General features: G+C 43.6%; 3 protein-coding genes across 3 annotated transcripts; 2 read left to right on the forward strand and 1 right to left on the reverse strand.

The window, feature by feature from the left end:
• The first annotated feature begins 11,664 nt into the window (after positions 1-11,664).
• Positions 11,665-42,757, forward strand: LOC129829326 (piezo-type mechanosensitive ion channel component 2-like). The gene is made up of 53 exons (XM_055891000.1): positions 11,665-11,728; positions 12,709-12,804; positions 17,374-17,475; positions 17,721-17,766; positions 17,864-18,023; positions 18,314-18,530; positions 18,722-18,935; positions 19,470-19,638; positions 19,889-19,981; positions 20,087-20,140; positions 20,925-21,167; positions 21,372-21,750; positions 21,964-22,145; positions 23,620-23,768; positions 24,285-24,452; positions 24,884-24,925; positions 25,242-25,274; positions 25,412-25,536; positions 25,716-25,888; positions 26,071-26,247; positions 26,456-26,602; positions 26,870-27,070; positions 27,270-27,474; positions 31,290-31,391; positions 31,623-31,788; positions 31,972-32,215; positions 32,468-32,564; positions 32,770-32,929; positions 33,086-33,175; positions 33,282-33,364; positions 33,608-33,673; positions 33,975-34,087; positions 34,185-34,305; positions 34,400-34,465; positions 34,563-34,729; positions 34,890-35,089; positions 35,310-35,471; positions 36,999-37,301; positions 37,471-37,729; positions 37,832-38,020; positions 38,108-38,309; positions 38,465-38,597; positions 38,805-38,952; positions 39,051-39,265; positions 39,363-39,521; positions 39,643-39,790; positions 40,032-40,220; positions 40,325-40,417; positions 40,526-40,695; positions 40,946-41,062; positions 41,278-41,357; positions 41,563-41,791; positions 41,986-42,757. The coding sequence occupies exons 1-53, from the start codon at positions 11,665-11,667 to the stop codon at positions 42,236-42,238; spliced, it is 8,163 nt and encodes a 2,720-aa protein (XP_055746975.1). The 3' UTR covers positions 42,239-42,757.
• Positions 42,758-42,861: 104 nt separating this feature from the next.
• On the reverse strand, positions 42,862-44,018 carry atp5f1e (ATP synthase F1 subunit epsilon). The gene is made up of 3 exons (XM_055892849.1): positions 43,907-44,018; positions 43,447-43,571; positions 42,862-43,062 (listed from the first exon to the last, which is right to left on the reverse strand). Coding segments are annotated over exons 1-3 (159 nt in total). The 5' UTR covers positions 43,939-44,018; the 3' UTR covers positions 42,862-43,060.
• Positions 44,019-53,108: 9,090 nt separating this feature from the next.
• Positions 53,109-60,916, forward strand: LOC129830341 (PRELI domain containing protein 3B-like). Its single transcript, XM_055892851.1, has 6 exons — positions 53,109-53,364; positions 56,009-56,177; positions 56,742-56,831; positions 58,372-58,442; positions 58,564-58,666; positions 58,789-60,916. Exons 1-6 carry the CDS (start codon positions 53,333-53,335, stop codon positions 58,903-58,905), a joined length of 582 nt encoding a protein of 193 aa, XP_055748826.1. The 5' UTR covers positions 53,109-53,332; the 3' UTR covers positions 58,906-60,916.
• The last annotated feature ends 10,915 nt before the right edge of the window (positions 60,917-71,831 follow it).

The following is a 71,831-nucleotide window of genomic DNA, read 5'->3' on the forward strand; positions in this document are numbered from 1 at the left end:
ACTAATATATATAATTGAGTTAATAAAGCCGCATACATACTATTTTGTTTTCTTGAGTGAGGCAGCTCCAAAATGCAGGTGTTTCAGCCTAGCTCAGTGCTTTCTGTGCTTTCTGTGGCGGTGGGGCAAGCCAGCAGAAAATACGGAGCGTTGCGCTGTGATTGGCTCAGTGTTCTGTCACTCATGGGGACTTTATGTCACTGCCAAGTGTAAGAGGAGACCTCGAAAATTCTAGCTCTTCGGTTGTTACATTAGAAGTGCCCATGCAAGAAGGCTCAAGGTCATTGGCCACAAATAAAATTACGTCAAATCACGTTATACGTACAGTAGCTTTGATTGGACTGATCATGTCAACATCATACTTTCACAATCTTAGCTAGCACTCATCATCATGAATCAAGTTAACAATCTACTAGCAAATCCTTTTCAATCCTTGTCATATGAAGAGAAATAATGAAGAGAAATTATAGATAAAACGTATCTCATCGGCCATTGGACATATAAACATTACACAACAAGTTGGAAATCGCAAATTCAACGAGTGGTTTGGAAGGAATCAGTGACAGTGGCTGTGTGGTCCCAAATCTGAGATTTTTCCAAGTTTAAAATGATAAACATTCAACATTGTCCATGCTGTCAATGAAGCATGATTTGTGTCGCACTCAAAACAACTGTTAACTCGGAAATGTGAAATCTTGACTTCACTTCAGTGAGTTCAAGACAACTGGGAAGTCGGGAGTAAACAAGTTCCGACTGGGAAAATACGTTTTGAACGTTCATCCAACTTGGAATTGTAAATCTGCCTCCAGTTGTTTTGAAAGCACCATAAATACAGAGAATGCCAGACTTTGACAAGATTTGCCCACGAAGGACTGCCGCGCCACATTCCTGTGTAAGTGAGCACAGCACAACAAAGTGAGTCCAAAAATGTATTGTATGCTGCTGCATAAATGATGTAATATGCCAGGGAGAATTTCGCCTACTGTTCTGACTGTTCTACTGTAGCCTATAACCTGTTTTAGAGAAATGTATTCATTGAATACTGTAGGTATAATGGGGTGAGTGACTGGATGCCGGGAAGTCAGGCGCCGGAGAGCAGAGATGGGTGATAACAGGAGAACTTTAATATACACCCTGGCCCAAAGGCAAAGGCGAGGCACCACAAAGCACAACCACGGTAACATGAACCGGATTAAACAAAACAAACAAACCTAGGTTTGAAACAAACCTAGCGCAAGCCAGCCTGTAGCGTAACACCCTACAGAAAGAACAATTCCACACACAGACATGGGGGAAACAGAGGGTAATATACATTTAGTCTGATGAGGGAATGTGAACCAGGTGTGCGGGAAAACAAGACAAAACAAATGGAAAATGAAAGGTGGAGCGGCGATGGCTAGAAGACCAGCGACTCCGTCCGCCGAATGCCGCCCGAACAAGGAGAGGGACCGACTTCGGCGGAAGTCGTGACAGTAGGAGCTTTCATTGTCTGCTTATATGTCCCCTTTATTTATCCTACGGTTCTGATTTGGTGTACAGGGAGAGCACTGTAAGAACTGCCCATGTTCTGAATTCTGTCGCTGTACATTTCAAAAGTGCTAAACAGATAGTTATATTGACTAACGTTATGTCCGTCCTAGCTCGCTCATTAATGTCTTAATCGAAATTACGGATTGCCTCTTATCCGCTTGTCGTCCCCTTTTGCCATAGTTTGTACATCTCAATTGTCAATAGAAACTATATTTGTTTAAGCAAGTCAGCCATCTCAGCTATGTTTTTTTAAAAGGCAGTAAATGAGGCTGAATGAACTGTTTCCCTGCCAGACAAGGCTCTGCTGATAGCCAGGTGTAGAAGTGGTAAGATGTTGGGACCGCTGTTGGAACAGCTTTATGTAGACCCTAACAGTTTGTGGGCACCGTTTATCACCGTTTTAGTGCAATTAATGTATTGTTTAAGGTTGTGTTGTGTAGTGGCTTTGCTGGCATGCATCCCACTTATTTTAATTTTCTCCCCACCAATATTTACATGCTAAAATCGCCACTGAAGGGGAGGCAATTTTATTGTGTGCATCAGTCAGTAAAGGTAGAGGTGGGAGTATGGGATGTAGGCAGTGGTGGAAAAAGTACCCAATTGTCGTACTTGAGTAAATATAAAGATACCTTAATAGAACATTTGAAAAGTCACCCAGTAAAATCCTACTTGAGTAAAAGTCTAAAAGTATTTGGTTTTAAATATACGTAAGTATCAAAAGTGAATGTTATTGCCAAAATATACTTAAGTATCAAAAGTAAAAGTATAAATCATTTCAAATTCCTTATATTAAGCAAAACAAACGGCACCATTTTCTTGCTTTTTAAATTTACGGATAGCCAGGGGTACGCTCCAATACTCAGACATAATTTACAAACGAAGCATTGTGTTTGGTGAGTCCGCCAGACCATCAGTATGGATGACCAGGGATGTTCTCTTGATAAGTGTGTAAATTACACAATTTTCCTGTCCTGCTAAGCATTAAAAATGTAACGAGTACTTTTGGGTGTCAGTTAAAAAGTAAATACTTTTCTATAGGAATGTAGTGAAGTAATAGTTGTCAGAAATATAAATAGTATAGTAAAGTACAGATACCCCAAAAAACTACTTAAGTTGTACTTTCAAGTAATTTTACCTCAGTACTTTACACCACTGAATGTAGGAGAGATGAAGTTGTGTGGAGTACGCTACGGTTAGGGCATGCCGGTTTGAATGCCATGTTGTGGATGATAGGGAGACATGAAACAGGTCTGTGTGATGAGTGTTTAGTGGAGAAAACAATGGAGCATGTGTTGATATTTAGTCAATTCTATGATATAGATAGGGAGAGATAGGCTGGACACAGTTGGGGTTTGGGTGGTGTAGTGGCGGGAGGAAAGGGGAGGGAAGTGGTGTCTTGGGCTGTATTTCACTTTCTTAGAGCAACAGGACTAATGAAAATAATTTAATGTAGTTAGGCTGTGACTGGCCTCACACTCCAGTACAGTAGGTGGCGGTGTATGCACCATGAACATTGGATGCGATCCGCCAACCCAATCCCAAAGAAGAAGAAAACACGCATGCACAGGTGTAAGACATACTAACGAGGTGACACCATGCTTCTACATCTGCATTGCTTGCTGTTTGGGGTTTTAGGCTGGGTGTCTGCGTAGCACTTTGTGACATCTGCTGATGTAAAAAGGGCTTTATAAATACATTTCATTGATAGATTGACCAATCGATGTTCCTAACTTGCTAACGTCCTACCTCAAGATATAAATTAGAATAAACAAAGCCTGTATCACATGCAACGATTAGTAATGACCTAAATCTCACTGTGTCCTGTGAATTTATTTTCCATAGCTGCGGGAAGTAGTTTGGGGGTGGGGGTGCTGTGTTTTCTTTTTTCCTCGTTGGACAAATCTTTTTTCCCATCCTGGCTCTGTAGACGGCTATATCGGTCCACTAATACAAGAATATTAAAATATTAAAGGCCCAGTGTACCACTTTTGTAAAAATATACACTACTGGTCAAAAGTTTTAGAACACCTACTCATTCAAAAGTTTTTCTTAATTTTTACTATTTTCTACGTTGTAGAATAATAGTGAAAACATCACAACTATGAAATAACACATATGGAATCATGTAGTAACCAAACAAGTGTTAAACAAATCAAAATATATATTATATTTGAGATTCTTCAAATAGCCACCCTTTACCTTGATGACAGCTTTGCACACTCTTGGCATTCTCTCAACCAGCTTCACCTTGAATGCTTTTCCAACATCTTGAAGGAGTTCCCACATAGGCTGAGCACTTGTTGGCTGCTTTTCCTTCACTCTGTGGTCCAACTCATCCCAAACCATCTCAATTGACGCCGACAGAGATGGTCGCCTCGCTTCAGGTACTTAGGAAACTATGCAGTTATTTGTTTTTTCATGTATTATTTCTTACATTGTTAGCCCAGAAAATCTCAAGTGTTATTATATACAGCCGAGAAGAACTTTTGGATATAAAAGTGATGTCAACTTACCATCATTACGACCAGGAATAAGTCTTTCCCGAAGCGGATCCTTTGTTCGGACCTCCACCCTGGACATGGGATCTTATCCTAGATGCTGACCCAAAACAACGCGGTCGTCGCAGGAGAGGCAGACGGAGCGGCCTACTGGTAAGACTCAGAAGGCGAGCACACCATCCACCGCTTCTGAGCATATTACTCGCCAATGTCCAATCTCTAGATAACAAGGTGGACGAAATTAGGGCACGAGTTGCCTTCCAGAGAGACATCAGAGATTGTAACATTCTCTGTATCACGGAAACATGGCTCACTCTGGATATGTTGTCAGAGTCAGTACAGCCACCCGGTTTCTTCATGCATCGCGCCGACAGAAACAAACATCTCTCTAGTAAGAATAAGGGTGGGGGTGTATGCCTTATGATTAACGACTCATGGTGTAATCACAACAACATGCAGGAACTCAATCAAATGCCGACCACATTATCTTCCAAGAGAATTCTCTTCGATTATAGTCACAGCCGTGTATATCCCCCCCAAGCAGATACCTTGACGGCCCTGAAAGAACTTCACTGGACTCTTTGTAAACTGGAAACCATACATCCTGAGGCTGCATTTATTGTAGCTGGGGATTTTAACAAAGCTAACCTGAGAACAACACTTCCTAAATTCTATCAGAATATCGAATGCGCGACACAAACTGGTTGCATTCTGGATCATTGCTACTCTAACTTCCGCAATGCATACAAAGCCCTCCCCCGCCCTGCCTTCGGAAAATCTGACCATGACTCCATTTTGTTGCTCCCAGCCTATAAACAGAAACTAAAACAGGAAACGCCCGTGCTCAGGTCTTTCCAACGCTGGTCTGACCAATCGGATTCCACGCTTCAAGACTTCTTTGATCACATGGACTGGGATATGTTCCGGATAGCCTCAGACAACAACATTGATGTACAGTGGCTTACGAAAATATTCACCCCTCTTGGCATTTTTCATCTTTTATTGCCTTACAACCTGGAATTAAAATAGATTTTTGGGGGGTTTATATCATTTGATTTACACAACATGCCTACTACTTTGAAGATGCAATATATTTAAGAAATAAGACAAAAAACTGAAAACTTGAGCGTGCGTAACTATTCACACCCCCAAAGTCAATTCTTTGTAGAGTCACCTTTTTCAGCAATTACAGCTACAAGTTTCTTGGGGTATGTCTCTATAAGCTTGGCACATCTAGCCACTGGGTTTTTGAAGCCACACAGCTTCTTCAAGTTGGATGGGTTACGCTGGTGTACAGCAATCTTTAAGTCATACCACAGATTCTCAATTGAATTGAGGTCTGGGCTTTGACTAGGCCATTCCAAGACATTTAAATGTTTCCCTTTAAACCACTCGAGTGTTGCTTTAGCAGTATTCTTAGGGTCATTGTCCTGCTGGAAGGTGAACCTCCGTCCCAGTCTCAAATCTCTGGAAGACTGAAACAGGTTTCCCTCAAGAATTTCCCTGTATTTAGCGCCATCCATCATTCCTTCAATTCTGACCAGTTTCCCAGTCCCTGCCGATGAAAACATCCCCTTAGCATGATGCTGCAAACACCATGCTTCACTGTGGGGAAGCGGTTCTCGGGGGTGATGAAAGGTGTTGGGTTTGCACCAGACATAGCATTTTCCTTGATGGCCAAAAAGCTCCATTTTAGTCTCATCTGACCAGAGTACCTTCTCCCATATGATTGGGGAGTCTCCCACATGCCTTTTGGCGAACACCAAACGTGTTTTCTTTTTCTTTCTTTAAGCAGTGGCTTTTTTTCTGAACACTTTTCCGTAAAGCCCAGCTCTGTGGCGTGTACGGCTTAAAGTGGTCCTATGGACAGATACTCCAATCTCCGCTGTGGAGCTTTGCAGCTCCTTCAGGGTTATCTTTGGTCTCTTTGTTGCCTCTCTGATTAATTCCCTCCTTGCCTGGTCTGTGAGTTTTGGTGGGCGGCCCTCTCTTGGCAGGTTTGTTGTGGTGCCACATTCTTTCCGTTTTTTAATAATGGATTTAATGGTGTTCCATGGGATGTTCAAAGCTTCTGATATTTTTCTATAACCCAACCCTGATATGTACTTCTCCACAACTTTGTCCCTGACCTGTTTGGAGGTGCCCTTGCTTAGTGATGTTGTAGATTCTGGGGCCTTTCAGAACAGGTGTATATACAGTTGAAGTTGGAAGTTTACATACACCTTAGCCAAATACATTTAAACTCAGTTATTTTCACAATTCCTGATATTTAATCCTAGTAAAAATTCCCTGTCTTAGGTCGGTTAGGATCACCACTTTATTTTAAGAATGTGAAATGTCAGAATAATAGTAGGGAGAATGATTTATTTCAGCTTATATTTCTTTCATCACATTCCCAGTGGGTCAGAAGTTTACATACACTCAGTTAGTATTTGGTAGCATTGCCTTTAAATTGTTTAACTTGGGTCAAACATTTCAGGTAGCCTTCCACAAGCTTCCCACAATAAGTTGGATGAATTTTGGCCCATTCCTCCTGACAGAGCTGGTGTAACTGAGTCAGGTTTGTAGGCCTCCTTGCTCGCACATGCCTTTTCAGTTCTGCCCACAACTTTTCTATAGGATTGAGGTCAGGGCTTTGTGATGGCCTCTCCAATACCTTGACTTTGTTGTCCTTAAGCCATATTGTCACAACTTTGGAAGTATGCTTGGGGTCATTGTCCATTTGGAAGTCCCATTTGCAACCAAGCTTTAACTTCCTGACTGATGTCTTGAGATGTTGCTTCAATATATCCACATAATTCTCCTTCCTCATGATGCCATATATTTTATGAAGTGCACCAGTCCCTCCTGCAGCAAAGCACCCCCACAACATGATGCTGATGGTGTTCTTCGGCTTGCAAGCCTCCCCCTTTTTCCTCCAAACATAACAGTTCTATTTTTATTTCATCAGTCCAGAGGACATTTCTCCAAAAAGTACGATCTTTGTCCCCATGTGCAGTTGCAAACTGTAGTCTGGCTTTTTTATGGCAGTTTTGGAGCAGTGGCTTCTTCCTTGCTGAGCGGCCTTTCAGTTTATGCCGATATAGGACTCGTTTTACTGTGGATATAGATACTTTTGTACCTGTTTCCTCCAGCATCATCAGAAGGTCCTTTGCTGTTGTTCTGGGATTGATTTGCACTTTTCGCACCAACGTACGTTCATCTCTAGGAGACAGAACGCGTCTCCTTCCTGAGCGGTATTGTCACGTTCCTGACCTTGTTTTCCTTTTGTGTAGTTGTGTTTAGTGGGTCAGGATGTGAGCTGGGTGGGTGGTCTGTGTTGTTTGTTCTATGTTTCGTGTCAGTGTTAATTGACCTTGTATGGCTCTCAATCAGAGGCAGGTGGTTTACGTTTTCCTCTGATTGGTTGTTTCACATTGTTTGTTGTGGGTGGTTGTCTTCCGTGTCTGTATGTCTACCACACGGGACTGTTTCGTTTGTCGTATCGTATATGTAGTCTGTTCCTGTTCGTGCGTTCTTCGTAGTTTGTAAGTTCTCAAGTCAGGTCTGTCTACATCGTTTATTTGTTTTGTAGTCTGTTAAAGTGTTTCGTGTTTCGTCTTACTTTAATAAACTTCAGTATGTCATAAAACAATGCTGCGCTTTGGTCCAATCCCTACTCCTCCTCTTCGTCCGAAGAGGAGGAGAACAACCGTTACAGGTATGGCGGCTGTGTGGTCCCATGGTGTTTATACTTGCGTACTATTGTTTGTACAGATGAACGAGGTACCTTCAGGCGTTTGGAAATTGCTCCCAAGGATGAACCAGACTTATGGAGGTCTTGGCTGATTTCTTTTGATTTTCCCATGATGTCAAGCAAGGAGGCATTGAGTTTGAAGGTAGGCCTTGAAATACATCCACAGGTACACCTCCAATTGACTCAAATAATGTAATTTAGCCTATCAGAAGCTTCTAAAGCCATGACATCAATTTCTGTAATTTTCCAAGCTGTTTAAAGGCACAGTCAACTTAGTGTATGTACACTTCTGACCCACTGGAATTGTGATACAGTGAATTATAATTGAAATAATCTGTCTGTAAACAGTTGTTGGGAAAATTACTTGTGTCATGCACAAAGTAGATGTCCTAACCGACTTGCCAAAACTTTAGTTTGTTAACAAGAAATTTGTGGAGTGGTTGAAAAACGAGTGTGAATGACTCCAACCTAAGTGTATGTAAACTTCTGACTTCAACTGTATTTAATGCATTAGAACCTTGATGTAAGTCATGTTTAAATAATGTTTTGTTAATTTCCGTTTCCCTTAAAATAATTGTTTAATGATGCCATTATGTCTAAGAGTCAATGCTACTTACTCTTTTTTTTAAATTTTTACTTAATTTTTACTGTCTAAGAATGACTCCTGTGTCCAGGGGACAGTTCCCAGCAGTACTATAGCAACCAAGGCATCTGTATGGCCCTTTGGCCTCCTGCTTCCTTCCACATGCACTAATGTCTCTCTCAGTCTACTCACTGCACATTTAACTGCACTGTCAATGAAATATTAGCTGCGTGCTCAGCATTTATTGACATAATCAATTTAAATCTTCTTCTGAAAGTAATTTAGTGGGATTCTCCTGGGTTGAAGACTTTACCTCCGGGCGTTATTCTGATCCGGAGCGGCCACTCAAATACTGTTGATTATGTTACTCTGTAGTTTGGTTTATTACACGATTTCTGTTTCAGCAAGGTAGTTAAGTTCACGGTAAGTGAATAACTAACTCTTGATAAGGTATCACTTGATAAGGTATCTCAGTTAACGGCTCTTGATAAGCTATCTCTTGACTGAAAGATGCTACAGTTTGCTTATCCTGTAGCACAACGCAGGTGTGTGATAAATGAAAACCTTACTTTACATGGGAGATACTACGTTTAATAGTAGGATTCTATGGGAGATGAGCGCTGTCTATGTGGTATGGTAACACTGGTGCTGATACATGCAGGACATGGTGCTGCGGACATGTTAAAGGCAGACCCACTCTTGCATGCAGCTTTACAGTAAGCACTGGGTCTTGTTCCTATGCCCTGTCCCTGCAATAACTGCAATTATCGATCATTGACTAACAGTGAAATGAATCTCCTTCTGAAGGATATACAGTTCAATTAGTTTCCCCTTAGAGCTTCACAAGTGCTTACAGTATGAACACCATGATCGGTTTACTCTGAAGGGCCTCTAGACCTCCTCTATTAGAGAGTCAGGGTCAGACTTGGACCAGAAATTGGCCCTGGTGTTTCTAACTTCACCCGCCCATTTTTCTTCTAAGTTCCCCGATTATTAGCTAAATAATGATCATTTAAAACAAATAAAAAATAAGACAAGCCCACTGAGCTGAAGACGGACCAGGGTTGTTCCACCTGGAAAAACACAAGAAAGAGGTATGACTATAATTGTTTCTGTTGTTAGAAAAAGATAGGATTAACATTCCTGCAACATAATTTTGTTGAAATATAATTTAATCTCTGAGAAATTATGCAAATTGAATGCACCCACATTTTATTCATAGGATTCTTATACAGTGGCAAGAAAAAGTATGTGAACCCTTTGGAAATACCTGGATTTCTTAATAAATTGGTCATAACATTTGATCTGATCTTCATCTAAGTCACAACAATAGACAAACAGTCTGCTTAAACTAATAACACACAGACAATTATACGTTTTCATGTCTTTAATGAACTCACTCTGTAAACATTCACAGTGCAGGATGGGAAAAGTATGTGAACCCTTGGATTTAATAACTGGTTGACCCTCCTTTGACAGTAATAACCTCAACCAAACGTTTTCTGTAGTTGCAGATCAGACCTGCACAATGGTCAGGAGGTATTTCGGACCATTCCTCTTTACAAAACTGTTTCAGTTCAGCAATATTCTTGGGATGTCTGGTGTGAACCGCTCTCTTGAGGTCATGCCACAGCATCTCAATCGGGTTGAGGTCAGGACTCTGACTGGGCCACTCCAGAAGGCGTATTTTCTTTTGTTGAAGCCATTCTGTTGTTGATTTTGCTTCTGTGTTTGGGGTCGCTGTCCTGTTGCATCACCCAACTTCTGTTGAGCTTCAATTGGCGGACAGATAGCCCAACATTCTCCTGCTAAATGTCTTGATTAACTTGGGAATTACTTTTTCCGTCGATGATAGCAAAGCTGTCCGGGCCCTGAGGAAGCAAAGCAGCCCCAAACCATGATGCTCCCTCCACCATACTTTACAGTTGGGATGAGGTTTTGGTGTTGGTGTGCTGTGGCTTTTTTTATCCACACATAGTGTTGTGTGTTCCCTCCAAACAACTCAACTGTAGTTTCATCTGTCCACAGAATATTTTGCCAGTAGCGCTGTGGAACATCCGGGTGCACTTTTGCAAACTTTGGACAGCAGTGGCTTCATCCGTGGTGTTCTCCCATGAGCACCATTCTTAACCCACTGTTTCCAGTCTGTCCTTTTAAATAAGAATGTGTTCTTAACTGACTTGCCTAGTTAAGTATCATTTTTTTACGTATAAGTTCTCTATGTATGACAAGTATTACGAAGAGGCTCAGAGAATTGTTTCTTCGTCATATGTAATGTATTCTGTAAAAATGAATTTGGTGATGTTTTTTTCATCAGTTTAGAGAAATTATTCATTGAAGTTGTTAGGTTAACGTCCCATCCTCAGTCCTGATATTAACAGGTTCTGACCACTAGATGGTGCTGTTTCCTGGGGATTTTCTTTATCCCTGAACTCCAGACAATGGCACCAAATGTCTCTGATTATTTGAAGGTGCAAGTTAATTGAATTGAATGACTTGATTAAATGTCTCCCTTAAAAAAGTATGTTTTACTGGATGTGTAGCCTAGTTCCCTGTGTTCCCTCCCACTCCTGCCCGACAGACAATGTGCTGTGTTCACCATACGCTTCTGCTGCAGTCACTGGCTCTTAATGGCCTCACAGCCATGAATATTAGATAAACTTTCCCTCGCCAGCAGAAAATGATGATGAGCTGTGATAAAAAACACAGGCCGGCCAAGTGCTGAAAAAACAACCTATGAAAAACACATCAATGTCCTATATTTTGAGGGTCCATATTGTTGAGCTTGGTCTCTGTATTAGTAATTGACAATACAAACAAATGGCCACAAAGTGAAAAAACTGTCTAGCCACCTGCGTGACTAAGTGTGTTTTTGCTCTGCCTAATGACACTGCGGACTCCAGGGCTCTTGGACAACTTCATCGTAAGTCATCTATTGAGATTCCTATGGGAGCCTCCCTCCTTATCGGGGTAATAATTCTGCAGCTGGGACACAGGCCATTACTAAAGCGGGGTGGGGAGAAGGGGGGGGGGGGGGGGATAAGAGAGCGAAAGATAAATTAGATAGAGGGGGAGTCACACACGTCTGCATCCAAAACCAATGAACACCATTTGGTTTTCGCTCCTCTTGTCTTGGAACTCTTTCATTTTGACTTAACCTCTAATTCAGGAACATTCAGGATCATTCTTTTAGTTTATCACTGTGCCTGGTCTAGGGAGATAGATGTATGAGCGGATGGGAGTTACCTGCAACCACAAGCAGCCCAGAGAGTAGACTGTCTTCAGAGTGCTGGGTGTCTCTCACACGCTAAGGAGACATGGCGGGGGATATTGTGGTGGGGATCCTCTATAACTTAGTATTACCTCTTCTTCTGCTTGCAGGTAAGTTGACCTTTCTTTTACATTTTATTCTTATGGGGCTGGAAGAATGTACAGTAACAATTCAAGTGTCGGTCACCAAAGCAGAAGGACTGTGGACGTGTTAGTTCTTGAGGTCATAGTAGTGACTTTCACAGTTACATTGAGAGATTCTGCCTTTATAAAGTGATCTAATAATATTGCTACAAGCACCAATTTGGATGCTTTCTGGGAAACACAAAAAATGTACTTGAGACATGTTGTTTGGGGGAATATGCAGATTAATCAATTATGTCTTGTTTCCCCTGATGGTAATTCTTTGAATGGACACAGAAACATGGTATATTGTGATCATGCAGTAATTGAGTAACCTTTGCTGTAAAACTGTAATGGGGAATTCAATGTTTAAGTTGTTGAATAGTATGTTTATTGTATTGTAAAATGTAAGACATATTTTACAAGTTAAGGTGTCATTACATTCAGTAAGTATTCTAATTTTCTAGTTCAGAATTAAGTAAAGAAAATCACAATTTCTATAATTTCAATAAGAAAAAAAATACATTTAATCGTTAAATTATACTTTCCTTCATCTGAGTGTTTTCTATTGGTAAAAGATTAAGAAAGTTAAATCTATGACCCGTGATTTTCTTGTCAGTTTCATTGCCATTGTTGGTCCAAGAAGCCGCACTGTTTTTTTTAAGCTGCTAACTTGTTTACTGTGTGATGGAGTTTTGTTCAGTCCAACACTAATGCATTTTGAATTAGCAGGTGCAATGGATCATAGTATTTTATTACCAATGCCTTTTCTCTTTGATGGATAATACTGTATGCTATTTGTTTCTATCAGCTCTTCTTCATCTGTATTTATATAGATTTTCAGTAGGACAGACACAACGTAATGAAAAATCTCATAAAATACAGCATCAAGGACAAGAAATGAAAATCATACCTCAATATTATATTCAGATTAACATCAATGTAAAATCCTTGTTTTCTCTCCGTAGCGTCATCATTCCGGTACAATGGTCTGTCTGTGGTGTATTTCCTTTTCTTTCTCACCCTTCCCCTGCTGCCAAACCCCTCTCTCATCTCCATGCAAGGTAAGACTTCAGAGGGACACCACTGGCTTGGAAATGGCACCCCAAGTACAGTAGTAGACAATAAAGAATAGGGTGGATTTTATTCCAAGTTGCAAGGTATTTTATTCTAAGCTACAGGGCCCTCACTGTTTGAATCTTTGCTAATAAACACGGACGGCCCCTGTGAGTTGGCCCCTGTCAGTTTCGGCCCCTGTCACATTGTGTGTGGGTGTGTGTGTGTGATGCATCAACTCATTTTGATCTAAGCTACAGGGCCCTCACTGTTTGAATCTTTGCTAATAAACACGGACGGCCCCTGTGAGTTGGCCCCTGTCAGTTTCGGCCCCTGTCACATTGTGTGTGGGTGTGTGTGTGTGTGATTCATCAACTAATTTTGATCAACATACAACATGTCCATTCTATTTTAGATTGATCAATAAAGTTGCTGAATTAAAGGATTGGTCATGTACTTTGTAAAGGGATGTGGCCGGTATGGTCTTATCTATTATGTATAACCTAGTAATTATATAGTCGAATTAAAAGTTGTGGTGTCAGCTTTTGTAAAATGGTTTTCTTGCATGCTGGACTTTTCTCTTCGATTCCTCGTAGAACCTTATCCATCTCTTCGTCTCGCTAATATGATATCACCCCTGTCTTGAGTGGCCGGGAGATGGTGGAGAGATTAAACACATCATACTGAAGCAGAATTGACCGGCCTTTACTTGGGAGGGCAGAAATGAAGAAAAGCTTTTTAGTAAAAACATGGCATCAGAAACTATTCAGACCCCTTCCATTTTCCACATTTTGTTACGTTACAGCCTTATTTTAAAATGGATTAAATAAAAAAATGCCCTCATCAATCTACACACAATACCCCATAATTACGAAGCATTAACAGGGTTTAAGACATTTTTGCAAATGTATTATAAGTAAAAAAAAACAGAAATACCTTATTTACAGAAGTATTCAGACCCTTTGCTATCAGACTCGAAATTGAGCTCAGGTGCATCCTGTTTCCATTGATCATCCTTGAGATGTTTCTACAACTTGATTGGAGTCCACCTGGGGTAAATTCTATTAATTGGACATGTATTTGGAAAGGCACACACCTGCCTATATAGGGTTCCACAGTTGACAGTGCATGTCAGAGCAAAAACCAAGCCATGAGGACGAAGGAATTGTCCGTAGCGCTCCAAGACAGGATTGTGTCGAGGCACAGATCTTGGTAAGGGTACCAAAAAATGTCTGCAGCATTGAAGGTCCCCAAGAACACAGTGGCATCCATCATTCTTAAATGGAATAAGTTTGGAACCACCAAGACTCTTCCTAGAGCTGGCTGAGTCTAATCAGCAAAACTGACCAATCAGAGAAGGACTTTCGTCAGGGAGGTGACCAAGAACCCGATGCTCACTCTGACAGAGCTCCAGAGTTCCTCTGTGGAGATGGGAGAACCTTCCAGAAGGACAAACATCTCTGCAGCACTCCATCAATTAGGTCTTTATGGTAGAGTGGCCAGACGGAAGCTACTCCTCAGTAAAAGGAACATAAAGGACTGTCAGACCATAAGAAAAAGATTCTCTGGTCTGATGAAACCAAGATTGAACTCTTTGGCCTGAATGCCAAGCGTCACGTTTGGAGGAAACCTGAAACCATCCCTATGGTGAAGCATGGTGGTGGCAGCATCATGCTGTGGAGATGTTTTTCAGCGGCAGGGACTGGGAGACTAGTCAAGATCAAGGGAAAGATGAACGGAGCAAAGTACAGAGAGATCCTTGATGAAAACATGCTTCAGAGCACTCAGGACCTCAGACTCCGGCGAAGGTTCACCTTCCAACAGGACAACGACCCTAAGCACACAACCAAGAAAACGCAGGAGTGGCTTTGGAACAAGTCTCTGAATGTCCATGAGTGGCACAGCCAGAGCCCGTACTTGAACCCGATGGAACATCTCTGGATAAACCTGAAATTAACTGTGCAGCAACGCTCCCCATCCAACCTGACAGAGCTTGAGAGAATCTGCAGAGAAGACTGGGAGAAACTCCCCAAATACTGAATACTTACGTAAATGCATTTCATTTTTATTTTATTTTTAACTGCAAACATTTCTAATAACCTGTTTTTGTTTTGTCATTATGGGGTATTGTGTGTAGATTGATGAGGGAAAAACTTTTTAATACATTTTAGAATAAGGTTGTAATGTAACAAAATGTGAAAAAAGTCAAAGGGTCTGAATCCTTTCTGAATGCACTGTAGAACGTTTCAAAATACAGAAAGTGTCACATGATGTGTTTTGTATCATATGATGCAAAACGCCAGTGATGGAAATAGTACTCATTGTCATACTTGAGTGAAAGTAATAAGTTAAATGAAATCCTATATATCAAATTCCTTATATTATGCAAACTAGAGGGCATGATTTTCTTGTTTTTAAAATGTACGGACAGACAGAGGCACCCTTCAACACTCAGACATCATTTACAAACGCAGTATTTGTGTTTGGTGAGTCTGACAGATCTGAGGCAGTAGGGATGACAACAGGTTATATGAATAGGTGTGGGAATTGGGCCATATTGCTGTCCTGCCTGAGCATGCGAAACCTAACTATATTTTCTTTAGGAATGTAGTGCAGTAAAAGTAAGTTGTTACAAATATAAATAGTAAAGTAAAGTACCACAAAAAAACTATATAGTTCCTTTACATCACATCAAATGCATCATACTGTGTCACTTTCTGTTTTGTTTTTTTAAGTTCCATTGGCTATCTTGAAAACTTGATTGCTGACAGGCAAACCTTTTTTGAGATTGTATCAACAGTGAACTAATGGAATACCAAAATATAGTTTTGAGTGGGATTTTCCTCTAAATACAAGTGTTTTCTTTTTGATTGAGTTTGTTCTGCTGTTCAGGCGAATCCAGTTCCATGTTGGCTACTTTAGTAGACTCTTGATCACAGAAACTGCTTGTAAGACACAAAGAGCTCTATTTTCAGCTGGCGATAAGGAGGCGCAAGTGTCAAACGCAGGTTAGTTTGCAGTTTCGTCGTGTAAAAACTGGCGCACTAGCATTTTCCACTCCTTGTGCCAGGTTCGGCAATTTACCTGTTTTTACCGGTGTGTCCTTAAAAACAACCGAAAACGTGGCATTTTCCTGCAGCGCTAAAGGGACGTTTTAAAAACCCACCAAAGCAGGTCTTAACAGTAACGCAGTTGCTAATGGCATGGATTTTGAGAGTAGAAGCGCAGCCGTGATGCACAGTGCACTTGGAATGAGAGGTGTGCCTTCTGCATCGTGAATCTGGTATTTAGCAACATAAAAAAAACATTTGCACTCCCCCATTTAATTTAATTAGATATAAAAACTAAGTATAGCCTACCCTCCCCTTAATCAAAGCTGGTTAACAACTTGGCATAGGGGCGTCTTTTAATCCTGGCCATGCATTAGTCAAGTAGCCTATAAATAAAGGGGTTTTAAATGGTCTACTGCGGGTGCCTTGTCCTCATGCTTTTTATGCTTCACAATTCACATAACTGCATACTTAATTTCGCTGGTTCAATTAGACAATCCATCCCCATTTTCAAAAAGCACCACTCGTCCGATTATCAAAGACACGCGCCTCCAAACTACTCAGTCCTCCTATAATGCCATACTAACAGCGGATTTTCTTTTTTTTTGAATGTGCCTCGCACGTAGGCAATGAATGATACAATTGACAGGAGCCTAGTATTTTGTATAGACATGCGTGTGCACACACTGCCATGGAACAATAGATGCAATTTATGAAATCACGCTTCTGGCTGCATTCTATATATAGATATTGCTGTTGTTCTAAAAACATATTTCTTGTTTTTCGTTTCATTTGATTAAAAACCAAGCATAGCCTCTCCTCTCAATTAAGGCTATTTTCTTTTTACCTGCCCAATGCATTCGCCAAATAGCAGCCTATCAATAAATGGATTGTCTCATGAGACTGCTTTGAAATAAATATTAATCCCCAAAGCTTTATTGAAATATCAAGTTTGGGAGCATAAAAACAGTGAGTGGACTTCTCCCTTTTTAATCATTATTTTTTTGGACGTGCGTAAAACCCACTCCATTTGTCCATATGCCCATCGTGAAAAGAGGGATGAAATGATGCCGGTGACCCTCATATTTAGAAGCAAATGTAAGAAGCCTTAGCCAGAGTCATATTTAGAAACATTTATGTTCTTTTCCTGTAACATTTGCTTGTTTCCCATTTAATTTGATTAAAAACCAAACTATAATATATATTTCCAATATATATACATTGAAGCCTCACTATCTGTGAGTATAGAGACAAATGGGATCTGCATTGCCGCAATAGACTCCACCACTATCCTCAGCCATTAAGATAGTGGAAAATGGAGTAGGAAAAGGCCATAAAAAGTAACAGCCTAATTACATGTAGTGGTCCCCATATGGATTATAACAGAACGCAGACAGTCTGGTCTGAACGCCTTGTATGTGTCTTTGACGTGTTGGAAGGAAGAAATATGTTTTGTTTCTCAAATAATGGAAAATATATTATTTTCGACCTCTGTTAATCTGTGTCTCTGGTCTTGTATTTCTAAAGGAAAAACAGGGAAGTTCCTGCAGCTCATCTGTTCCACCAGCGTGACGTTTCTGGCTCTCCAGTGTTTCATGCAGATCACTTTTGCCTACGTACCTCAGAACGGTAAGATAACACCAGCCTCTATCAGCTCACTGAGCCACTAACAACAGACTACTCAGAGTTGCTGCTGAACACCAACCAAAATAGAGGCAGAAGAAGTTTGTTTAAGCATTTTAATACACGGAGAGTATGATGAACGTATTACTTACTCATTCAATAAACATTTGATGAAGGGTGGATGTTGCTTTGGCATTTTCCTGATACGACTAAACTTGATTTCTATCTGAAATATTTGTGTTGTTCAACAGAGAACGAATATTGGGAAAATGTTCTCTACCATTTGGGCATTGTACGGTAGGGCCACATCTTCTTGACTCTTTTTAAAGCAGACTTCGGTGGTGTTTCTAATGCAGATGTTGTTCATCAGATTCGTCTTGTGTTCTGTCCCCAGGTTCAGTTTGGTGGATGCAGGGAACACTTTGCGTCTCTTAGCCCCTGATCTGGGGCTCTTCCTGTCTGGGCTCATCATACTCTGCCTGGTCAGGAAGCTGCTGTGCCCCGCGCCACAACTTAATGTCCACGAGAACTGCATCAAACCCTCTGACCCTGAGGTATCCACATGGCCAATTTCATCTGCCACTTTTGTTCAATTCACAGTATAGTTTTACCATTGTTGTTTTACCTGAGAGCTTGAGAAAAGTACATCATACATGGTGATATGTTGTAAAGGATTTCAAGAATGTGAAGGTAGGGTGCCTCACCTTCTCACGCAGTATGTCAGCACCTCTACTCTAGTGGTTTGAGCATGGTCCTCCTTCAGCTTGAATCTGTTAGAAAGTAAAACAGTGTTACGAAACAACGCCAACTTCTTGTCCACCGAACTTGTGCTCTTTTGACAAAGCAGGATGTGGAGATGTCCGACTCAGAGTCTGAAGTCGAAAGTGATGTCACAGATGGCTTGTCCTGTGACAGCTCAGACGAAATCACAGCGGCGCCGGTAACCTCTCCTCAGTTTGTCCAGAAGTTCATTGCATTTGCCCTTGGACTGCGCCTCTTGCTGTCCGCCATCATGAACACAGCAGGGAAAGTAGTGGTCACCGTACTACTGGGGCTGGCAGGTACATCTCAAAAGGCTGCCACTTTGGACTCTCACGTACTTGTCTTGCACGCCAGACTTAAAGTCTTGCATTGGCTCAGCATTCTCTGCTGTCCAGCTGAGCCAAAATAAGACACATTTACTATCTGTTCCCGAACGGGACTATAATCTTCTCCTGTCTCCCCTTGACTGGTCCTCTTCCCCCTGTACCAGGCATCGCCCTACCCTCCCTGACTTCGGCAGTGTATTTCGGGACGTTCCTAGGCCTGGTGTGGTGGTGGGTGTTTCTCCGCTCCCTCAGCCTGCTGTTTTTCAGTACCCTCTGTGTGATGATGGCTATATTCAGCGCTGGTCACCTGCTGAGCCTCTACCTGTACCAGCTGCCCCTGGCCCAACAGATCATACCCCCACAGGACATATACGCCAGGTAGGGTCACAGGACCAGGATGTAGCAACACTGGCTGGATGCTGACTGTTCAGATACACACAGTCATTTCAACCATATTAGTTTGCTGGCTGAAAAACAGCCACTGAAAAACAGATTGTATTTATTCATACTTGTCGAAATACCAAATAATTACACACTCTATTACACTGGACACGGGCATATACAAATCATTGTTAAATGTCATAAACTGATACATGCTCGTCTTCCAATTTCAGGATATAGTTGATCTATCTACAGTGAATGTTGTTTGTAATTAGTCAGATGCTCGATTAAGTTCTGAGTCCATATGTGTTAAGAGAAGAGATCGGAACCAGAACAAAGAGCAAACAAGTCTATGGGCCAAATGTCCCCTCCCCTTCCCGAAATTTGAAAGAAAATCGTGATTTGTCCGAAGCACCGGAACTAATACTGCTCGTTATCTCACGCTTTCCGTTGTATCATGAGAGATCTACGGTACCATTTTTGTTTACGTCGTCTGTCCCAAAAGATTAATCGCCCTCTGGTTTTGTTCAGGCTGTTTGGTATGACAGCGTTCATCCGGACCAATGAGACTGAGCCATACAGTCTGGGTCTGCAGGCAGATGTCAGCTGGCCTGTCTTCATCAACCCCATGGTGCTGCTGCTCCTCTATTACACAATGGTGTCTTTGCTGCACAAGTGGGTCTACATCACTGAAGAAGAGGTACTTTACCTAGACTGAGACTCTAATGCAACTAAGACCTTCATAGTGAATAGCTGCGTCTGAAATTGAACCCTATTCCCTATATAGTGCACTACTGTAAATTGGGTAGGGCTCCATATAGTGAATAAGGTGCCATGTCAGACGCCGTCAATGTCTTGTGGATTAAATAAAACTCTGCTGGTTTATCCTTTTTTGGAGGTGTTAATTGTGTGTCAGTCATTTCATGGTGCTGTCTGTGTATTTCTGCTAGGATACTCTGGGGAAGTCTGAGAGTCCAGTAGAAATCCCTGAGGATCCCCCCAGCTTCTCCAAGATCTTATTCATCTCAGGAGACCGACTGGAGGTGTTGAAATCTACTACAGTTCTATTTTTTTTCTACATTCTCCTGTAGTTTTACCATCATGATTTTCTACAGATTTCTGGAACAATTATATTTTTTCTTTTGCAGCTACTGACCAGTACGGATGAGGAAACTTACATGCCAGATGAGGAGGTGCAGGAGGTACATTCTGCTCTCCCAATGTGTTGTCATAACTACCTTAACGGGACGTTACATGTCTGGGCAGACACCGTACATTCGGTGCGCATCACTTTTCTTCAAATCCAAAATTCCTAGTACACTGTTTTTCCTCCGCAGCCAATGGTCTTACTGATGAGCAGATCATGGCATGATCTGAGAGGACAGGAGATGGGGTTACTGCTGGGAGGGCCAGGGGCAGGGTATGCAAACTGCTACCCTCCACCACAATACGAAGGAATAGACTTGTCACCCTCACAAGGTATGTACCTGCCAGCCTTGTCAATGTCCAAGTCAAATCTACTCCAAGGTCCATTATTTGGTAGAATAATGAAAGTTTTGACTTATAGGAAGTCATTTTTTATATCCACCTGGATATTTTGATCTTACCCAGTCATGAATAAATGATAGGAATTGAATATTGAATAAATGTTCATCACTAGTGTAGAAACTGATACGTCATAGCCTTAAAATATGACAATTATATGGTATAAAAACTTTCCTAAAGTAACTTTCCTTCTGCTGTTTTCCTCTCTCAGAGTCGGAGGAGGTTGAAGAGAGTAGTGAGGAAGAGAAGGAGAGGAGGAGTGAGGTGTCTATGAGGGAGGGATGGAGTGAGGTGTCTTTGAGGGAGGGGAGGAGTGAGGTGTCTATGAGGGAGGGGAGGAGTGAGGTGTCTATGAGTGAGGGGAGGAGTGAGGTGTCTATGAGGGAGAGGAGGAGGGAGGTGTCTATGAGGGAGGGATGGAGTGAGGTGTCTATGAGGGAGGGGAGGAGTGAGGTGTCTATGAGGGAGGGGATGAGTGAGGTTATGAGGGAGGAGAGGAGTGAAGTGTCTATGAGTGAGGGGGGGAGTGAGGTGTCTATGAGGGAGGGGAGGAGTGAGTTGTCTATGAGGGAGGGGAGGAGTGAGGTGTCTATGAGCGAGGAAGAGAATGGCCCCAGTGGACTGGCTGTGTTTGGCCTGTTCATCATGAAGCACAGCTACATCAGCGCACTCATCATCATGATGGTAAACCACTTCCTTTCCACGACGCTATTAAGGTTTTGGTGTAGACATTAGTCATTCAACAATTAACTCTCTGAAAACAATTCCTTTAAATGTCTAACTGAATAGAGCTACGTTACCTTCACATTACCTTGCATTCTTTGAGCTTGAACATGGGTATGACTATAAGATGTGTGGCATGCCTCCCGTGTTCCTTCAACCACTCAGGTGTATAGCATCACCTATAACAGCTGGCTGACGTTCGCCCTGCTGGTGTGGTCGTGTGTGATCTGGATGATGCGTGACCGCCGGCGCTACGCCATGATGAGCGCTCCCTTCCTGGCGGTGTACGGCACCTTGCTGTTGCTGCTCGCCTTCCTAAGCGGCCTGAGGCTGCGGCGGGATGAACTGTACCCTGGCCTGCCGCATGCCGTGCTGGTGGACTTTGACATGGCCATCTACCCAGCACCCTGCATCCACCTGGGAGGCAAGGTGTTGTACACCTTCAGCTTTTGGCTGCTGTTCCGCCAACAACAGAAGGAGAAACAGGAAGAGCAGGATCTCAAGGAGTCTGAGGAGTCTCTGGAGGAAGTGAAAGTACTCCCACGTATGGACTCCTCTCTTTATATGCCCCCTTCATGGCTTTACATTGATAAAGTCACGTTCTCTAATTCAGTTACGATGCATTATAAATGGATATGATATTGTTCCTAGGTGTTTATAACAAGCTTCACTTAACAGTGCTCTCTAACTCATAGGTGTTTGAACCTTGACCCAGGTACGGTGACATGTTCTACATTGTGCTCCTCCTCTCCCTCAGCGGATGAAGGGGAAACCTCTCCCATAATGGAGATGCTGGGTTCAGCGGTCAAAGGAACCCTGGTGAAGTACTGGATCCTGTTCTGTTGCTCCATGTTCTTTGTGGTCAGCTTCTCTGGGAAGGTGATGGTCTACAAGATCCTCTACATCGTGCTGTTCCTCTTCTGGGTCGTCCTCTACCAGGTGGGCCTCATATATATGACTCCTAGATAGTGTTGTAGTGTATGTCAGTGGTGGTGTGTATGCTGCACATGATATACAATGTACAATACAACTTTACTGTCCATGTTCCAGGGAACAACGGATATCACTTAATTCCTCCAGATTGCACACAACTCAGGGTGGCCGGTAGGCTAGCAGTTAAAAGCATTGGGCCCGTAACCGAAAGGTCGAATCCCTGAGCCGACAGGTGATAAATCCGCCGATATGCCCTTGAGCAAGGAAGTTAACCCCAGTTGCTCCTGTACGTCGCTCTGGATAAAAGTGTGCGCTAAAATGTAAACGGTAAATCACACATACGAGACGCTATCAACAGTCTGATGTTTTTCAGAAGGGACGGAGAAAAAAAAGAAGTACTCTGTGAAAGATAAGATTGTGTCAAATAAAATTAATAGTGGCTGTGGAATAGTTTCGTTCAATAGCTATATTAGTGGGTTTACCAAAAGATTAATCAGACTCTGACTATGTAAATATCTTATCACTGACCTCACTATTGGTATGACACATTTACCGCCCGGCCTTGCAGCCAAGACCTCAACAACAGCCAAAGGCTCTAAACTCTTATCAATAGAGCTTCCGTCATGAATATTGATCCTACCTCGTAAACACAGACACAAAACATTTCTTCTGCCATTTTCCTGGTTTCCCTCCCCATCTTGTATTTCCGCTGACCTTTTAGCGCTGACCACTTACAGCTGCCTAATGGCCTAGCTACTACTTCACAGCACACATACTGTAAGAAAGCCAATATGAACCTGATGTTTATCAATGCTAGCAGCACTGCTGTTTCACATACTGTCTGACTGAGAGGAAATAAAAAGCAATTGAGTAAAAGATGTAGGTATTCTTATGTAAATAAATGTTGAATTTGAAATTAATATTTCAAGACACTGATGATAGATGGGCTCCCGAGTGGCACAGCGGTCTAAGGCACTGCATCTCAGTGCTTGAGGTGTCACTACAGACACCCTGGTTCGAATCCAGGCTGTATCACAACCGGCTGTGATTGGGAGTCCCATAGGGCGGCGCACAATTGGCCCAGTGTCGTCCGGGTTCGGCCGGTGTAGGCTGTCATTGTAAATCAGAATTTGTTCTTAACTGACTTGCCTAGTTAAATAAAAGTCAAATAGATGGGTGTGAAAAGGCAACTTGTTTTGTGGTCGCCTGTTGTCATATGAAATTTGTCTAGTAACCGAGGGAAATCAGTGGGTACGGTTGATCTTTATAAAATAACGTATTTTACTGTTAATATTGCTCGCTATGATCATTGGTATACCTATGATTATTGCTATACCAAAAATCCTGGGGAGCAATATTAACAGTAAAATATGTTGTTTTATAAAGATCAACTAACCTTCTGATTTCCCTCGGTTACTAGACAAATTTCATAATGATTTGACCTGATTAGCATCATGGCATCTATGTTACCGTTCCTCAGATCCGTTGTGACGTGTGGAGGCGAGTGCTGAAGTACTTCTGGGCGGGGGTGGTGGGCTACTCCATGGTGGTCCTGATTGCCATCTACATGTACCAGTTCAAGACCATTTCTGGCCTGTTCAGACAGATCATGGGCATGTCTGAGGAAGGGTGAGTGGGCATGGTGGCACTGTGGCCAACCCTGTACATTCACAACACTGCTTATGCCTCCATATTGTTGTAGTCATCCCAAGACTTTGATGTACTACATTGTTAATTGATTAATTGATTCATTCATTGGCGCAGAATTACTCATATCTTGTACCCTGTGTCTAGAAGTCTCCCTGATGGTCCATGGCTAAGGAACATTTGTGATTCACAGTGTCTTTGCATACTGTTACTGAGTTATCCTTATACAGATGTAGTAGGATCTTAATTTTATCACTATTTTGTTGCTGCGATTTTTCCTGCACTGCAGGAACTGCAAACTTGTAGTGTATTTTAGTTTTAAAAAGGCTTCTTTTAAGTTTGTCAGACTTGAAATTGAAAGAAAAATGTATCAACCCCTACAGAAAGTGTCCACATAATCCACATAATAATTCACATTTGCTGCTATAGCAAACTGGCTCAAATGAAGATCCTATATCTGTTCGCTCAGTGCTGTCCCTGTCCCGCTCTGTCCTCTAGTCTGCGTGATCTCGGGTTGGAGCAATATGATACTGTGGAGCTGTTTGCTCGGATCCTCCTCCCTGCAACCTTCCTATTGGCCTGCATCCTGCAGCTTCACTACTTCAACCAGGACTTCCTGGATCTCACCAACCTGGACAACGTACCTGTCCACCATGGACCAACCAGGTGGGACAGCTTACCTGATCGCAACCACTGGGATAATGTGCTTTATATCAGGGAGGAGGGAAATATTAGTCCATTGAAGTGTTTCTTTCATGTCAACTGGTATTTTTAGAGACATATGTTTTCTTAATAAAAAAAAGATGTACAATGGCGGTGGAGGCTGCTGAGGGGAGGACTGCTCAAAGTAATGTCTGGAACGGTATCAAACCGCTCCAGCCATTAGCATGAGACCGTCCTCCCCAATTAAGTTACCACCAACCTCCTGTGCTGCAGAGAGATATTGAACATTTTGATCTGATTGGTCCCCCGAATCAATGGTTTAATACTTGCTGGGGTGTTCTTTCCTATTTTGGGGGGGAAAATAAGCTGTCTGTCATTCTCCACCCATCTCTATGTTGTTGTGTCTCATCCATTCTGCCCATCTCTTCACCCAGAGAGGAGGAGCTGAGGAACTCAGTCAATGTGATAGCTGACATGTAAGAGTTGTATTTCTGTCTCCTTGAATGGCATGCTTCACACAATGGATTGCTCAGAGTTTGAGTCATCTTAAACAACCTTAGTTAGGCAAAATCAAAGTAAGGAGTGTACAAATATGTTAATCTCATGTTATAACATGTTGGCGTTATTATACAGAGAAAGCAGCACCATTTGAGAATGCAGATAACTAATTTAAATCCATCAGTCCGTCATTAATTCTGAGTAATTTAAAATAAATATTTTTCAGATAATTTCATGTAATACATTTTTTACCACTGTAAGTGCAAGGTTTAACTGATGTTTATTCTTCCTCAGAATTAAAGAAAACATTGAAAAGTTACAGAAACGGTACACTCTTAATACACTTTCTTCCTGTACATGGATGAAAAAAGACAATGTATGGCATCATATATAATGTTATTATACAGTATAATGTATAAAAATGACTAAATCCATGATGGACTTGCCTACCCTCGTTCTGCTAGGATGGCGAAGGAGCAGAGTGAGCAGACGAGTGGGGAGTCAGAACGTGTGGGGAGTCAGGACACGTCGGAGAATGATGGACTCTCTGCCTCATCAGAGAAACCTGAGGAGGAGCAGGAAGGAACAGGTGTGTGCCACTGAGACTCTGAGATTCAGATTCTAATTTACTGTACAAAAAGTACAATTTTAACAGCACAAAGACAGTACAAGCAAATATGCCACATAAACAAAAGTCTGTCAAATTTAGCACAGCATTTCAGATCTTACATCTGACCTTGAGTCTGATGTCCTTTTTGTGTCCGTCAGTTCCCCCAGAGGAGCGTCTGACCCAGTGGGGGTTGATAGTGGACCGGGCCAGCCTGCTGCTGTTCCAGGCTCTGGCTATCTTCCAGCGGGCTCAGGAGATGGGCTGGAGGCTGCTGGAGGTTCACAGCCTCAAGATTGTTTCCACTGGCATCATCTGGGTGTCCCTACAAGAGGTCAGATGTCTTTATGTGACCCTTGAACTCCACATTCTCATTGTACCTTGACCCCATTTATAGTACCTTCTATATTGTATTTACTGCATTTACACTGCCCTGATTTTACCACCTAATATGTTATGCAGAGTAGGAGGTCTGCACAAAACATTTGTTTTCTTTCTTTTTTCTTTGTGCCCCAGGTGTCCCTGATGAACTTCATGTTCCTGGTTCTGTGGACCTTCGCCCTGCCCTTCCCCCGGCTCCGCCCCATCGCCTCCAGTGTGTCCTCGGTCTGGGCCTGTGTCATGGTGGTGTGTAAGATGCTGTACCAGCTCAAGGTCGTCAAACCTTTGGAGTACTCCTCCAACTGCACTGCTGTGAGTTCACTTACCACTGGCATGCGAAACACTGACCAAATATTCACTAATTATTCCACAGGCATAGCAATATATACTCAGTAATGGTTGGCTCCCAAGGGGATTATGTCATTGTTTAGATACAATGGACTGTGTGTCAACTGGTATTTTTATGCTTGCGTATGTGTGACTATCTATGTTTACAGTAGTATGTGTCTCTGTGTGTCAGAGCCTTGTGTCAGCTAATGGGACAGGGCTGGAGGGGAACATGGCAGAGCTGCTGAGGAGGTCTGTGCTGTATGTGAAGCCTGTTGACCCAGCCATATGGTGTGGAGCGCTGCGCAAGTGTGAAGACAGGATCCTGCCCTGTCTCAGCGTAAGACAAGCTTCTTACTCAGTGTCCGTGGTTATTTAGTAATATCGACGTCATTTGTCAATCCTGCCATGCACTGTATAACCATGAAATTAATTGAAAGAGAGATTTTGAGATATATGCATATTAATAACAGATTAATGCATATTGGTAAATACGGCACATATAAATGAATATCCTCTCTATTATTAGCGTGGTAGCTTCATTGATCTGTGGTTCTATAGTTCAGTAGTCTGAGTGTTCTTTGGTTGTGTTTGTCTTTGACGTCAGAACCACCTGATGGTGCTGGGGCTGCTGGTGTTTGAGGTGACGGTCTCTAGACACCAGCTCTACTACCGCCTTCACAACAACCTCAAGGTCCCCACCTTCAGCATTATCTTCCAGGGCATCACACGCCAGCACCTGGACCATGGCATCCTGCCCTGCATCAAATACTTCATCAACTACTTCTTCTACAAGTTTGGCCTGGAGGTACAGTAGCTCCAACCGATTCTTGGGGCTGCAATAGCCTCTTTTACTGTTGACTTCCATTTCAGATTTGTAATTTGAAATACAGTTTCTGAAGTTATCTATAGTTGTCTTTGCTGTTAATCTGTATGTTTTCATTTTTGTAGTATCATCATGTCACGGTGGTTGTATAGCTCTTTGAGATGGTCCTCCTGTCCCTCAGGTGTGCTTTGTGGTGGCGGTGAATGTGATTGGCCAGCGGATGGATTTCTACTCGCTGCTGCAATCTTGTGCTCTGATGGCCGTTCTGTCACGACGACGCAGGAAGGCCATGGGGGAAGTGTGGCCTAAGTACTGCTACTTCACTGCAAGCCTCATGGTGCTGCAGTACCTGCTCTGTATCGGCATCCCTCCTGCTCTCTGTGTCGGTAAGGAGAGATATCTGGAGATAACCCAGTAAGCAAAATGCTAAATGACGATGACAAAATGATGCTGACATCACATACATTTCAGGTGCTGAAGGAAGGTTAGAACATGTATTTTCTGGATGTCGAAAATACGTATTTTACGGACTTCGAAAATACGTATTTTCCGGACGCCGAAAATACGTACGCAGAAAATACATATTTTCCGGACGTCGAAAATAAGTCGCAAAGGGATGTTGACAAGATGTCTTTTCAGGTGTCTTTTCAGGACATCGAAAATAAGTATTTTCCGGACGTCAAACAGACATCTTATGGGGACATTGAAAATATAAATTACAGACGTTGAAAATCTGTATTTCCGGTCATTGATTCTATGGACAAATTTCACCTGCACATACATTCTCAATGACGTAAGCATTATATCACAATTATATAGGAAAGAGGAGCCAACTGAAGAACGCAACAGAATATTGATTATTGCTCCCATCTGTCACATGTACTTATGTTAGCTTTTAAAAAAGCTTTCAAATTGGCAGCGTTGATGTTGAAATTAGTCTAATTTACAGAATAAACCAACACACCACTTCATCTACAGTAACATTCTAGGAACGGTTACAAGATTATATTATTTTCTTGCTATGACTGTGAGTTGTTGTTGTTGTTGTTTATCTACCTTAGTTGAATGCACTGACTGTCAGTCACTCTGGATAACAGCATCTACTGAATGACCAAAATGTAAATGTAAAGACAAACACTTGCAAAGCATGCTGAGTATTATTCTAATGACCACCGCCTCCAAACAAGTACAAATTTGGTCAGTGCAGAGCAGATCCGAATCTGAATGAATCATAGACGTCTTGGCTATATTTCACAAGTTTTAACATCACATTACAGTATGGCAGTTTAGTACAGTAGAGCACAGTAGAGTACAGTACGGTAGGGTATGGTATGGTACAATACAGGACAGTCAAGTTTTATTCAGTAGGGTACGGTACAGTTCAGTAGAGTTTAGTTCAGTAGAGTACATTAGAGTAAAGTAGGGTACAATTCAGTACACTATCCTTTACTGCACTCTACTGTGCTCTACTGTATTATACTCTACTTTTCTTTACTGGGCTGTGTACTGTAATGTACTGTACTCTGCTGTGCTCTACCATACTGTACTGTGCTGTCCTAACTTGTGAAACATAGATGTCTGTGATTGGTTCAGATTTGGTCCGGTCCAGACCAAACCAAATCTGAACCAATTATAGATATCTATGTTTGGGCCAAATAAAGGAAGTATGTGGACTTTGAAATCAAGGCCGGTCCAGCGCGGACCAAATCTGAACCAAACCTAGACGTCTACATTTGTGCCAAATAAAGGTCACTCCAGACAAGACCAAAAAAAAGATGTCCAAAAGACTTTGCCGTTGGTAATTGCTTAATGGGAAGTGTAGGCCTATACTCGTTCACTACAGTACTTAATATCAAGATCAAGGGAATTCTGGGCTAGTTGAAGGAGATTCCACTATAATGCTTAGGCTACCAGTCATGATGTTTCACGGTCATGGCTGCCATCCCATTTCTGACACCAATGTAGCAAATAACAAACCCTGGTCATGGAGTAAAAAGCAAGCACCCTAGTGGATCAATCAAAAATGTCTATATTTGGACCAAATCAAGGCCAGTCTGGACCAGACCAAATCCGTACCAAATATAGACATCCATGATTGGTTCAGATTTGATCCGGACAGGACCAGAAATCAACGTCAGTAGACTTTTAAATCAAGGCCGGTCCAGGCCGCACCAAAAAAATACCTAAAAAAGACCACCTGGTCCAAATAGGAGCAAAAAAAGACGTCCAAATGACATCACCTGACGGTAAACGCTTAATGGGAACCGTCTTCTTCACCATAGTTAAAGTGTGATTAGGATTTGAGTGACACGTGTGGTGGAATTATTGTAATCAAAAGGAGAGACTTTTAGATTTTTTTTCAAAACAATCCAACTTTATTATTTAATTACTGCAGTAATGGAGCTGTTCGGTAATCACCCCTGGAGGTGATTACTGAGAACTCAACGAGCGGATTTGAGCCACAGCATTTTATAGCAAAGTCCATCCTCCTGGATGTTCATGACAAACAACAGATGTATGGAATGGGTCACAAGGGATTTGTATGAAAGATACTAATAATTCACAGCAGACAGTATCTCATTGTGTAGAGACCAAGGTCTGGCCCAGGGGTCATCTCTCGCTGGTACCATATAGAACAGAAACATTAACTCATGCTCTGGAATGTGGTATCCCCAAAGACATCGTAAATCTCCTGTCAGTGTCATCTCGCGGACGCCCACTTTCAGTTCACACAGTCACAATAGAGTAATAAGAACCCTCTATTCTGTTGCATAAAACAACAATTTGATGCAATGAAAGTATTATAACATAATCTTGCAATTTTTCTCTCACACACGATTGCATATTACATAGGCCTTACACCAGAGTAACTTTCAGGGCCAGTATCTACAAAGTGACTGAGGGTAGGAGTGTTGATCTAGGATCTGTCCATACAATCTTATTCATTATGATCTAAAAGACTAAACGTATCCTAGATCAGCATTCCTACTCTGAAACTCCTTATGGAACAAAAATATAAACGTAACATGCAACAATTTCAAAGATTTTAATTAGTTATAGTTCATATAACGAAATCAGTAAATTTAAATCAATTCATTAGGCCCTAATCTATGGATTTCACATGACTGGGAATACATACATGCATCTGTTGGTCACAGATACCTTCAAAAAAAGGTAGGGGTGTGAATTAGAAAACCAGTCAGTATCTGTGACCACCATTTGCCTCATCTCCTTCACATTGAGTTGATCAGGCTGTTGATTGTGGCCTGTGGAATGTTGTCCACTCTTCTTCAATGGCTGTGCGAAGTTGCTGGATATTGGCTTGAACTGAAACATGCTGTCGTACACATCGATCCAGAGCATCCCAAACATGATCAATGGGTGACATGTCAGGTGAGTATGCAGGCCATGATAGAACTGGGACGTTTTCAGCTTCCAGGAATTGTGTATAGGTCACATGGGGCCATGAATTATCATGTTGAAACATGAGGTGATGACGGTGGATGAATGGCACAACAATGGGCCTCAGGAACTCGTCACCATGGGGCATTCAAATTTCCATCGATAAAATGCAATTGTGTTTGTTGTCCGTAGTTTATGCCTGCCCATATCATAATCCCACCGCCACCATGGGGCACTCTGTTCACAAAGTTGACATCAGCAAACTGCTCGCCCACACAACGCCATATCTGTGGTTGTCAACGTCTGTGGTTGTGAGGCCGGTTGGATGTACTACCAAATTCTCTAAAACGACATTGGAGGCGGCTAATGGTAGATAAATTAACATGAAATTATCTGGCAACAGCTCTGGTGGACATTCCTGCAGTCAGCATGCCAATTGCCCACACCCTCAAAGCTTGAGACATTTGTGGCATTGTGTCGTATGACAAAACTGCACATTTTAGTGGCCTTTTATTTTCCCAAGTACAAGGTGCACCTGTGTAATGATCCTGCCGTTTAATCAGCATCTTGATATGCCACACATGTCAGGTGGATGGATTATCTTGGCAAAAGAGAAATGCTCACTAGCAGGGATGCAAATAAATGTGTGCCCAACATTTTAGAGAAATAAGCTTTTTGTGCTTATGGAACATTTCTGTAATCTTTTATTTCATCTCATGAAACATTGGACCAACACTTTACATGTTGCGTTTATATTTTTGTCCAGCGTAACTTCTCAATCTTCTCGTCTCTCTGTCAGATTATCCATGGAGGACCTCCAGTCAGGCTTTGACCTCCAACCTCATCAAGTGGCTTTACCTGCCTGACTTTGCCATGCGTCCCGCCCCTTCCTTCATCCTCTGTGAGTCTCTTTGTGTTCATCCCAGCGATTTCCAAATTCACAAATTGTGGGCAAATCTCACATTGGCATTCATTCTTGATTTACGTGAAAGTATGAGTTACATGCATATCTCAAGGATTCAGGCCATTGTCTACTATATATAGTGTGTACTGTAAATCCATTCATACACCATCAATCTGTAACTCCTACATAAGTGAACAAGGCAGCCATTTTGTTTTGCTGTGTGTCCAGACGACCACCTCCTGCTGCTGTGCTCCACGCTGCAGTGGCAGGTGTTTGAGGAGGAGAACCGGGCCGCCGTGCGCCTCATGGCAGGGGAGAACGTGGAGATCAGCCGTAGCCTGGACCCGCGTTCCTTCAACCAGTACATTCCCGTCAACAACTTCCTCCAATGCAGGTCAGAGGGCTCCCTTCGCTAGCGTGGGCTTTAGACAACTGCTTTGTCGTTTTCATGAAACGTGGCCTGATTAGGAAAACTTAGAATTTTCAACTAGGGTTTTTTTTCCAGTCAGGTCTGTAAAAAAATCTTGGACCTACTCATATGGTTATATGGATATGTATGTGTCTCTCCTTACCTCAGGTCCTACCTGGACATCGCCAAGGTTTTTGTGTTCAGCTACTTCTTCTGGCTAGTGCTGTGCCTCATCTTCATCACGGGCACCACCCGCATTAACATCTTCTGCCTCGGCTACCTGGTAGCCTGCTTCTACTTCATGCTGTTTGGAGGAAGCCTGCTAATGAAGCCCGTACGAAACATCCTCAGGCTCTGGGACTGCCTCATTGGATACACTTGCTTCGTCATTGGCATGAAGAACCTGCTATCTGTATGTTAGCTAACTAATTACTAATTGCCTAGGCTAGCCTATCCTCGTTGCTGAAAGTTTTTTTTTCATTCATATACTGTATTATGCATAGCGTACCACAGATTATGCTAATAACCCAGTTGATTTTAATCACTCGTCAATGCTAACTGCCTGTTCTGTGTTAGTGCTTCACTAACTTCACAAACTCACTGTCTCAAGTCCAATCTTCTCTCTCCTCTGTGCTATCTGACTTGCTGTATTGTGTGTCCACAGCTTGGCTCGTGTGCTTATCTGGACAGCCTGTTGAAGAATGGCTGCTGGCTCATTCAGGCCTTCAGCATGGTCTGTACAGTCAAAGGCTATGATGTCTGTAAGTGTGACTGATAATACCGATTAACACAGTGTGTGTGTGTGTGTGTGTGTGTGTGTGTGTGTGTGTGTGTGTGTGTGTGTGTGTGTGTGTGTGTGTGTGTGTGTGTGTGTGTGTGTGTGTGTGTGTGTGTGTGTGTGTGTGTGTGTGTGTGCGTGCGCGCGCCATCTCAGTTGTGTGTATATATGTGTGTGTGTGTTCCCAGCTGCTCCTGATGATGAGTGTGAGCTGCCGGAGGGGGAGGCGGGCATCGTGTGGGATGCGATCTGCTTCACCGTGCTCTTGGCTCAGAGAAGGGTTTTCCTCAGCTACTACTTCCTGTATGTGGTGTCTGACCTCAGGGCCTCCAAGATCCTGGCCTCCAGGTTAATAATAACAATCGTCATCATTTAGTGTCTGACCACTTCCCTATCAATGATTTTAGAATACTTTGGTACTATTGGAAAAAGTCATGTTTATCTATGGAATGGTACCCACTGAAAGAAGGACTTCATAGGTTGTTTGTCCCCTCATATTTCAAGGGGTGCTGAGCTCTTTGAAGCCAAGGTGAAGAAACTGGTTGCTGCCAGACTGGAGATGGAGAGGAAGTCTGTGGCGACGCTGAAGAAGCAGTAAGACTTATGCCACAGCAGTTGGTTTGTTCTCATTTAGTTTTCAGTCTAATGGGTTTGCTATTGTTGCATTGTTTGAATTCACTGTGTTGATTCCTTCCTCTAGGATGGAGAAGATCAAATCCAAACATAAGAGTAAGCCTGGCCAGGGAGACGCAGCAATGCCCCCTGCTGATATCGTGCCAAAGGGTGAGCCTCATGGGGCTAGCTAGTGGAAGTTGTACTTAACCACTGACGGAGGGTCAGTTCTTAAACGTATACTCTTTGACCGGATCTTTGTATTTCCCCCTACTAGAGTTGGTGCTCAAATTGCTTTACATCATTTTAAGGTGGTGGGAGACTTAACTCATCATGATCATTATTCTTGTCATTCTCACTGAATGAACGGATACATTTATGATGTCGGGATGAATGGGTGAATATGTTTTCCAGGTGAGAGTGAGAAGGCTGTGAACGATCAGGGGAAATGGTGGAAACCATGGGTCTCACGGCCTGGCGGTAAGTGTTCCATAAATCTAACTAACATGATTCCGATTTGGTCAGTTACAGAAAGAACCTTGAATGGGGAAATTGGATGGATATGGCTTGAAAAGATTAACAACGTGCTTGATTCCACCTTATTAGATCGGGTGCTGAATCCTCGTGTATATAATGGGATGTGGTTTAATTTCATCTCATTATAAATACTCACTTTTTGATTCAAGTAATCAAAACCATTTATATACTGCAACAGTATAAAGTAGGATGCATAAGTAGGAGTTTGTCTTTGTTGTCTGACACTTCTGTCGTTTCCCCTCAGTTGAGAACAACTGTGGCTACCATCTTTTTGAGAGTGACAGTGAAGAGGAAGAGGAGGAAGTCCAGGAAAAGAAAGAGGAAGAGGCTCCACTAAAGAAGAAATCTGCTTTTCAGGCGAGGGCCATAAAAGACAAACTATAAAGACAAGTAAAATAGTATTTGTGGATGTTGTTGAATGTGATGTCAAACTGTGTGCCTCCTTTCTCGACAGATAGCCTATGAGGCATGGGCCACAAGCTCCAAAGCAGCCCTGGATTTGCACAAAAAAGAAGAGAACAAGATGAAAAACGAGGAGAAGAGGAGGGCAAAGAGAGAGCTGCAAAGACAGCAAGGTAAGAGGGGCTCGTTTGTATGGGGCTGTTTGCATAATGTTGTCATAGAGACAGAATAAGTCATGTATTATTTTGTGTCGTTGTCTGATCCAAGGCATTGAGAGAGCCGAGTCTCAGGAGTTGGACGAGTTGGAAGAGAGCGACGAAGAGGAGGAGAAAGGTAAACATTCCACCTCCACAGGGGTATACAGTAGACTAACTAAGTCCTTGCACTGCTTCTAACTTGATAGGTTTCTAACGACTCTCTCCTCTCACAGAAAATATATTTCAGAGGACCATCTACTCACTCAAGTTTTTATGGGTGTTTATCCTGTCCCTTTTGGATGACGTCACTGAGGGCCTTAACTCTTTCTGCAAAGATAACCAGGACATCACCAAAGTGCTGCGCTTTGAGAGGGCTCTTCTAGGCCAGCAACAGAAAAAGGTGTATGAAACATTCATCCACTCTAACTCTCCAAGATGCTTTTTGTGTATTGCAGGGGATACTTCATTTGACTTCACTCAATTTAACTCTGTTTTAATGATGTCCTGCCTGCAGTGATGATACAAATAAAAGACTATCTTTTCCCCTGTTCCTTCTACAGGGGAAAGAAGTGTCACAGGAGAGTGTGACGCGCTTCTATGAGAACTGGATGTCTAGGCAGAACACTCTGGCCTCGCTGGAAGACCAAGATGACATAGTTCTCCCCATCTCCTCCCCACCACCTGTACCCTCATCACCGCGAGGTTACTCAAAGCTGAAACACACCCATTCCAAAATCTCCTGGGGTAGCAGCTTGTCCAGGTCTGCATTGATGTAACACCTATAGTCATGATTAGTGAATTCATTTCTATTCCGTACGTACGTAGACTGCATGTGTTATACAGAACGGATTACTTTTGAATGAATTATGAAGTAGTATTTTCTATTATGTTATTCTGCATCATAACCTCTATATGGAGGATTTATAAATGGCCTCGTAAGACCAGGAAGGTCACCATGTTTCCCTGTCGTCATGTCTTAGCTGCGTGACGGATGAGACCCTGCTGGGGTCTCGACAGCCCACTCTGGATGAGCTGGATGACCCTCCTCTACTCCAGCCAACTGCCGAGCAACTCAGACGGAAACTACTGAAAACTGCCAACCTGGACCTTGGCTCATTTGACAGCGAAGTCCCTCCACCAAGGTGATGTTTTTGTTGTTGTTTATTTATGAAGAACCCCATTAGCCGACGCCAATGGCGACAGCTAGTCTAACTGTGGTCCAACACGTAAAGAACAAAATCATTACAGACAAAATAATTTACAATTTATCTACATTTAAAAGCGTTAACATGTCACGTGTGTGTGCATCTATCAGTTACACATACATGTCAGTACATACACACAACAAGTAGGTGTAAGGACTGGGTGTCGGAGTGCGAAGTCAGGAGCAGGAAACAGAGGATGCAATAACAAATGTTCCTTTAATGAAACACGGTATAACATATAGGAGTGACTATAGTCAGCTGCCATCCTCAATAACTTTCTATCTAAGTTGTCAATGCCAAGAGGTTTGTCATTATTGATTGATAATAATACTTTTTTCACCTCTCCCACACAAACAATTTTTAACTTGCAGTGCTTTTTTTTCATTATTCGTTTTTTTATACATGAGAACGATGGCTGACTGTTCGTTGTTTGCATTTCTAAGTGCATCTAAGTGCCTTAGACCGCTGTGCCACTTAGGTGCCAGTTAAATAATCATTAAAGTAATTGGCAACATCGAATGGTTTTGTGATGAATAAACCATCTTTCTGCCCATCATTTCATTTAAAGTACTGCAAAGTTTTTTCCCCATCATTCTTTAGCATTGACCTTGGCTTCATAATACAGTTTCTTCTTCTTTTCGTTGAGTTTAGTAACATAATTACTCAACTTGTAATAAGTCAGCCAGTCAGATGTGCTGCCAGACTTATTAGCCACTCCTTTTGCCATCTCTTTCAACCATACAGTTTTTAAATTCCTCATCAACCCATGGAGCCTTAACAGTTCTAACAGGATATAGCCACTATATTCTGATCACTGCATCCAATGGGTACTGATACAGCTTAGAACAAAGTTCTACAGTATTAGCAAACTGTGATCAATACATGTGGATGATATTGTTCCTGTAGTGTTTGTAAACACCCCGGTAGTTGATTAATAACCTAAACCAGATTACAGACTCTGGTTACAGTGATAAGCTTCCTCTTGAGCAGACAGCTTGATGAAAACCAGTCAATATTCAGGTTCCCAAGAAAGTAGACCTCTCTGTTTACATCACATACACTATCAAGCATTTCACACATATTATTTAGATACTGACTGTTAGCACTTGGTGGCCTATAGCAACACCCCAAAAGAAAAGGCTTTAGATGTGCCAAGTGAACCTGCAATCACAATACCTTAATAACACTTGACATAAGATCTTCTCTAAGCATGACAGGGATATGGTTCTGAATATATACAGCAACAACTCCCCCATAAGTACTCCTGTCTTTCTATAGATGTTATATCCTTGTATTGCTACTACTGTGTCATCAAATGAATTATCTAAGTGGTGACTTCACTTATGCACTTCTGGTTTTCTCTACTCTGTATACCAGACTTACTGTATATATTGTTTCATATCTACTCACTCTCTATACACCTTTATAAACTCTTCTATGTTAATAATGTCTTTGACTCCATCTTATTACTTCATATAATTACATTTTTTTCAGCAGCCACGATGATACTGTTCCTGATAAGGAGGACAGTGAAGGAGAGGATGCACGCAGAAAGGAGGGGGAGTATACAGCGGAGGAGGAGTATAGAATGGAGGAGGAGGAATGGAGGGAGGAAGAAGAGGAAGAGAGGGAACAAGCTGTGTTGTTTTCAGGATTTATCTCCCTGGACTATCTGGAGTGTGATGAAAAGTGCAAAGATTTCCCAGATTCCCCCCGTCCTCTGAGCGAGACCAGGAACCTCACGGCTAGTGAGCTGCTGCTCAACAAGTCAGTCATGGGAGATTGGGACTTTGTGGCTTTTCTGGTTACAATTGTGGTATAGTCAAGTGGACCCATTCAGTTGTGTCACAATACCTCGTAGTAAATTAAAGTTGAGTATCACACATTTAATTTACACTTCAGGATACTCACATACTGCTTTTGCCCTCTGTTACAGCATGTTTGATAACGAGGAAATTGAAGAGTCTGATAAGTTTTTCCAGTCTCTCCCGAGGCACCTTAGACTGGTTTTTGCCCTGTACAACACCATGGTGTCGAAGTCAGAGATGCTGTGCTACTTTGTGATCATCCTGAACCACATGGTGTCTGCCTCCCTGCTCAGCCTGATCCTGCCCATCCTTATCTTCCTCTGGGCCATGCTGTCTGTGCCACGCCCAACCAAGCGCTTCTGGATGACGGCCATCATCTACACAGAGGTACGCACAGCAGGCACCCCCAACGGAGTGGTATGTTGATTGGCTGGTTAGTTGGTTGATTGGTTAGATGGAGGGTTGATTGATGATTCCTATCTCTTCCAGCTGATTGTGGTGGTCAAGTATTTTTTCCAGTTTGGCTTTTTCCCCTGGACTACCTCGGTCTACCGAGGCATCAATGCAGATCGGCCCTTTGCTCTGCCCAACATCATTGGGGTAGAGAAGAAATATGGCTATGTTCTCTTTGACTTGATACAAATGCTGGCTCTGTTCTTCCATCGCTCCATTCTGAAGGTACTGACGGGAATGGTGGTTTCTGTGTTACATCATATAGAATATGCGAAAGCACAACTTCTCAATACTTTCTTCTTCTCCCCGTAGTGCCACGGCCTTTGGGATAACAAAGAGGTGGAGATGCCGGACTTCTTCAAGAAGTTAAAGAAGAAGACGGAGAAGATTAAGATGAGTGGAGGAGAAAAAAAAGGGGACGAGCCGAAGCCAAGACTGCCCTGCCTCCCTCTCCCGGCCTCGACTGCGTCCTTGTTTTGCAGATGTGGAAAAGCCAACTCCACCGAGACAAACGGTACATACATTCAGCAGCATAAGCATAGTGCTGAAAACATCTCATTTGTTTGAAAGCGTATTGAAGTTGAAATGGGGTGTTGCCTGGACAGATGTGAAACGTTACCCAACCTGAAAATACGAACGTCTCTTGATGTGGATGGGATATTGTTGCAGGTGATATGCGGCTCACAAAGCGCCACTCCAAGAAGAAGAGGCACCACAATAAAGTTCCCCTGACCAGGAAGGAGAGCATCAAAAAGCTGATTAGAGAAAGGATGCTGGAGGCTAAAGCTGCTATCATTGAAGTGTGAGCATTTAGTGCACTATCATGTACTGATATGTATTGTAGGTGTGTTCTGTTACTTTAATTACACATCTCCAGTAATAAATGGCAGTTTAAAAACAAGTCCAAGAGGCAGCACTTTTGACTGGACATGAATGCATCTTTAAGTATTGATTTTTGGTTTAAAAATGAACAAATATTTTCAGCCATGGTTGTCTTTTGTCTTCGCAGTGCCCTGCATATATACCTACCCATCAGGCAGTTCTTCTATGACATAATTCACCCAGAGTGCAGCCCAGTGTGTGACGTCTACGCTCTCATGTTTCTGATTGACGTGGTCAACTTCATTGTCATCATATTTGGATACTGGGCGTTTGGGGTAAGTGACTGTTTGAGTCAAAATTGTATTTGGAAAGCTATTAGGCCTATTTGTTTCTACTGGATCTGTTTCACTGTTTTCTTTTTGTGTCGGAACAGAAACACAGTGCTGGTGCTGACATCACAGATGCTCTTGGGGAGGACCAGGTCCCATCGGCCTTCCTGGTCATGCTGCTCATCCAGTTTGGCACCATGATAGTGGACCGCGCTCTGTACCTCCGCAAAACCCTAATGGGAAAATGTGTCTTCCAAGTGGTGCTGGTGTTTGGTATCCACTTTTGGATGTTTTTCATACTCCCTGGGGTGACTGAGAGGTCAGAGTTCATGTTTACTATAGTGTAAATAAAACATGTAATTATAAAAAAGGAGCTGCTTATTTACCTTTTTCACGGTCATTCTCTTGTGTTCTAGGAGGTTCAACATGAACCAGGTGGCACAGTTGTGGTACTTTGTGAAGTGCATCTACTTTGGCCTCTCGGCCTACCAGATCAAGTGTGGCTACCCAAATGGTGTGCTGGGAAACTTCCTGACCAAGAACTACAACTACCTCAACCTATTCCTTTTTCAAGGGTACAGTCGATGCTCTATGATAGATAAGCAAAGGCGAGATGAAAAGCCATCCACTTCCGTGTAAGGGTTTTAGATAATCCCATAATACCAGTGCATTGGGTTGTTCATGTCTCCTCCTCAGGTTCCGCCTGGTTCCGTTCCTCATAGAGCTGCGTGCCGTGATGGACTGGGTCTGGACCGACACCACCCTCAGCCTGGGCAGCTGGATCTGTGTCGAGGACATTTATGCCAACATCTTCATACTCAAGTGCTGGAGGGAGTCGGAGAAGGTAACTGGTATGCTGAACTGCCAATAGGCTGGTAGGAGTTGACAGTTCCCAACTCATCTCTGTAGAGAGTATATCGGATTGATAGTCGATGGTGAATCACTGTAGAATTGAAGGGGTTTGTCTGTCTTCGTGTTTGTTTGATGTCTATGAACACTAGAGTATACTAAGTATTCTTGTGTCAAGAACAATTGTGTTAAACTTGAACTGATTTCAAATTGTGTTCAACTATGAATTTGTACAGAAATACCCACACATCCCAGGGCAGAAGAAGAAAATGGTGGTGAAGTATGGAATGGGTGGCTTCATCATATTCTTCCTCATCAGCGTCATCTGGTTCCCCCTCCTCTTCATGTCATTGGTCAAGTCAGTGGCTGGAGTGACCAATCAGCCTCTAGATGTCTCTATTCAGCTCAGCATAGCAGGATATGAGGTTTGCGATGGCCCCATCAGCTCACAATCGCTGTTTTATGTAACGTTTTTTCTTCTTCTGTGAAACTGTTAGTGCTGGTGTTGTTTTCTGTGTGTTTCTCACAGCCACTGTTCACAATGAGTGCCCAGGAGCAGAACCTGGTGCCATACTCAGTTGCAGGCCTCAACCGGCTCAACAACCTCTATGCCACTCACCCAGTAAGAGTGTTCTCCATCTCGCTACAAGTTGCAAGTTTGAGGTGCTGTGGAATCGACCCTAAGGACCTCTGACGTACTCCTCTCTTTTTACCTGTCTCATTCTCTCAGTCAGCTATGCAGTTCCTTGGGAACTACATGGCAGAGGACATTGTCATTGCAAAGATCAAGAGTGATGCCAGTCTGCTGTGGAGCATCAGCCCTGCCAGCCGTGACGCTATGATTCATGAACTCAGCAACTCCACCCACATCTACATCACCCTGCGATGGGTACTACTCAGGTACATGCAGTGTAGCAGGACCAGCAACTAACAAGGGTTGGATAGGGCTCTGGGTTGGTTATACGTGAACAGGGTGCAACACCGTTGAGGCTCAAGGACCGGCTTTTTGACTTTGTGTAACTGCCAAGACCGTATGATCAGTGCCATAAACATACGCCAAATGATACAGCCATAAACAACTAGACGTAACCAGTGAGTGATAGTGGTTGTGATTTCACTCTGTGAGTGTACATGTGCCCCTCCTCCCAAGGAATGCGTCTCTGTCGATGAACGTGGAGACCGTGGGGGAACACACTGTGAAGTATGAGGACCGGGCCCTGAGGGATCAGATAGTTCAGATGCTTAAAGGGACACGCAGTGACTCTGTGTGAGTCTCAATCACAGCACTCTCACTATATCATCAAATGTTATTGGAGTTCACAACCACAGTCAACATTACATAACATCAATAACATAACCTTAACTCTGAAAGCTAGATGTAAAGGAACTTATTACATTCAGAATAACCCCAACTATAAAAGAGATGATCACAACGGTTATTATATATTGGTGTTGATATGCTCAATTCAATCTCTCTGATAGGATCATTGAGTCTCTCCTGCCCAAGTTCCTCAAAGGTTCCGGAGGATCTGTGTCCAAGATGGCCACCCGTCTGAAAGTAGGTTAGTGACCCTCTATCCAACCATCATACTGTATAGAACACTCAAACTCAACTTTGGACCTCTTATGGTAAGAGTTCAATACCCCTGGTATAGAACATCAACATAACAAATGCAGATGCTTGTATTACTATGGGATCTTAAAAATGTCATGGTCTCTGCTTCTCGTTTTATTCAAATCTTCCCTGTTCCATCTGTAACACCACAGAACACTCGGATCGGCCTGAGGACCTGCAGACTTTTGCTTTCTTCTGGCCCCTGTCCATCAAACTACAGCGCGCAGAAAACAATGGAAGTGCAGAGGGGGGTCAGTGGTGGATTGTGGAGCAATGCACTCCTGGACAGGGGCACGTCCAGAGCAGCTGCCACAAGCTTGAGATAGTGGTGTTCAACGACAAAGTCAGTCCCCCCAGCCTGGATGCTCTTGCAGGACAGGGGTAGGTTAAAAAACAAAACCCTCGCAATGCTGCCCCAGGAGCTATTTACATTTTGATAGGACTATCCTTTTAACTTGTTGATTTGTTCTCACTACTAAATAAAGTCTCTTTCTGCCCTTTTCCATGGAATCCTATATGCTAAATGTTGCTTGTCTGGCCTCGACCTTCAACCTGATTCCACCTTGCTACGGCAGAATCGTGGGCCTGTACATGTCTGTGGTGCTGGTCGTCGGGAAGTTTGTCAGGGAATTCTTCAACGGGATATCCCGCTCCATTATGTTTGAGGAGCTGCCATGTGTGGATCGAGTGTTGAAGCTCTGCACGGACATCTTTGTTGTGCGAGAGACTGGCGAGATGGAGCTGGAGGAAACACTGTTTGAGAAGCTCATCTTCCTGTATCGCTCACCGGAGACCATGATCAAGATTACCAGAGAGAAGAGCGACTAGAGAGCATGATGACATTTGTTATGAAGAGGACGATTTGGCTTTTGGTTCTTATCTGGGGTGTATTCATCACGCCGATTCTGTTGCAAAATGTTTGCAACAGAAACCGTTCACTCGAAACAGGGAGGGACCTACCTGAATTTAAGAACCAAACAGCTTCCATTGCAAGATGTAATGAATACACCCCTGGAGTTGCACTTTTGATTGTACAATGCATGCATTTTTTCAGTGACTTATGATTTTACAACGTTAGGCCAATCAGAAGTGTTCCTAATGTTAAACAATTGAATTGAAGTTTAGTTGCAACATCATAGATACAAATGTCTTGTATAACGCTGATAGAAATACATTATGTAGAACAGACCTGCTTCTCTCTCTCAACATTCTGTAACTTTACACACTGAACACGACCCTGTTTCGCTCCACTGAAAAGCTAATCTAAAAGTATTCGTTCTCATTTCACACTGTAGTTCATGTACAGCATTTAATTCAATAAATAAAATATTTGAACTACAAGGCCAAGTTCAGAGCTTTTAGCCTACTTTTACATGTGTTCACCTTTTTATATGAGCCACTCACAGTTAATGTTGCCAGGTAAGGCATGAGTTTATCAATCTAGCAGACAATTATTTTTAGATGGGAGTTTTATTTCATTTTCTTAATTACAAATTAAAGGGGGAAAATCCATTCTGTTAAGTCTTCCCGTCTCTCGACAAATCTAGATGTAACCCGTGCGTTGTCATCCATCACAAAGATATGTTGGCCGGGACAGTGACAGATCCTCTTGGCCCCGAAGAACATCCATTACATGATGACGTACTCAGATCCTGCAGGATAAAGCATGTCAAGTTAAACTGATCTTAGAAACTATGAACTAGTGATGGTAGCTAGCTATTTGTTGAGAACTGCAGATTATCAGAGTAATGACCATAGACAATCTGATATAGAGCTGATATTGTCCCACTATGGGCGTTAAGGTGTGTTGATAATCTGCAGTTCTGTAGTGTTCGATGTCTATGGTAATGACAAACACTTTACATGCTTACTTGGCAGCTGCAGTAAGTACAATTTTTTTTATCAGGTGTGATAGCAAGAGCAGATGAGGAAATATAGTGTGATGGTTAGTGGGTGGTAGATGAATTGAAGTCCAGCATCTCCACCTCTTATCCCAAATACTGTAGTGATTTCTGATTTGTCTTTTCAACACTTACATGCTACAGCCTTTGGTACGTAGACTTTGACGCTGGACTCGGCAACCTTCAGTGCCTCGACTTTGAACTGGGGCTTCAGTGCCGCACGGACTGCACTTGCGCAGATCGCAGAGAAGCGAATGTAGCTGCAGAGGACACAGATCACACTTTAGCCAACAGGCTGAGGCTAGCATCTGAATTATACTTAATTCATTGTCATGTGTTCTTAAACCACGACGATACGTATAACAAAAAGAGTGGTACCACACTAATTAAGACAATTGATATAAATCACGGGAAACACGTTAGGAAGCTTGTCAAGTTCATTGAACGTGTTAGCATTACGGCTAGCTGGATAGTCATATCCATCACACCAGAGCTCTCAAGCAAATATGCAATTTAGTAACTACATAATTTAAGTGCATCACCTTACAATCAGAATACAAGCAAAATGTAATATTGTAAAAAAATGTAATATTACCTAAGGCCAGCTTGTCTCCAGTATGCAACCATTTTTCCAGCGATGTTTCGTTCAAGGACAACTCGGAAATGTGCGTGATGACGTCATTAGCGTTGACCCGTCTTCTTCTTTGTGATTTGGTTGGCGGATCGCATCCAAATTGTAAGTGCATACACCGCCACCTACTGTACTGGTGTGTGATGCCATTCACGGCCTACCTACATTAAATTATTGTATTTTTTATTTAAACTTTATTTAACTAGGCAAGTCAGTTAAAAACAAACTTCCTACAAACTTCCGACTTCAACTGTATGTAGTCCCGTGTGGCTCAGTTGGTAGAGCATGGCGCTTGCAACGCCAGGGTTGTGGGTTCGATTCCCACGGGGGGCCAGTACAAAAAATAATGAATGTATGTACTTGTAAGTCGCTCTGGATAAGAGCGTCTGCTAAATGACTTAAAATGTAAAATGTAAAATGTATTAAAATGATACACTTCAACAATGTTTACCAATACTGCCCTATCAATGGTGGCAGGTAGCCTAGTGGTTAGAGTGTTAGACATGTAACTGAAAGGTTACAAAATTGAATCCCTGAGCTGACAAGGTAAAAAGCTGTCGTTCGACCCCTGAACAAGGCAGTTAACCCACTGTTCCTAGGCTGTTATTGAAAATAAGAATTTGTTCTTAACTGACTTGCCTAGTTAAATAAAAAAAGTATTACACATTGTAACTATGCAATAAGCTAGAAACATGATTTAAGTAAAGGCTGATTTGTAATTCATATATACAGAATAAAAAACAGTACATCCTGCCAGCATGCCCCACAAGTGTACTGAATGATGTGTGGAAGAGAGTGAGGAACTGTAACAATCCAGGCTATTTGCTCTGAGACAGGCATAATAATGTAACGAAGCGAGCAGTTTCTAGCCCGAAGTCCAGCATGGTATTGACTGTGCCCAAATGTGACCCAATTATGGTTGGGGCCAATTGTGGCTAAAAACACTTCATCAACTGGAATCTTTAACATGTGGAAAGGGGAAGAGGTATGATTATTAGTTTTTCACAAGCGTAGCAGGATGGGCTATTAGCTGAACTATAGACTATTCAGACTTTACTAAAGAAAAGTCTAATAGCTGAGCTAAGTGTGAACCACCCCTCCCCAAATTGAGCTAGGTGTGAACCCCCCCTCCCCAACTTGCAACAAATCATTTGTATCTATCTTTCCACATCTACCTACACACTTATCTACCTACACACGGTTAATGTTCTGAGAGAAAAAAAATATATATATACAGTTGAAGTCAGAAGTTTACATACACTTAGGTTGCAGTCATTAAAACTCGTTTTTCAACCACTCCACAAATTTCTTGTTAACAAACTATAGTTTTGGCATCTACTTTGTGCATGACACAAGTCATTTTTCCAAAAATTGTTTACAGACAGATTATTTCACTTATAATTCACTGTATCACAATTCCAGTGGGTCAGAAGTTTACATACACTAAGTTGACTGTGCCTTTAAACAGCTTGGAAAATTCCAGCAAATTATGTCATGGCTTTAGAAGCTTCTGATAGGCTAATTGACATAATTTTAGTCAATTGGAGGTGTACCTGTGGATATATTTCAAGGCCTACCTTCAAACTCAGTGCCTCTTTGCTTGACATCATGGGAAAATCAAAAGAAATCAGCCAAGACCTCAGAAAAACAATTGTAGACCTCCACAGGTCTAGTTTATCCTTTGGAGGAATTTCCAAACACCTGAAGGTACCACGTTCATCTGTACAAACAATAATACGCAAGTATAAACACCATGGGACCACGCAGCCATCATACCGCTCAGGAAGGAGACGCGTTCTGTCTCCTAGAGATGAACGTACTTTGGTGCGAAAAGTGCAAATCAATCCCAGAATAACAGCAAAGTACCTTGTGAAGATGCTGGAGGAAACAGGTAAAAAAGTATCTATATCCACAGTAAAATGAGTCCTATATCGACATAAACTGAAAGGCCGCTCAGCAAGGATGAAGCCACTACTCCAAAACTGCCATTAAAAAGCCAGACTACGGTTTGCAACTGAACATGGGGAGAAAGATCATACTTTTTGGAGAAATGTCCTCTGTTTTGATTAAACAAAAATGTAACTGTTTGGCCATAATGACCATAGTTATGTTTGGAGGAAAAAGGGGGAGGCTTGCAAGTCGAAGAACACCATCCCAACCGTGAAGCACCGGGGAGGCAGCATGATGTTGTGGGGGTGCATTGCTGCAGGAGGGACTGGTGCACTTCACAAAATAAATGGCAAAATGAGGTAGGAAATTTATGTGGATATATTGAAGCAACATCTCAATACATCAGTCAGGAAGTTAAAGCTTGGTCGCAAATGGGTCTTTCAAATGGACAATGACCCCAAGCATACTTCCAAAGTTTTGGAAAAATGGCTTAAGGACAACAAGGTCAAGGTATTGGAGTGGTCATCACAAAGCCCTGACCTCAATCCTATAGAACATTTCTGGGCAGAACTGAAAGTGTGTGCGAGCTAGGAGGCCTACAAACCTGACTCAGTTACACCAGCTCTGTTAGGAGGAATAGGCCAAAATGCACCCAACTTATTGTGGGAAGCTTGTGGAATGCTACCCGACACGTTTGACACAAGTTAAACAATTTAAAGGTGATGCTACCAAATACTAATTGAGTGTATGTAAACTTCTGACCCACTGGGAATGTGATGAAATAAATAAAAGCTGAAATAAATCATTCTCCCTATTATTCTGACATTTCACATTCTTAAAATAAAGTGGGGATCCTAACTGACCTAAGACATGGAATTTTTACTTGGATTGAATGTCAGGAATTTTGAAACTCAGTTTAAATGTATTTGGCTAAGGTGTATGTAAACTTCCGACCTCAACTGTATATTTTGGTCATGGCTCCCTAGTGGTGCAGCTGTCTAAGGCACTGCTTCTCAGTGCAAGAGGCTTTACTACAGTCCCTAGTTCGAATTCAGGCTGCATCCTACCATGATTGGGAGTGCCATAGGGCGGCTCACAATTGTCCCAGCGTCATCCGGGTTTGGTTGGGGTAGGCCTTCATTGTAAATAAGAATTTATTCTTACCTGACTTGCATAGTTAAATAAAGGTTACATTTAAAAAACAACTCGTGGCAACCGCAGCGTAATCAGGAGGTGAACAGTGGCTGGTGCTGAAAATATAGCTAACTTGTTATGCGAGTGTTGCACACCAACAGATGGAGATGGAGCCTAGCCCTATATAAAATAACTTAACTGGCTGAGGAAGGCTATGAGGCTTAACAGCCTAATAGAAGTAGGATTTTTTTTTATTAGGCCTACTTACATTTGCAACTGGTCAAATATTTAGCATAATAAAAAGAAAAAAGTCTGCACGTTCGAACTAAAACAATGTAACTAATTAAAAGCGCACAATTGTAAATCCCAAACTCTAAAAGTAATTGGAAAGGTAGATACAAATGATGTGTGACATTGTGGTTACAATAAAGAATGTAGCCCATCATGCAAATGTTTCCTATTAGCAGGGCAATAGACTTTTTATAGCCCGGCTACTGTTGTGAAAACCCCTCAACTGCAATGTATTCAATGCTTTTTTATTTTATTTTATTGAACCTTTATTTAACCAGGTAGGCAAGTTGAGAACAAGTTGTCATTTACAATTGCGACCTGGCTAAGATAAAGCAAAGCAGTTTGACACATACAACAACACAGAGTTACACATGGAGTAAAACAAACATACAGTCAATAATACAGTAGAAAAATAAGTCTATATACAATGTGAGCAAATGAGGTGAGATAAGGGAGGTAAAGGCAAAAAAAGGCTATGGTGGCGAAGTAAATACAATATAGCAAGTAAAACACTGGAATGGTAGATTTGCAGTGGAGGAATGTGCAAAGTAGAAATAATGGGGTAGTTGTTTGGTAGTTGTTCGGGCTAAATTATAGATGGGCTATGTACAGGTGCAGTAATCTGTGAGCTGCTCTGACAGCTGGTGCTTAAAGCTAGTGAGGGAGATAAGTGTTTCCAGTTTCAGAGATTTTTGTAGTTCGTTCCAGTCATTGGCAGCAGAGAACTGGAAGGAGAGGCAGCCAAAGCAGGAATTGGTTTTGGGAGTGACCAGAGAGATATACATGCTGGAGCGAGTGCTACAGGTGGGTGCTGCTATGGTGACCAGCGAGCTGAGATAAGGGGGGACTTTACCGAGCAGGGTCTTGTAGATGACCTGGAGCCAGTGGGTTTGGCGACGAGTATGAAGCGAGGGCCAGCCAACGAGAGCGTACAGGTCGCAGTGGTGGGTAGTATATGAGGCTTTGGTGACAAAAAGGATGGCACTGTGATAAACTGCATCCAATTTATTGAGTAGGGTACAGGAGGCTATTTTGTAAATGACATTGCCGAAGTCGAGGATCGGTAGGATGGTCAGTTTTACGAGGGTATGTTTGGCAGCATGAGTGAAGGATGCTTTGATGCGAAATAGGAAGCCAATTCTAGATTTAACGTTGGGTTGGAGATGTTTGATGTGAGTCTGGAAGGAGAGTTTACAGTCTAACCAGACACCTAGGTATTCGTAGTTGTCCACATATTCTAAGTCAGAACCGGCCAGGTGCAGGCAGCGATCGGTTGAAGAGCATGCATTTTGTTTTACTTGCATTTAAGAGCAGTTGGAGGCCACGGAAGGAGAGTTGTATGGCATTGAAGCTCGTCTGGAGGGTTGTTAACACAGTGTCCAAAGAAGGGCCAGAAGTATACAGAATGGTGTCATCTGCGTAGAGGTGGATCAGAGAATCACCAGCAGCATGAGCGACATCATTGATGTATACAGAGAAGAGAGTCGGCCCAAGAACTGAACCCTGTGGCACCCCCATAGAGACTGCCAGAGGCCCAGACAACAGGCCCTCCGATTTGACACACTGAACTCTGTCTGAGAAGTAGTTGGTGTACCAGGCAGGGCAATCATTTGAGAAACCAAGGCTGTTGAGTCTGCCGATGAGGATGTGGTGATTGACAGAGTCGAAAGCCTTGGCCAGGTCAATGAATAGTATTTCTCTCCATATCCACGGATTCCTACCGCAAACTCTGAACATTTTTATCTGGATCTTCGCAACTAGCTAACCGCAATCCCGGGTGACCACTCCTGGCTAGCGTTTCCATCCCGGAGCAAGCACCAATTAGCCTGAAGCTAGCACGGCCAGGGCTCCTGTGCTACCACCCAAGCCCACTCCTGGGCTACAATATCCGTGCCCCGTACCGACAGTACCCCCAGAACCACGCCGATCCTCTACGACTGGAATGCAACATAATCTGCCCGAGAATTCCAACAGGCCCCTCAGGCGCGATGCCCGCTGAATGCCCATTCTGCTAACCTGCTAGGCCTACTAGCTACCTAGAGCTACTTGGAACCCTACTAACTCCACGACTGGTCTATCGACGTCACCGCACGAAGATGCAAAAACAGACTTACTCCCATCGCGACGTCCCCCAAAGGCTAACTTGCTAGCCCCGGTCTACTAACTGTCTGCTTATTAGCCTGGATATTACTCACCAATTTACCAGCATCGGACTGTCTCTCGACAACAACGCCGGATTCCTGCCGTAATCCCTGAGCCTCTACTTCTGATCCTCACAGCTAGCTTGCAGCTAGCGCAGCTAGCGCCACTGCCACGAAGCTAGCACCAGTTAGCAAACACAATTCTACAATTCACAACCTCTCTTTCGCCATCGCCATCCGGCTTGGATTCTCTGTCGACACGACCACGTCTGGTCTGCAGACGAATACCCCATCCGCTGTGCCCTCAACCGGCCTCCGTCTGAGCAGACCCCCTCTGTCTGAGCAGACCACCCCCCCGGGCTACTAACTTTAAACGCGCGTGCTAGCTTAGTGGAGGCCTCCCTGCTCCATCTACGGCTACCCCCTGGACACTATGATCACTTGGCTACATAGCTGATGCCTGCTTGACTGTCCATTAATTCACGGTACTCCATTCTGTTTATTTGTGTTTTATCTGTCGGCTCTGTGCTTTAACTCAGGATCTGTGTGTAGTTAATCCGACCCTCTCTGCCTAGTCGTCGCCATTTTTACCTGCTGTTGCTGTGTTAGCTGACTAGCTGCTGTTATCTCACCTGTTGTTTTAGCTAGCTCTCCCAATCAAGACCTGCAATCACTTTATTCCTTATTGTATGTCTCTCTCAAATATCAATATGCCTTGCATACTGTTTTTCAGGCTAGTTATCATTGTTTTGGCTTGCAATGGACCCCGTAGTCCCACTCTCCGTACCTCTGATACCTCCTTTGTCCCACCCCCCACACATGCGGTGACCTCACCCATTGAGACCAGCATGTCCAGAGATACAACCTCTCTTATCATCACCCAGTGCCTGGGCTTGCCTCCTCTGTACCCGTGCCCCACCATACCCTGGTCTGCACATTATGCCCAGAATCTATTCTACCACGCCCATAAATCTGCTCCTTTTATTCCTTGTCCCCAACGCTCTAGGCGACCAGTTTTGATAGCCTTTAGCCGCACCCTCATCCTACTACTCCTCTGTTCCTCGGGTGATGTGGAGGTAAACCCAGGCCCTGCATGTCCCCAGTCACCCTCATTTGTTGACTTCTGTGATCGAAAAAGCCTTGGCCTCATGCATGTCAACATCAGAAGCCTCCTCCCTTTGCCTTACTCACCGCTTTAGCACACTCTGCCAACCCTGATGTCCTTGCCGTGTCCGAATCCTGGCTTAGGAAGGCCACCAAATATTCTGAGATTGCCATACCCAACTATAACACGATAACACGATAGTCAAGATAGAACTGCCAAAGGGGGAGGAGTTGCAATCTACTGCAGAGATAGCCTGCAAAGTTCTGTCATACTTTCCAGGTCTATGCCCAAACAGTTCGAACTTCTAATTTTAAAAATTAATCTCTCCAGAAATAAGTCTCTCACTGTTGCCGCCTGCTACCGACCCCCCTCAGCTCCCAGCTGTGCCCTGGACACCATCTGTGAATTGATCGCTCCCCATCTAGCTTCAGAGTTTGTTCTGTTAGGTGACCTAAACTGGGATATGCTTAACACCCCGGCAGTCCTACAATCTAAGCTTGATGCCCTCAATCTCACACAAATCATCAAGGAACCCACCAGGTACAACCCTAAATCCGTAAACATGGGCACCCTAATAGACATTATCCTGACCAACTTGCCCTCCAAATACACCTCTGCTGTCTTCAATCAAGATCTCAGCGATCACTGCCTCATTGCCTGTATCCGCCACGGGTCCGCGGTCAAACGACCACCCCTCATCACTGTCAAACGCTCCCTAAAACACTTCTGCGAGCAGGCCTTTCTAATCGACCTGGCCCGGGTACCCTGGAAGGATATTGACCTCATCCCGTCAGTTGAGGATGCCTGGTCATTCTTTAAAAGTTACTTCCTCACCATATTAGACAAGCATGCTTATCGATGGCGGTTAAGATATCGTTTAGGACCTTGAGCGTGGCTGAGGTGCACCCATGACCAGCTCTGAAACCAGATTGCATAGCGGAGAAGGTGTGGTTGGATTTGAAATGGTCGGTAATCTGTTTGTTGACTTGGCTTTCGAAGACCTTAGAAAGGCAGGGTAGGATAGATATAGGTCTGTAGCAGTTTGGGTCAAGAGTGTCCCCCCCTTTGAAGAGGGGGATGACCGCAGCTGCTTTCCAATCTTTGGGAATCTCAGACGACACGAGAGGTTGAACAGGCTAGTAATGGGGGTTGCAACAATTTCGGCAGATAGTTTTAGAAAGAAAGGGTCCAGATTGTCTAGCCCGGCTGATTTGTAGGGGTCCGGATTTTGCAGCTCTTTCAGAACATCAGCTGACTGGATTTGGGAGAAGGAGAAGTGGGGAAGGCTTGGGCGAGTTGATGTGGGGAGTGCAGGGCTGTTGACCGGGGTAGGGGTAGCCAGGTGGAAAGCATGGCCAGCCGTAGAAAAATGCTTATTGAAATTCTCAATTATAGTGGATTTATCGGTGGTGACAGAGTTTCCTATCCTCAGTGCAGTGGGCAGCTGGGAGGAGGTGCTCTTATTCTCCATGGACTTTACAGTGTCCCAGAACTTTTTTGAGTTTGTGTTGCAGGAAGCAAATTTCTGCTTGAAAAAGCTAGCCTTGGCTTTTCTAACTGCCTGTGTATATTGGTTTCTAACTTCCCTGAAAAGTTGCATATCACGGGGGCTGTTCAATGCTAATGCAGAACGCCATAGGATGTTTTTGTGTTGGTTAAGGGCAGTCAGGTCTGGAGAGAACCGAGGGCTATATCTGTTCCTGGTTCTAAATTTCTTGAATGGGGCATGCTTATTTAAGATGGTGAGGGAGGCATTAAAAAAACAAAAAACAGGCATCCTCTACTGTCGGTATGAGGTCAATATCCTTCCAGGATACCCGGGCCAGGTAGATTAGAAAGGCCTGCTCGCTGAAGTGTTTCAGGGAGCGTTTGACAGTGATGAGTGGAGGTAGTTTGACTGTTGACCCTTTACGGATGCAGGCAATGAGGCAGTGATCGCTGAGATCTTGGTTGAAAACAGCAGAGGTGTATTTAGAGGGCAAGTTGGTTAGGATGATATCTATGAGGGTGCCCGTGTTTACGGCTTTGGGGTGGTACCTGGTAGGTTCATTGATAATTTGTGTGAGATTGAGGGCATCAAGCTTAGATTGTAGGATGGCTCGGGTGTTAAGCATGTCCCAGTTTAGGTCACCTAGCAGCACGAGCTCTGAAGATAGATGGGGGGCAATCAGTTCACATATGGTGTCCAGAGCACAACTGGGGGCAGAGGGTGGTCTATAGCAGGCGGCAACGGTGAGAGACTTGTTTTTAGAGCGGTGGATTTTTAAAAGTAGAAGTTTAAATTGTTTGAGTACAGACCTGGATAGTAGGACAGAACTCAGAACTCTCAGAATTCATTGACCAATGGGATCCCTATCTCCTCCTTTCTTTAATATCTCTTAACCAAATATTTATTTTTTCATAACTAACCCATTTTTCTAGCTGTGTCATAACATTCTCCAAAGATTTGTATAACTAGCCCACTGTGCCTTCTCTCCGCAATCTTCTCTTGTAACCTAGCGTTGACTCGCTTCCTGGGGGCGGGTCTTTGTCTGTGCTTTGCGATTGACAGCCCGTTAAAATTGGTAGACACAGCCTTTCACGTTATGTAAGGAGATATGTACGAAATAAATTCTTACTCAAAAATACTTGTCAGAAAAATTCCAGAGATTTTAATGCAGTTAACTCCGTCATGTTTTTCTCTGATTGGTTGATCATTTTTTCTATAGAAGTGGGTGGAGGGGGACGGACCATAATTTTGCCACTTGTGGGCAACGTCGTTTCCTTCACAGCTGAGGTCAAGCTGTCATATGTGGCCGACTCGCAAGCCCTGACAAAACGGTCTAAAACATGAAGATCTGGACCTCCGAACACATATTCAAGTGAGTAATTTATTAATAAGGATTTATAAAGTGCTTATTTTAAATACGCTTGATATTACGTTATCTTGCTAGCTTATTTAAGTTTGTAGCATGCTAGCGCTGGTAGTGGTAGCTAGGTTCCCAACCGGCCAACGTTAGCTCTTTGACGTTAGCCAGCTAGCGCTAGCCTGCTGCCATTACAAGTTGATGAGAGTTAGAGCAGCTAACATTGTAGCTAGCTAGCTAACAAGCTATTTGGCTAGCCAACACATCAAACTCTGTCTGTTGTAGCTAGCTATTGTTGAACGCCATTCGTAGAAGCCAACGATATCGAGAACAGCCAGCCATAATTACATTAAAGTCACTAAACAGGATTTTTAACCTACCAAATAATACTAGCTAGTTAGCTAACGCTGCTAGTTAGCCACATTACACGTAACTAAATAACTATGTCAATACATTCCAGTCGAAGTATCCAGCAGTGGTCGAACTTGTTAATTGTCAAAATGTCACGGGATTCGGGTGGTTGACCTATACTTGTAAGGTCATGCGAATTCATTATGTTTTCGTAACCTGCAATAGAAAAAGTCACTTCCGGACGTAGCTGTATTGAAATGGCGTTAAAGGTGTTTCTCTCATTACATAACGGTCACTGAGGTATAATAAGAACGGCAACAGTCCAAGTCCAAGCCAACAAGCTAAAACATGGCAACAGTGAACATGTCGTAACACCTTGGGCCAATTGAGATAGTAATTAACTTAAATGTGTTAGTCACACTAACTCCCACCTTGGGCCAATCGGTGTAATTTTGTTCACCCAAGTTTCCTCAATCGTCCGTGCTGTCTGAGAACGCGTGCATAACGGACGGATCCACTGTCGCTTCTCCGATTTCATCGTAGGGGGGCAGTTAAAGGCCACAACATTTCACATTGCCTGCCCCTGTTAAATGCAAAAAACAGGCATTCACTCTCTGAGACTCGAATAAAGTGCGTTATATGCCAGCTAGCTAGCTAACTACCTACCTACTGTACTGGAGGCACAATGGTGGGATCATGTTTCTTATGTCCCAATAACCAGGGCTTAATACTCTGGGGAATTTATGCCTCTAACCAGGTTTCCATCCTACCATTTTATGCGAGTCAAGTACATGTCTTTAAAAAATGCTGGACTGATTGGAAGATTTTGTCTGTAAACTTTTCAAACGTTGACAAAATACAAAAAGATCCCACCTTGTCTACCGTATCTTTAAAATTAATTGTGAGAAATATTGAATAAATATCGAAGAACTTGGAGTCACGCGACAATGTGTGGTCTTTCCACAAAGACTAGGCGGGAAAGCATGCAGTTAAAATAAGTTAGGAAGAACTTCACAGGTTTGAGAAAATGCCAGATGTTGTGCTCAATTTAATTCCTTTCCAATAAATATTGTTGGTCTTATTCTGGTGACAGGATCATCGATGCTTGGCTGCCTGTTTGACAAATACAAATAATCTTGCTCTTTTGTCCATTATAATCTCATAATAGAGTGCGGGTAGGCCAGCCTACATCTGCAACCTGTTGGCTAGAGTGCACCTGCTAATACCAACACTTGCTATATAACACCATTATTTTGTTGTGAGAACCATCAATAGAGTTGAAAATGCAAAGCCCATTTAACTTGTATTTTTTTATTTAGTACATGGGAATTTAACTGCAAAAAGTATGTGTATTTGCACTACGTCATCACACACAGCTTTTTATCTGCATCAAGTCAATTTGAATGAAACTCATCTCTGGTGGGGAAATGCACATTTTAGAATATTTGCATAAATCATGTTGCCAATTGGATGGAAACCTAGCATGCGATTGTAAACAAAGCTGCATTTGTACATTAAAGGATACATGGTCAAACCAAGTACATTTACTTCTATTACTGAACCCATAATGAATATTTCATAATACACGTCCCACAGTACAATGTCTAGCTGGCTAAACCACTCCATGTTGAAGGAAGTTTCTGATTAATTCCACCAATGGAGTGGAGCAGACACCAGGCTTTGTGGAATTCAGCTCCAACTACATCGATTCGCCCAAGGTCGATACTTAAAAAAAAAAAAAATGTTAATTCTGAAATGCTTACATTCTACGTACGTATGTTTGTACTCTGTAGTTCCGTGTCTGTTTGATTGCTGAAATCCATACTTTTTAAATAAACATTAAACAAATACAACCATTGACGGTTTGCTCATTGCTGTTGCTCCCATTTGACTACTCGGCGCAAATGCACATGTCACTTGAATCTCAACAAGGAAACAGTCGATGGTTGTATTTGATTAATGTTTATTGATAAGTATGAATTGCAGCTAACAAAGGCACGCCACTACAGAGGACAAACATGGGTACAAGGTAAATGTTTCATAATATATTTTTAATATATAAGTATTGACCTTGGTTAATCACTAGTCAGAGCTGAATTCCCCAAAGCCTGGTCTCTGCTCCACTCAGTTGTTGGAGTTCATCAGAAACTTCCTTCACCGTGAAGTTTAGTCAGATAAATGTCAGGACAGGTTTTCAAATGAATTCATTTTGGCGCACGCCATGATGTCCACTTGATAAGATTATGAAATGCACACATTATGATAGTATTACAGTCATATTGATTTCCTGTCTTGTCCCCCCCCACAGCCACCCGTGGGAGACTGTGACCAAGGCAGCAATGCAGAAGTATCCCAACCCAATGAACCCTGGCGTGGTAGGGGTGGATGTGTTGAACAGACATGTGGACACACAGGGCCGGCTATACAGCAACAGACTGCTCAGCACAGAATGGGGACTGCCCTCCTTGGCCAAGACTGTAAGTCCTCAGCACACTGGATGCCTGTCTCCAATATTGCCGCTGATATGATTATCCTGATAAGTGCATTGCAGGTCACCAGTCTCACTGCTGTAGATATTGATATACTTTTCTGCACACGCAACAATCCAAATCCATTGCGTTTATCAGAAGTTGAGTGTACTAATGTTGACTAATTCAATCGGAGCAGTTAGCCCCTGAAATAAACCTAAGTCAGTATGTGTAGGCTTTCTGTTAGACTAGGCAAAATATTGAATGATGCTCATTCCAGTGAACAGGGGGAAGTGGGTAATGCTCAGAACAGTTGGCTGTCTGTACAGCTCTGTGGTAGTTACATGATTGCGCACTGCCGTGACCTCAGCGCTGCTAGACCTTCTACTGAAGGTTGTCTCAGCTAGACGGTTCAGACTGGTGTTGTGTAATCAAGACCGCATGAAGTTGTTGGGTAAATGTTTCTTAAACCTTAACTTGTGAATCAGCAGATCTGAGGATGTTTTGTCATTGATGTCAAACTTGTCACTGACAGTGATGTCATTGTATTTTATTTTATTTTTTAAATCCCAGCTCATTGGTATAACACGAACCAACACATACATCCAGGAACATTCGGTGGTGGACCCCAAGGAAAAGACTTTTGAGCTGCAATCTACAAATGTGAGTTCAAACCTATTGTCGGATGTACACTAAACAAAAATATAAACACAACATGCAACAATTTCAAAGATTTTACGGAGTTACAGTTTATATAAGGAAATCAGTCAATTGAAATAAAATTATTAGGCTTATCTATGAATTTCACATATGCAGCTGTTGGTCACACATCTTAAAGGTAGTGGCGTGGATCAGAAAACCAGTCCGTATCTGGTGAGACCCATTTACCTCATGCAGCGCAACACATCTCCTTTGAATAAAGTTGATTAGGCTGTTGATTGTGGCCAGTGTAATCTTGTCCCGCTCTTCAATGGTTGTGCCAAGTTGCTGGATATTGGCAGGAACAAGTTGCTGGATATTGGCAGGAACAAGTTGCTGGATATTGGCAGGAACTTGAACACGCTGTTGTACATGTCGATCCAGAGCGTCCCAAATATGCTCAATGAGTGACATGTCTGGTGAGTATGCAGGCCATGGAAGAACTGGGACATTTACTACTTTGAGCAATTGTGTACAGATCCTTGGGATATGGGGCTGTGCATTCAGGCTAAAACATGAGGCGGGGAATGAATGCAAAGACAGTGGGCCTCAGGATCTCGTCACGGTATCTCTGTGCATTCAAATTGCCATCGATAAAAGGCAATTGTTTGCATAGCTTATGCCTGCCCATACCATAACCCCACCCCCACCATGGGGCACTCTATTCACAATGTTGATATCAGCAAACCACTCGCCCACACAACGCCATACACGTCGTCTGCCCGGTACAGTTGAAATCGGGATTCAAGAGGTGAGGAGCACACTTCTCCAGCATACCAGTGGCCATCGACGGTGAGCATTTGCCCACACGATGCCGAACTGCAGTCAGGTCAAGACCCTGGTGAGGACGACGATCACACAGAGGAGATTCCCTGAGACGGTTTCTGCTGAAATTCTTTGCTTGTGCCAACCCAGTTTCATCAGCTGTCCGGGTGACTGGTCTCAAGATGATCCCGCAGTCGAAGAAGCCGGATGTGGAGGTCCTGGGCTGACGTGGTTACACATGGTTTGCAGTTGAGGCTTGTTGGACGTACTGCCAAATTCTCTAAAATGATGTTGGAGGCGGCTTATATTAGATAAATTAACATTACATTCTCTGGCAATAGCTCTGGTGGACATTCCTGCAGCCAGCATGTCAATTGCACACCTCAACTTGAAACATCTGTGGCATTCTGTCCCCCAGCACAAGGTGCACCTGTGTAATGATAATGCTGTTTAAACAGCTTCATGATATGCCACACCTGTCAGGTGGATGGAGGATTTTGGCAAATGAGAAATACTCACTAACAGGGATGTAAACAAATTTGCACACCACATTTGAGAGGGATACTCTTTTTGTGCTTGTGGAACATTTCTGGGATCTTTTATTTCAGCACAGGAAAAATGGGACCAGCACTTTACCCGTTGCAAATGTACACTGTTTGTTCAGTGTACATTTGTGGATAGTGTAGCTAACTCTCTTATCCCTGTAAACTGACATTGATGCACTTCCCTCTGCTTTCAGATTTCATGTACTAACATAGTATCTGTGGACGAGAAGTTAACATACAGGCCGCATCCGCAGGATCCCGAAAAGTAAGATGTACACACACACCTTTTTTTTTATGGGTTCATTTTAAAGTTTAAATACAGCAAAATGTATAAATGGGTTTGAGTTTCACAGCTAAACTTTTTCTTCTTTTATCCTTATGTTTAGGACCATACTGACACAAGAGGCACTTATCTCTGTGAAAGGAATTAGTCTGAGCAGTTACCTGGAGGGGCTCATGGCCAAAACCATCTCGGCAAACGCAGGCAAAGTAAGTCCTCTCACTTTACACCTGCAGCCTGGATGGAATATTTGAATGGAAATAGTATGAGAACACAATCTCATCCATGTTCAGTCCATAACTTCCCCATGTGTGTTTGGTATTTTGTTCAGGGACGAGAGGCGATGGAGTGGGTCATCAGGCGGTTAAACACAGAGATCGAGGAGCTGGCAGCAACGGCACAGGCCACAATCCGCATCCCCATGGCAGCCGCAGTCGCAGAGAAATGATCAGCCGCCATCTCAATGGAATTCAGACATTTCCCCTGAAAGGGAGACCTCCCCCTAATCTGCCAGCACAGCCACCTCTTGTATTGGCCCACTCATTTTCTGTCACAAGAACGCATCCTTCCCTCAGCGGACTGCCCATACAAGCAGGGTACACACTGTTGGGTACACAGTGAAGCTGATGACGGCATGCTGCGTTCGTAACCAAATGGGAGGTGGGAATTTACCAGTTGTGAGGTCTTAAATACTAGTTGGATGCATTCACATGCTTTGAACTTGTTGAGAAAAGCCTATTGGCAAATGGCAAACAAGCTGCGTAAAGTACAGCTATCATGTTTGCAAACAAATGATAGTATTCAAAAACCATATTAATAGATTCATTTTTATAAATGTTGTTGCATTTAATTGTCGTTATCAAGGTAATTTCCTTAGTAGGTGACGTCAGAAGTCTCCATGTGGGAGCTCAGGATTGTTTCCCACTAGTAATTACCAGTCGGAGGGCCTTTCAAGTGGCTTTTTCCAAGTCGTATGTGGCATATTCCGACTTCCCACTTGGTTATGAACGCAGCAGTAAACGGGGTTGAACCGGGTTGCATTCGAGGCTCATGGGATTTCTCGTCTTCTAATATTTTGTATCACACCGTGCCTACAGGTCATCAGGTTTATTTATTCTCCTCCTGCCCTCTTATTGTTATTCTGCAGCGAGCTGGTTTCCTCTCTGGCACTTGAAGTTTCAATTGAACATCATTCTATGTTGCCTATGCCAGCCATGCACTTACAACCATTAAATAGGCTAGCAGTCATTTTCAGGGAACAGTTAACTTACTGAGAAGAGAAACTAATATTACGTTTGTTGGTCTGTTTTGTGGGGTGTTCTAAAGTTACTGTTATATATTCAGTAATGAACACGTGAATTTTAATTACTTTAACTCATTGTTATTGCACGTATTACCAAGTAACAAGAGTACCACCATTGTATTCGCTATGTTCAGAAGTGTGGATACGTTTGTTCAATTCTCCCAAATGGTTCTCAACAGTTACAACAGTATGTGATTTCCACAACCTTATGAATAGTGCCCCTGTAGTGTTGGGTGCAGTCAGTGAACGTTAACGGTGGCCACTACGACGGGGTATGTTCAGGATTATTGGACAGGAGTGACTGTTGGTTTTTAACTCTGTGCAGTCTTGAACAACCCATTTTGTAAAATGTCATCAAAGTATGAGTAAAACAAACAAATCACATTTGTGATCCTGAACCTACCAGGATTGTTTCTGCCCCCTCATTTGGTGTCATCTGACAGTATTTGTGTTTTATAAGCTCTTAGTGGTGTAACCTACTGCAGTGGTTCATCTCACCAGTCTCCTCCCGCCAGCAGTGACATTTGCTGTGTTCGGTAGTAAATACCCATTGTAAAGTCATGTTGGATGCATTCACATGCTTTGAGAAACGCAGATTGGCTATTGGCCAACAAGCTGCGTCAACCATAAACCAAAATCTGTCATATAAACAAATTGGTGTTGAAAAAAACAGATTTTATGTTGCATTTAATGAAGAAAATGCTGTTATCGAGGGAATTTCCTCAGGTGATGTCAGCATGTGGGAGAAGGTGCTCGAGGATGAGTTCCCCACTAGTAATTAACAGTTGTGGTGGTTATAAGTGGATTTTTTCCCAGTCGTATCTGGTAAATACCACCTTCCCACTTGGTTATGAATGCAGCATTATTACGCCATAGAATCTGTTCTACATATGCCTATTCAGATACACTCCCCTTTAACTTCCCAAACTCCCTTTTAAAAACGTGTTACTGTTGTCCCATTTGTGTCAGGGTTGCATTGATGTTGGGTGAAGTCTGAGTGGCACTCCAGATATCAGTCACTTGTTTCAGGAATGAAGTGTCATGCGCGGAACATTTGAAAACAATGGCTATATATGAGTACACATTCCGAGAATGTCAAACAGAAGTACTTAATTAACACTGAAATGATCTCAATAAAATGTTATTGTTTCATGAACAGGTTGTCTTAGATGTGGGCATGTACTAAAAGTTTAAACTATTTATAGATATGTTACTTTTTACTCTTACATGGCCATAGCTAAAGGCTGGAATTTCTTAGGCCCATCAGTGGTCCACTGACATGAATATTTTTTTTATGACCGTATACCCCCATACCATTCTGTTGTAGGGGTACGCCCACACCATTCCAACACAAAATCTTCTTTTAACATACTTTTAATTTTTAAGGAATACTATTTCACTCATTGTAGGTTAGGTCATATTTCATAGAAATCTGGAAACACTGGACAGGTACTTTAAACAATTACACATTTCCCAGCCTATGGTCTATGAAACTACTATCAAATATAGAATAATGGTTTAAAATATACACTAATAGATATTAAGACAGATACAGACCTGCTGGACCTTCAGCATAGGGTTAACCATGTAATGCATGGTGGGTAAAGCAATGCCCTCCAGTTTGGCTGCCCCAAACGAACGCCTGTGGTTCAGGGTAACTATTTCAGCAGACCAGTCATTAGGCCTAGGCTTACACAATGGTTTTGTAAAGTAATTTCATGATGACGTGATTTGACGATGTACAGTATATATGGTCAATATGAATAGGCCTACTATAGTGGACTAGGGTTGTGCTTTAATTCCTGCATACATTGAGTGGGAAGTTCTGTAGTCTAGATAACACTGACATCTTCACAACATTTTCCAGGTCTGCAAAAGAGTGATGTCAACATTTAGCATCTTTTTATTTATCCATGCAGGGCCGGTTTCCCAGATACAGATTAAGCCTAGTCCTGGACTAACAACCATTGACTGTATGTAACAGTGTAGCTTCCGTCCTTCTCCTCACCCCTACCTGGGCTCGAACCAGGGACCCTCTGCACACGTCGACAACAGTCACCCTCAATCACAAGAACTGTTCGTCGGTAGCTTCATTAAATAGATTTCCATGGCCGAGCAGCCGGACAGAAGCCTAAGATCGCAATGCCAAGCGTTGGCTGGAGTGGTGGAAAGCCATTGGATTCTGGAGCAGTGGAAACGCGTTCTCTGGAGTGATGAATCACGCTTCGCAGTCCGACAGACTAATCTGGGTTTGCGGATGCCAGGAGAACACTAGCTGCCCCAATGCATAGTGCCAACTGGAAAGTTTGGTGGAGGAGGAATAATGGTCTGGGACTGTTTTTCATGGTTTGGGCTAGGGCCCTTAGTTCCAGTGAAGGGAAATCTTAACATTACAGCATAAAATGACATTCTAGACAATTCTGTGCTTCCAACAATGTGGCGACAGTTTGGGGAAGGCCCTTTCCTGTTTCAGCATGACAATGCCCCCGTGCACAAAGCTAGATACATACAGAAATGGTTTGTCGATCGGTGTGGAAGAACTTGACTGGCCTGCACAGAGCCCTGACCTTAACCCCATCGAACACCTTTAGGATGAATTGGAACGCCGACTTCAAACCAAGCCTAATTGCCCAACATCAGTGCCGGACCTCACTAATTCTCCTGTGGCTGAATGGAAGCAAATCCCCGCAGCAATGTTCCAACATCTAGTGGAAAGCCTACCCAAGAAAGTGTTATAGCAGCAAAGGTGGACCAACTACATATTAATGACCATGATTTTGGAATGAGAATGAAATGTTTGACGAGCAGGTGTTCACATATTTTTGGTCATGTAGTGTATGTCCTTGAACCGATTACTTTAAAATCACACACATACAAAGTTATAAGGACAATTTAGTTGCTAATGGCAGCCTGCAGTACTTTGGTCGGCCTTCAACTTGAGATACTCATTGAGAGGGGGCAGCACTGTGCTAGCATGCAACATCACTTCCTAGAGTCGCTCAAACTGCGCATGCAATGTTTCCAAAAACTCCTCCATGTAGCAAGATGGCGACACGCTGAAATGACATTTCCTAATCATCAAACGCGCAACTGATCATTTTCATAGAAAACAACATGGTGATGTCACCGATGGCTTCGTCCATATCCAATAGGCATCTAAGTGTTGTTGGATGGATGTTTGGAAAGTCACTGTCATATTTGAAAACACTTTATTTCAGATGCAGCAGGTTTAGCTATTTAGCTAGGCCTAATGTTTCATGTTGTTTGGACTGTTGTTTATAAGACAGTCGCTAAAATGAAACTTGGCTGTTATCGTTGCAAATACTATTATTTCGGATGTAGCAGTCAGGATAACTAGCATGCTAACTGGCTAGATACAGTAACTCTGTGTTATGGTTAGTGTAACTACCTACTTAGTATCTATCTTCAAATTATTTTCGAGTGCATTGCAGTTAATTGGTGACAATGACATTAACATGTATTTAGCATGACATTCATGCAAGATTTATAATATATTTACAACCCATAAGTAATGTGAAATGCACTCATAACTTATGACATAAGCTTCACTTGGGCTAAGCTTCATGTTTAGACTAAGCTTCATTTGGGCTTGATAGCCAGCTAGCTAAGCTAATTGCAGGCTAACGAGGCAGAGCATTGCATAATGGATGAATAAATGCACCCTGGGAATCGTAATATGCTGTAGACAAGGGCAATAAAGAAGCTTCAAAATAACAAAAACAAGGAATTGTGCAGTATGACTAACAAAAACCATAAAACATCAAAATGTATCAAATCTTACGGTACTGCATATATACTGTAATGACCCGGCTGGGTCATAAAGGGAAAAGAGACGGACTCTAGGTGTGCAGGTCAGAACACAGGTTTATTCATAAACTGGGCTATTGTTCCGGCCACAACCCACGCCGCTAAATGCCGAACGTACACAATGTTACCCTGTCGGGTCAAGAGTCACTCTCATAGGAACAGATCAAGGCACGAACAGAAGAGAGAGAACAATGAGACAGTAATCCCTATTTATGCATTTCCAAATCCCGCGGTATTACCCATCATACCCCCCCAACCTTTCCATCTGTCCTGACATATTCAACCCCTGCTAGTAGCCATGAGAACAATAACACACCCACAAACACAGAACACAATACCGGGTCGTTACATAGCCCCCCCCTTTCTAAACCCTAGCCCCTAGGGTTACACAACAAAATCCTTAAAACGACCCGGAGGTCGCATCAGTCTCTTGGGCCTCCCCGTGACTCTCAGCGGTGGCCCCACAGAACGCTCCTCTGCCCCAATGTCATTTCCAGCGCCCTCCGAAGAAGCAGCCCCCTCCCCAGGCTCAGGTTGTGCTAGAGTCTCCTCGTTAGACTGTTCCCGTGGGCTCACATCAGAGCCCTCACTCCCATTCCCTACCGTTTTCCTCCCTCTGTAGGGTGCCAATCGATCCCGGTGGACCACCACCTTCCTGCTCCGTGGGGGAACCTCCACCCGGTACGTCACCTCCCCCACTCTCTCTATCACCAGACACGGCCCCACCCATGCACTGTCCAGCTTTGGGCACCGCCCCTTCTTGCGCGTGGGGTTGTGAAGCCACACACATTCTCCCGCTCCAAAGTGCCTCCCCCTAGCGCGCGAGTCGTAGTGGCGCTTTTGGCGCACCCCTGCGTTTTCGAGTTGCTCTCTTGCGAAGGTGTGAGCCGCTTCTAACCGGTTCTGCAGACGACACACATAGTTCGGGCCAGGCAAAACCCCGTCGTCATTATCAGGAGGGTGGCCAAACGTTAGTTCGGCTGGGGTGCGCAACTCACGACCTAACATTAGTAGTGCTGGGGAGCACGCAGTCGATTCTTGAACAGCCGACCTACACGCCATAAGAATAAACGGTAAGTGGGTGTCCCAATCTCTCTGGTGTTTTGAGGTAACGATGGCCAGCTGCTGTGCTAATGTTCTGTTAAATCTTTCCACCAACCCATCGCTCTGCGGGTGAAGCGGAGTAGTGCGCGTCTTCTCCGCGCCCAACCGTCTACACAACTCTGAGAACACCCGTGACTCGAAGTTTCTTCCCTGGTCGCTGTGAATAGACTGTGGCACCCCAAACCGACTGATTATTCCCCCCACCAACGCATCAGCTATTGTCCCCGCCTCCTGGTCTGGGAGAGCGTAAGCCTCCGGCCACTTGGTGAAGTAGTCCATGGCGGTTAGAATCCACCTGTTACCGCTGTCTGTGGTTGGAAACGGCCCTACTATGTCTACCCCCAGTCTCTCCATGGGCTCCCCTACTGGGAATTGTTGTAGGAGGGCGTGTGACTGACCTGGAGGTCCTTTTTTAGCAGCACACTCGTCGCACTGCCTACAAAAGTCCTCAACATCCCTCCTGTGCCTTGCCCAATAGAAGCCTTTACGCATGCGCTTTAACGTTTTGGAGACCCCAAAATGCCCTGCGCCTACTCCCCCATGAAGCTGCTGTAACACGCTCCCCTGCAGCCTTTTGGGCACCACTACCTGCCACGTAATTTCTCCAGTCGCTGGCTTTTTCCACCCCCTCTGGAGCACTCCCTCAGCCACTCTAAGGACTGTGAATTTAGCCCACAGTCCTTTGGTGACTGGTGATAGAGGGGCTACTTCCCCCCACGGCGGTCGTCTTCTCTCTTCCACCCACCGCAGCACAGGACGCAGCTCTGCGTCCTCCTCCTGGCGACGCCTCCACTCCCCAACGTCCACAGCCTCAAGCTCCCGGCACTCTGTCACACTCAGCTGACTCACCGTGGCGGTGACTCCCTCCTCCCTGCACAGTTCTCTCTCTCGCTCCACCCGTTTGGCGCAGTACCCACAGCCATCCTCAGCACACGGGCGGCGGGACAAGGCGTCTGCATTGCTGTGGCGAAGGCCGGCTCTGTGCTCCACCTGGAAGTCGTAGGGTTGTAGCTCCTCCAGCCAGCGGGCAATCTGACCCTCTGGCTCTTTGAAGGAGAGAAGCCACTGCAGGGCGGAGTGATCCGTCCGGACCACAAACGGCAGGCCCCCCAGGTAGTACTTGAAATGGCGTACTGCTGCCACGACAGCCAAAAGCTCTCTCCTTGTCACGCAGTAGCGTTTTTCAGCCTTATCAAAAGTCCTGCTGTAATAAGCTACTACGTGTTCCCCATCAGGACCCCGCTGAGCCAGCACAGCCCCCAAACCCTCATTGCTTGCGTCGGTGTCCAGGATGAACGGACGGTTCGGGTCTGGTGAGGCCAGGACAGGGGCCTCCATCAGGGCCCGTTTGAGGGCCTCAAACGCCCGCTGGTGCTCTTCGGTCCACTGAAAAACAGTGTCCTCCTTGAGTAGCTGGTTCAAAGGAGCCGCTATCCCCGCAAACCCCTTCACAAACCTACGATAGTAGGATGCCAGTCCCAGGAAGCTCTTAACCTCTTTTTTTCCCCCTGGAACTGGCCACCCCCTCACAGCCTCTACTTTGTCTGGCATCGTGCTGATGCCCTCACCACCCAGCTGATGCCCCAGGAACGCCACCTCCCTTTGCATGAAATGGCACTTTCCCGGATGTAATTTTAGCCCCGCCCCCGAGATTCTCTCCAACACTCGCCTAATTGCCCCCAGTGCCCCCTCAAACGATGTGCCGTGCACCAATATGTCGTCTAGGTACACAACACACTCGTCTCTCGGAACCCCCGCCAGCACTCTGTCCATGAGCCTCTCAAAGGTGGCAGGAGCATTACAGAGCCCGAAGCACAGCACCTTGAACTGCCAATGGCCCCTATCTGTGGAGAAGGCCGTTTTTTCACGTGCCCCTGGCGAGAGGGGCACCTGCCAGTAGCCACTGCGCAGATCAAGGGAGGAGAACCACGAGGACCCTCTCACGTGGTCTAGCGACTCATCAATCCTCGGTAGGGGATAAGAGTCTTTAGTGGTGACAGAATTTAGGCCCCTGTAGTCAACACAAAACCTAAGTTTACCCCCTTTCTTAGGCACCATGACGACCGGCGCGGACCATGGGCTATCTGATGGCTCAATGAAATCAGCCCGCAACATGTCAACAATAGCTGTGTCTGCTGCTTCCCTCCTGGCAAGGGGAATACGACGGGGCCGAATTTTAATGGGTCGGGCGTCCCCAGTGTCTATTTCGTGCTGAACTAGGTGCGTTTGTCCTACCTCATCTTCCCCCCAAGCGAAGCTATCTTTAAAGTCCAACAGCAGCTGCTTTAACTGTCTCTGTTGTCCCTCATCCAGACCCTGACAGTTCTTCAGCCACACAGCCTCGACGGCGTCGATAGCTTCCTCCTTCCCCCCGTCGGGCTGATGGGTTGAAGGGGCCAGTGTGTTTTGGGCTACTGGGCTGCCTGTGCTTGCACCATGATGGGGAGGGAAGGCCGTCGCCGCCGGAGACAGCTGCTGGGATGGCACAACGACCAAGGGAGCAGCCGGGATGACCGGTGGAGTTTCTGCAAGCTTGGAGGAAGACGGAGGAACAGCCCTGCCCCCTGCTGGCCCTCCCGAAGGCGACATTCCCACTGTGGGCCCCCCCGACAGCCTCAAAGTACCTGACGCTAAGTCCAACTGAGCCCCACAGTTTTTCAAAAAGTCCATTCCCAGTATACAGGGGTCCTGCACCGCTGCTACCCACACCGGACACCCCACAGTTCTCCCCCCCACAGTCACAGATAGCTGACACTTCCCTAACATGGGGGCTAGCTCCCCCGTGACAGTCCGTAGCTGGACATGGGTCGGCTCCACCCGCACCCCAACAGGTAGTATGTCTGGTCTCACCAGGGTTACTGTAGAGCCCGTGTCGACCAGGGCCAAACATTCCACCCCCTCTACCTTGACGACGACATTGCAGAAGTCCCCAACGGTGGTACGTCCCACCACAACTACCGGACTAGGAAACACGGCGGCAGCTACACCCTGGGGGAGCAGGACCCCACCCTCTTGTCTGCGCTGCTGGGTACCTCCTTTGCTTACAGTGGGTTCGGGGGCGGGGGGGTGGATCCGCGCTGCCCCCTGCGCGAGAACCCGTTGTCGTTTCCCTGGTGACGGGGGAATCTGCCACACTCCCGCTGAATGTGGCCAGGTTGGCCACAACCCCAGCAGACAATAGGAGTTGAGCTGACACTGCGACGTTGCCTTGAGCCCCTCTCCATGACAAGCGAAGCAGTCTTGACCAGCCCGCCCAACTCGTCAACCCACTCTGGCTTTGTGACCCCTGGCACCCCAGCCACCGCTGCTCTCACCTCTGGTTGACTGGTGACTTCCACTCTCACTCCCTCACCCCAGATCAGCTCCCTCTTCCTGGCTATCTCCACTGCAGCCTGCAGAGATGGTGGGTCCGCCATCTGAACATGCTTACCCAGTTCGGTGGAAGAGAGCGCTCTAATAAAACTGTCCCGTGCCAGCTCGTCTTGCACCCCAATCGGCATAGTTGCATAAGCCCGCCTGGTCAGGCTCAGAATACCACTTGCCAACGCCTTTAATGATTCCCCCTGAAGTCTCTTTTTGTTACACAGTTCAATACGCAGCATGTTGGGCTGCGCGTCGCTGCCGAAACGGCCCCCCAATGCCTCCACTAGCGCACCGTAGTCGCCCCTATCGCCCGGGGCTAGCGTTAGCAGGCATTCCGACGCCTCCTCCGCCAGGCTCAGGGCAAGCTGTAACGCTTTCGTCTCGTCAGACCACCTCCCGGCTCTAGCCAACAACTCGAATTGAGTGAAAAAAACTTCCCATTTACCTTGTCCATTGAACTTTGGTAGTTTAGCCGCTACCGTGGCTAATGGCAATAGGTCGCCGCCATCTCTGTTTACCTTAGCAGGCCCAGCCATTTCCGCACCCGGTGACGTCGATATCCCCGTCGCCGTGACGTCAGCTCTCGAGCGATGCGAAGGAAAACCCGCCAGTTCTGCCATCTTGCTGACTGACAATTTAACTCCCGCCATGTGGCTCTCCAGCTTCCCTACGGCAGTCGCCGCCTGACCCTCCCGACCGGGTACCCCCGAGCCCACAACGGACACTTTGTCCGACTCTTCCTTAATTTTCCGCCTCGCCCCAAGCGACATGACCGTAGATGCGAGTCACGCTAAAGCCAACCCGGCCTATACTGAACAGCTAACTCGCCTAGTCACGATCCCGTAGTTCGAAAGCACTTCTGACACCAATGTAATGACCCGGCTGGGTCATAAAGGGAAAAGAGACGGACTCTAGGTGTGCAGGTCAGAACACAGGTTTATTCATAAACTGGGCTATTGTTCCGGCCACAACCCACGCCGCTAAATGCCGAACGTACACAATGTTACCCTGTCGGGTCAAGAGTCACTCTCATAGGAACAGATCAAGGCACGAACAGAAGAGAGAGAACAATGAGACAGTAATCCCTATTTATGCATTTCCAAATCCCGCGGTATTACCCATCATACCCCCCCAACCTTTCCATCTGTCCTGACATATTCAACCCCTGCTAGTAGCCATGAGAACAATAACACACCCACAAACACAGAACACAATACCGGGTCGTTACAATACTAAAGGCATAATAACTGATTATAAAGTGTCAGAATGATCCTTTAAATAGAACCATGAGGAAGCCTGCAGGAAATGTAATGCTGAAGAACTGAAATTTCCACAGAAGAATATTGTTTCTTAACGTTTTTGGAACAATTTCAGAACATGACTCTAAATAGAACGACGTTATGCTGAAGTACTGAAATTCCCACAGAAGAATGTTGTTACTTAACCTTCTCTGAACTATTTTAGAGCATTCCTAATGTCAAACCAGTTCTAGAACGTTCTTAGAGCATTGACAAATTTTTTATGAAATGTAACCATGTTTGAACTTTTAGGAAACATTCTGGTAAAGTAATGAAATGCCAAGAAAATAATGTATTTTTGTTAAGTTCCTTAAATGTGCTGAAAATGTTTCAAAGCCAAACAACTATCCTGCACCATTCCCAGAAAGTTGTGGGAAGGTTGTATGAAAAAATAATCATTGAACAACCACATTCTCACCAAGCTCTAAGAAACATATGGTTCTCCGAACGTTATGTGCCAGCTGGGTTGTCCCTCTGAAATAGCACTGCTTTCCTATAATGCCATGAACATATTTTAGTTACAATAAAACTATATTCAGCAGATCGCAAATAAAAAATAATTTTGTTATCAGTGCTTTGCATAAGAGATATGCTGTATACAGGGCATTCAGAAAGTATGCATACCCCTTTACTTATTTCACATTTTGTTGTGTTACAGCCTGAATTAAATAAATAAAATTACATTTAGAAAAAGCCCACCCATCTACACACAATATCCCATAATGACAAAGTGAAAACATGTTTTTTTTTATTTTAGCAAATGTATTGAAAATATCTCATTTACATAAGAGTCAATACTTTATAGAAGCAACTTTGGCAGCAATTACAGCTGTGAGTCTTTCTGGGTAAGTCTCAAAGCTTTCCACATCTGGAGAAGAATGTAATTGCTTTGCCCCGTTTTTTACAGTATTACTTTTGTGTCTTGTTGCAAACAGAATGCATGTTTTGGAATATTTTTATTCTGTACAGGCTTCCTTCTTTATAGTATTGTGGAGTAATTATAATTTTGTTGACCCATCCTCAGTTTGAAGTCAACATTGGTCCTAATGGTGAAATCCCTGAGCGGTATCCTTCCTCTCCGGCAACTGAGTTAGGAAGACACCTTTATCGTTGTTGTGACTGGGTGTATTAATACACCATCCAATGTGTAATTAATAACTTCACCATGCTCAAAGGGATATGCAATGTTTTATTTTTTACCGATCTTGCAATAGGTGCCCTTCTTTGCGAGGCATTGGAAAACCTCCCTGGTCTTTGTGGTTGAATCTGTGTTTGAAATTCACTGCTCGACTGAGGGACCTTACAGATAATTGCATGTGTGGGATACAGAGATGAGGTAGTCATTCAAAAATCATGTTAAACACTATTATTGCACACAGAGTGAGTCCATGCAACTTATTATGTGACTTGTTAAGCACATGTTTACTCCTGAATTTATTGTGGCTTGTCTCAACAAAAGGGTTGAATACTTATTGACTCAAGACATTTAAACTTTAAATGTTTTATTAATTTGTAAAAAAAATGAGTTGAAAAACATAATTCCACTTTGACATTATGGGGTATTGTGTGTAAGCCAGTGCCAAAAAAACGATTTATTCCATGTTAAATTCAGGCTGTAACACAATAAAATGTGGCAAAAGTCAAGTTGTGTGAATACTTTTTGAAGGCATGTCAAATGCAATGAAGAATTTACCTAATTTGAGCCCTAGCTCTAGTCTAGATGGCTGTAGTTCTGATTTGGGACTCAATTGCGATCAAATCATGTGATTTTTATACAATAAACACCTTCCTTATATTGAGTTGCACACCTTTTTGCACACAGAACAGCCTCAATTCGTCAGGGCATGGACTCTACAAGGTGTTGAAAGTGTTCCACAGGGATGTTGGCCCATGTTGACTCCAATGCTTCCCACACTTGTGTTAAGTTGGCTGGATGTCCTTTGGGGGGTATACCATTCATGATACACACGGGAAACTTTTGAGCATGAATAACCCATCAGCGGTGCAGTTCTTGACACACTAATACCTGGCACCTACTACCATACCCCGTTCAAAGGCATTTAAATATTTTGTTTTGCCCATTCACCCTCTCCCACAATTCATGTTTCCATTGTCTCAAGGCTTAAAAATCCTTGTTTAACCTGTCTAATCCCCTTCATCTACACTGATTGAAGTGGATTTAACAGGTGACATCAATAAGGGATCATAGCTTCCTTTTTCATTGTAAAGTGACTGTTGAACTGTTGAACACCTATCCCCTTTGGTGAGTGGTCAGGTACAGTGAGGCTGAAAGAAAATTTTAAAGCTAATTTCCTGCAATTCTACACCTTTTGGCACGAGGCTGAGAGAAAGTTTTGCAGTTGTAAAGCTAAATTCCTGCAAATCTACACATTTTGCTATCATATGCTATCTGGGGGCATGTCTTTTAATTTTTGTATTTTTCAAATGTATGCTGATGACTCCTTGGGGTCCACTGAG

Source organism: Salvelinus fontinalis, chromosome 31 (assembly GCF_029448725.1).
Source record: "Salvelinus fontinalis isolate EN_2023a chromosome 31, ASM2944872v1, whole genome shotgun sequence".
Classification (NCBI taxonomy): domain Eukaryota; kingdom Metazoa; phylum Chordata; class Actinopteri; order Salmoniformes; family Salmonidae; genus Salvelinus; species Salvelinus fontinalis.

Bases quoted from the DNA above. Each gene is read 5' to 3' on its own strand.
- LOC129830341 (XM_055892851.1), top strand. From the start codon at position 53,333: ATGAAGATCTGGACCTCCGAACACATATTCAA. The intron at 56,178-56,741 runs GTAAGTCCTCAG...TTTAAATCCCAG, and splicing joins TGCCCTCCTTGGCCAAGACT to CTCATTGGTATAACACGAAC. The intron at 58,443-58,563 runs GTAAGATGTACA...CCTTATGTTTAG, and splicing joins CATCCGCAGGATCCCGAAAA to GACCATACTGACACAAGAGG.
- atp5f1e (XM_055892849.1), bottom strand. From the start codon at position 43,938: ATGGTTGCATACTGGAGACAAGCTGGCCTTAG. The intron at 43,572-43,906 runs GTAATATTACAT...TGTCCTCTGCAG, and splicing joins TGGAGACAAGCTGGCCTTAG to CTACATTCGCTTCTCTGCGA.
- LOC129829326 (XM_055891000.1), top strand. From the start codon at position 11,665: ATGGCGGGGGATATTGTGGTGGGGATCCTCTATAACTTAGTATTACCT. The intron at 25,275-25,411 runs GTACACTCTTAA...TCGTTCTGCTAG, and splicing joins ATTGAAAAGTTACAGAAACG to GATGGCGAAGGAGCAGAGTG. The intron at 39,791-40,031 runs GTAACTGGTATG...GAATTTGTACAG, and splicing joins GCTGGAGGGAGTCGGAGAAG to AAATACCCACACATCCCAGG.